General features: G+C 35.2%; 1 long non-coding RNA gene across 1 annotated transcript; it reads left to right on the plus strand.

Moving 5' to 3' along the window:
* The first annotated feature begins 8,192 nt into the window (after positions 1-8,192).
* On the plus strand, positions 8,193-10,268 carry LOC141716984 (uncharacterized). The gene is made up of 5 exons (XR_012573477.1): positions 8,193-8,269; positions 8,344-8,519; positions 8,737-8,776; positions 8,892-9,107; positions 10,040-10,268. It is a non-coding gene; the product is annotated as an uncharacterized LOC141716984 (long non-coding RNA).
* The last annotated feature ends 61,821 nt before the right edge of the window (positions 10,269-72,089 follow it).

Consider the following 72,089-nt stretch of genomic DNA (forward strand, 5'->3'; position numbering starts at 1 on the left):
TATCAACAAGTCATTTCTACATTAGAGAACTTAGAGATATCGACAAGCCAAATGAAGATTGGAGATATCGACAAGTCAAATTCTCATTAGAGATCTCAGAGATATCGACAAGTCAAAATTCTTATAGAGATCTCAGAGATATCGACAAGTCATTTCTACATGCAGAAATTCGGAGACCTCGACAAGCCAAGTTCACTTATAGAGAATTTTGAGAACTCGACAAGTCAAAACACTTATAGAAAACTAAGAGATCTCAATAAGCCATTAAACTTATCGAGATGTCAGTTCTCTACAGTTCAAACTTGAGATCTCAACATGAAGCTCAAGTACAAAATGCAGAAAAGTTAAATATTCAAGATTATCAATCAATAAATGATCTTATCACCTAGATTAAAAAGTCTACACAAGCAGCTTGAAGAGTACAAGATCAAAGGCCAAGATTAACTGATAAAGGAAAGTCACACATCAACAGGATTTGCAAAGATACACTAAGCCAAAAATGGAAAGCTCTAGAAATAACTTAATATAGGGCTTAGTACATTCTATTACATGTTGTGTAAACCTATTTTTACTAATCTATAAAGTAAACACTGGTCCTTTATTTTTAAATGTATCAAACAGATCTAGAATTTCCTGTAATTTTCTGAAGGAAGAACCTGAGTTCTTTACTTACAAAGAACCCAGGATTTGTAGCAAAATACTAGCTTGATTTTAATACAAAATTAAGTGAGTTTTGAAATATTGTGTGCACTGTTTAATTTCAGTTAACATAATATTGTTGCATTTCTTATCTGCTTTGTTCACCAATTAAAAAACATTCAACAAGACATAAAAATATCCAAAACACATTCACCCCCCTCTGTGTTGTATTTATTACCTAAAAAATAAACTTACAGCCAAGTTTATTCATAAGTTTATGATTCATAAAGGTGTCCTGGATCAACTGGAACCCGATACGCTCACAAAATCCAAACACCAGCTGAAGAGCTTCACCCCTAAGAACTGAGCGTCTAAACTTAGTTTGGACACCATCCAGAGCTATATAAGGCAAGCAAAAGAGATCCAAGCCTTTCAACAGAATCATCTATCCATTCCAGTGCTTCAAAGATGACTGCTGAATGACAGGCCTGAACCCGGACCCATATCCACACTCCGCAGCCCGGAAGCGTATCTCATATAAGGGCGGTTGGCTGGACTTAACTATACTGAAGACATGGTGCCAAAGTCTAAAGGTAGGCTGGACTTTAAACTTGTTGCAACAAACAATGAACCAAGACATTCATTTTATCCCATTAGGGGTTATCTGCATTGGAGATAACTTGTATATGTACTTGCACAGATGTTTAAGAAAAAGGTGTCAATGGGGGTTCCACCCGGACCTAAGGTGCTCCTGCCAGACAGGAACAAATCCGGCAGCCGGTATATGCTAAATCTTCTCTCTAGGTAGAGGCCATCTCCATTCAATCAGGGAGTCTAACTAAAAAGCAGACCAGATCGACGAATCCTGGGCTGCGTGGTCCAGCACAGCGTATTCATCTTTCAACGGATATGTATCCTTAACAACGATCATCCCCGCGAATCTCCGATCGAACTCATGCTCATCATATACCCTCGGACCAGGATTCAGCTGTCTAGCATATCCGTACCTAATACTCCTGTAATACCTGCTATTTTCGATCTCTTCACTCTTGGTAATAAAATAGTTCGGAACATCTACCCAGAGTCCCTCCAGAGTGCAGAGAACCTTCCTAGGAAATATCTTACCAATCATCAACTTCCTAATGGCATCAGAGTCCAAAGTAGAAACTTTCTTCCCCATATTTATCCCGCCAGAACTAGCTTCAGAGTCCAAATCGGAGGGTCCCGGGTAGCAGGAGAAATATACTTTGCCTCGAGCTTTAGTCGGAACCATAAACCTAAAATCAATAAGACAGGTTAGTCTAAATCCCTACAAATTCTTAATTTTGTAACCTATAATGGTTCAGACTATCCTATGTTCAATTTTATTAGTTATAAAATATTAGTCCGGGTTTCCCCCGGAAAAAGAAAACTCCTATTACCCCAAAACCAAATACTGAGGGAAGCCCAACAAACAACTGCAACTAAACCTAAATAACATAAATCTGGACCAATACATATAGTCCGGACTCAAACACGAAATTCTAAACACAGAAATATCCTAAACCAAAATCAAACACCAAAATATGAACAAAATAAAGATATATACATACATTCTAAAACACGAACACAAGAACAATCATCCCATTAACACAAACACAGAAAAAAGCATAACATAGAAGTTTATACAATAGAAAATAAGAGTAATACAGAAGGGAAAAAAGAATCACTGATAAGAAGATCACAAACGAGAAGGAGGCAACTCAACAAAGCACTCGAAGATCCTCACGGCTGTTGAAACTCAGAGAAAGAGATTTACATAGGAGAAAAGACTGAGAGCTGTAAAGGTAAAAACACAGAAAGAGTAAGTGGGGGAGGCCTTTTATAGGTGAAACCTGGAATCCCCACAGTCGTCCCACGTGGCAAAATCGGAACCCTTCATCAACAATATATATATATATAAGATTATATATATATAACAGTTATTAAACATTATAATTATTATGGCACGTCTTTTGAAATAAGACAGTTGTTAAAATTCAAATATTGGGGGGAAATCCCAAAGATTGCTTTAACTTCCAGTCGGGACTCATTTACCTCAACACAATCTGGGGCGGAGGTAAGCAAAACTCAAATTCTTCTAAAAGACAATCTACCTTAGTCCGGCTTCGCCTACCTCAACACAATCCGGACTGGGGGAAATGAAAGCTCAAATTCTTCTAAAAGACAATCTACCTTAGTCCGGCTTGGCCTACCTCAACACAATCCGGACTGGGGGCAAGGAAAGCTCAAATTTTTCTAAAAGATAATTTACCTTAGTCCGGCTTGGACTACCTCAACACAATTTGGACCGGGGGTAAGAAAAGCTCAAATTCTTCTAAAAGCCAATCTATCTTAGTCCGGCTTGGCCTATCTCAACAAAATCCGGACTGGGGGCAAGAAAAGCTCAAATTCTCCTAAAAGACAATCTACCTTAGTCCGGCTTGGCCTACCTTAACATAATCCAGTCTGGGGGTAAGAAAAGCTCAAATTCTTCTAAAATCCTATCTACCTTCGTCCAGCTTGGCCTACCTCAACATAATCCGGACTGGGGACAATGAAAGCTCAAATTCTTCTAAAAGCCAATCTACCTTAGTCAGTCTTGACTTATCTCAATACAATCCGGACTTGGGGACAAGAAAAGCTCAAATTTGTCTCACAAGCAACAAACCACAGACATTATCAACCTTACTCCCCCATCCAGAAAATCTGCATAAGGGAGTGGGGGGGCACATAATAGTACATATGGCTCCTAGAAGGAATCGGTCCGGACTCCTAACTCCATCCAGTCCAACATACCACTAGTCCAGACTATCTAGTCTTAGAGGCCCAATTATTGGAAGCCCTAGCACGTGAGGCACGCTCCCAAACACATGATAGGGACAACTGTCATTGATCAATCATGAGCACAATCATGGCACATTCCAGGAGATCCTTAGAACATTCATCAACCATTTCCATCATGACACGTGTAAGGCATCCAACCCAGCCAGGTGTCCTCCACTTCTAGAATCAACGACTACGATTCAGAGGTATCAACCCCTAAACACTATCATTGGGCTATAAATAGTCCAATGAGGAAAGGTTTTAGGGTTAATCACTCTCTTACATTCATATACACAAACAACCACCTTTCATTCCTATATATCTTCATTTTTCCCAAAAGCAAGTCTTACTTTCACACCGGAGGCGTCACGGGCCCAAACCCCCCTTCCGGTATTATTTTGCAGATACCCCACGATAGCTACACCACCACCGCGGTGAAGGATCCAGGAACGACGTCGAAGGAGCAGCCGCGCACCCAGGAGTTATCACCAACCATACCCACCCCTTATCTATAATTATAGCCAATCTCCTATGGATGACTATATTTTTCGATCCACTACATGTCTGTAAAAAACCAGTAGGAAGATTACACATCAGTTATTACCATATTAAATTGATATATTCTATTTATAAAAATCTAAAATATTAATATCATACTATTTTTAAATTATAGCCAATCAATATAGCCAATACCATCGAAGCAAAATGTCTTATAGGTTCAACAAATTTTACATAATGTCTTACAGGTCCAAGTTAGCCAACCATTATAGCCAACCCCATTGTAGATGCTCTAACTAGTTTCAAATTTATATATTTTTTTTTAATTTTTATCCTAATTCAATATAAATTTGGTACTTTGTGTGGTACAATACAATAATTGTTTAACTTTTTTCTTACAATAATAGTAATAAATGACGTGGAAAGTATGCATATATGCATTCTTGATTTCAAATATAAAACCAAGGATGCATATATGAATATTTGCATCTAAAGCAAGTCCAACAATGGTACTAAAGCGGATGCTATTGTTATAATATGCAACACACATAAAAAAAAGCAATTCTGATGGGGTGCTTATATTTAAAACCAAGTATAGATGGTGTATAATTGTCATATAAGCATGCAAGTGGAAAAATACATTAATAAAGTAATAGTGACAAGTATAATTAGAGCTAAGAAAAACTGAACCGAAACCAAAAAAATGAACTAAACAGAACCGTGTTAATTCGGTTCGGTACTTATTTACCGAATACACCGAAATAAAATTCGGTTTGGTCCGGTTCTTGTAATAAATACTTCGGTCTGGACCGAATAAACCAAATTATAAATATTATAATTTTATATTATATATTTTTTACATATATCTTAAAAATTATAATCATAATTTTTAATTTTTAATTATATTTATACACTTTTAGAACTCTGCATATCACCTTACTTTAATTATATTTAAATTTTATAATTTTTGGTTTAAAATTCTAATACAATTTATTTTTTAAAAAAAAAATTGGTTCGTTGGGTCCAAAACCGGACCGAACCGAAAAAATTTTGGTTTAAAATTCTGATACAATTTCATTTTTTTAAAAAATTTGGTCCTTTGGGTTCAAAACTGGACCGAACCAAATTATTTCGGTTCTGTCCGGTCTATAGTATAATTTATGTCTAGGGATCACTAGTACAGAAAGGTTCTTCTGCGTCGCACTTTTTGCGTCGGTTGAATATAGAACCGACACTTAAACACACTTCAAGCATCGGTTGTAACTTTAACCGACGCCTGAAGGCATTTGTGCATGGTCTGTTGCATCGGTCTTTGATACAGCCGACGCTTTTGATAATCTGTAGCGTCGGGCTTTAAAACGCCGACGCCTAAAATCACATATAGCGTCGGTCTTTATAATGCCGATGTTGTAGCTTCTACGTACAGCATCGACATTTAAAGTGCCGACACTGTAGGTTTGGTTCAAAGCGTCGGCTTGTAAATGCCGACGCTACAAATTTGGTTTAAAGCGTCGGCATTTAATTGCCGACGCTGTAGATTTGGTTTAAAGCGTCATATTTAGTAAAATTTTAAATAATAAAAATTTTAAGTATAGTTATGAAATATGAAATAAAATTAATAAAATTATGGATGGGAAATTATTAAAATCATTAAAAAACAGTAGAAAATTAAATATCTGTGATATACTAAACTCTAAATTCTTTTAAAATATAAATAAAATTGAATAAAATAATTTTGTAGTTACAAAAGAATTGATATTTCACCAAAAAATATAATAATAAATTAACTAATTAATTTAAATACTAATAATAAGTAGATTTGAAATTTTAGTTTTCAATTTTTATGAAAATTAATTGAAATTTTAATTTTATATTAATAAACACACATGTACTAGTGGATAATGCACTACATGCAAATACTCCCCCGGCCGTGTCCATAATACATGTCTTTTTTGAACAAATCTTCCATAATAAAATTGAGTAAATTACAGAGGGCTGACAGCATTTTACATCGATTTTCAAAATAGTTGCCAAGTTTTTAAATTTTCAAAACAATGGCCAACTTTTTGTTCCGCCTTTCAAAAAAATGGCTGCCATCAACTCCCGTTAAGTCTTCATCGTTAAATAATATATTTAAAGCGTAAATTATAGAATGGTGGCTGTTCTTCGTACTTATTTTCAAATAGTGGTTAAACTTTTATAAATTGTTGAAATCTTTTTTCACCTTTTAAAAGAATGGTTTCGTCAAATTGCTACCCGGACTCACATCTTTATCGTCATAAAAAATATATAATATCGCTAAATAAATAGGTACAGACACAACTTATATAATTATCAGTTTTTTCACTTCTATGCTTTTTCAACCTCCTCACATAAAAATATGTAAAAAAAAATTTTAGCAAAAATATAGAGAAGAATATCCACCCATTGAAAAAACTTATAATCAAAGTTATAATGATTTGTCAACCGACACCTAGTAGATCAATCTAGGAAAAATCTTTAAAACTCTTCGTACAATGAAATTTAAAAATCTCATTATTTAAAAATTTTAAAAATGTAACCACTATTTTAAAAATAAGTGTGAAGTACGGCCACCAGTATGCAATTTACACTTTAAATATATTAGATAATGGAGAAGACTTAACGGGAGTTGACGACAACCATTTTTTTGAAAAGCAGAAAGAAAAGTTGGCCACTATTTTGAAAATTTGAAACTTTGGCAACTATTTTGAAAATCGATGTAAAGTACGACCAACACTCTGTAATTTACTCTAATTTTTTTAAACATAAATAATAATTTTCATCTTTACCTACATTAATTATGTTGTATATTATAATGAAAATTAATCATATAATATATATAATTGTGTAGAGAATAGATATGTACAAGTATTGTGCGATAATTAATCTCCAAGGGAGTATTTTTAAAAAAAATATTTTAAAAAACAAAAATTGAAAACATACTAACTTATTACAAAGAAATTAATAAATAATATTTATACATATATATATATATATGTTACGGGTGTATATTTATTTATCTGTAGTTATTGTCGAGTTTTAAAATATAAATTATGATATTTTTAGAAATATAGTTTATAGTTATGTAATTTAATAATTTTAAATTTTAGTAGTTATTTGATATCTTTAATAAATAAATGAAAAAATATAATTAATTTTTTGAAGAATATTGATATATAATTAGTACAAACAAGTATTATTTTAAAGTAAGTCTATAAGTATTTTAAATATTTAAAAATTATTTGTTTTTTATTAACAAAGCAAAAGGGACTACCCTGTTCTTCTTCCCCACTACTAGAAAAAGTAGAATAGACATCAGGGATTTAACATCGTTTAAAGTTACCACCCATGTAAAAAGTATTTTTTATATCACTTTTCACATAACCGATGTCTAACGTTTATTTGGACATCAATTTCTCCTTCAACCGATGTCTTAAGCTTCCCTTAGAAAAAATCCCGCCTCTTCCCCTCTCACATTGAACCAAAATTTTACCATGCCTTAACCAAAATTCATCCCCCGCCTTGAACCAAAATGACAAAAACATAAACTTAAAACTCAAAACATAAACTCACTAAAAATAAAAATTCTAAAAACATAAAACTAAACACACACATGACTTATCAAACACTTCCTCTCACTCATCGAACACATTCCCCTGAAGAACCCTAGCTCTATTCAGTCCCTTCAATTAGTTCTATTTTTACTTGTCTCAATCGCTAAATTAGCTTATCATCGTGTATTGCTCCTTTGTGCTCATCGTATGTTGCCCATCTGTGCTGTTCTTGCGGTACCGTGCCTGTATCATCTCCTCTATCTTTGTTGTGTGCCTCTATATTCAAGTAGTTAGATTGTTTATCTGGTTTGATTGTTAATCTCTTAGAAATTGTTGATAGGTTTATTATTTACTTAGGTTTTAGTAATTGTATGTACTCACTGTTGCAGCAGAGACAACGCGATATTGAGTTTAGAGAGTCTGCTAGTGAGCAGAGACAACGGTATTTTAGTTTGGATTTTGTATTCACATTTTGATGGACTGTATCGTTAGCTTATTTATTTCGTTGATTAAATGTCGTATAGAATACGTGAAGCTGCAGGTAGGATTCCGTTTTCTTATGTAAGTGGAGTAGATGTTACAATACATTAATAGCTGATTGGTAAATTTTATATGATATGTAATTTGTCTCAGTACAGGAGAGGTTGAACCAAGTAGTAATGGAGAAAAAGAAGCAATCTAGATCAGGCATGGAAATAATGAATCTACTTCAGGTAATGGGTTGCTATTCAACAATCCTAATTGAAGATATAGTTTTTTTTTAAATGTCTTTATATATTTTGAATAGAAAGAAGGGCGGCAACATGGGACGTGGAATGGAAAGAAGGCTGGCAATAACTTCTATAAGAAATTGTATGGAGTTATTAGTATTAGTATTGCTATCAGGTGGATGCTTATGAGTCAAAAAATCAAGAGTTAGTTGCTGAGAACGTTGATTTGAGGGCATTATTACGGTCGATGCAGGTAATTTGTCCCACAAGAATTGATAGTTATTGTTTAAATGATGTAATTATCACTTGTAGAGTGAATTTGATGGCAGTGTCTGCTGTCTGGTATTCTCTTTATCAATGACAAACTAGTGTGCAAGTCTGCTGACTATAAAATTTTTGTTACTAGTAGAGCTTTCGATAAGCTTACTATGTTTTGTAATAATTTTGTTTCTTATATTTTGCAAATCCAGTTGTTGTGTTTTCAATTTTGCGGAACAAGTGAATACAGAGGTATTTTATATATTTTATTTTTCCTTAATCTAATATATTTTATATTGATGCTTGAAAGTTCTTGTTATATATAGGCCATTGTAATGTATGTTGTGATTAATTAGTGATATTTCAGCCGGATATAATTGCCCCAGGAGTGGCTGTTTTGGCAGCATTTTCACCAGCTGCTTCACCTTCAGACGACATCAAATACGATAAGGATCTCTGAAATATAGTATATTATCGGGAATTTCAATGGCCTGTCCTCATGTTTCTGGTGCAGCAGCTTATGTAAAATCATTGCACCCCAAATGGTCTGCTTCAGCAATACAATCTTCCCTCACGACTACTGGTAATTTTTTTGTTTATTACATGATAAATTATCAAATTAAGTTGTGTTTGCATCAAACATTTTTCATCAAACAACTTAATATGTATGCCATGATCATTTTTCATCAAACAACTTAATATCTAGGAATGGGCTAGCTATTTATTAAGCATTTTTTTATTGTGTTATATTTTATACATCTCTATTCCAGTTCTGTTCAAATCCTTTCACCAATCTGAATGTTTTCATGTTACAGATCATTTTCCGATCATGACTCATTTTCCGGTCATCACTGATACTGTATTATATAATTTAAGGTTAAGAAACATTGAATATTTCTCTTTGATCTTTTCGTAGGACTTGCTCTGGGCATTAATTGGCTGTTATATCCCTAGATTGTGAGACATTGCCTGCTGCAATTTGTTTTTAAAATTGTCTATATTTCATATTTTCATCCTCTGCTATAATTCATACCGCGATATATCTGAACTATACGTGACAGTGGTAAACCAGAAGTAGAAGTACTAGTATTCCACGGGCCATTATATATAATAAAAATCTCTGCTTATCAAATAGGCATAGGGGGTTGTGTTTTAAGACAAAAGGTTGTTTCGTTAGTCACTTGGTGGACAGGCTTGAGAAACAAGCTTCTTGGTGGTTTCCAGACATGAAATGCACTGTTGGATACTAAACACTCACAATATACGTAACAATCTGGTTGTTTTCCCTACATCGCGTACTGTGATAGTGTTCTATGTGCCCTGAGATTCTGTCTTACTAGCTGTTAAAATGTTCTTGTTTGTTTCGTTTAACGATGAAAATTCCTATGGAACCTTCAAGGGTCTGAATATGATCAATGATCATGGCATACATTTTGTTTGGTGAAATACATATTAAGTTTTGCGCTTGTAACTTCAAACATTTTGACTGTGATAAGTGGTTCCCCTTGGCATCAGATAATTATCAGCTGCAAATTCCTGATGAGGTCTTAACTGCATGTCTGCATATTTCTGCCTTTCTTTTCCTACTTCTGCTGGCTCTGTCATATCCTCAATCTTTGTATTCTCTTCACTTTTAGATGCAAGTACAACCCCTTTCGAAGCTGCAGATAATGTAGACGATGGACCCTTAAGTTGCATACACTGAGCAGACTCCGTAATCACTTCTCTGATATATTTATGTGTAAAATGAATCCTTTTTGCTAATGTTTCTTTGATTTTATTCTGGAATTTAATTTGTATGTCATACTCCAACCTTCAATCATCACAATATGTTTTTAATATTAAATCTGCCATAGTGATAATACTAGGAATTAGTACTAGACTACTAGTCCTATGTGTCAGCAATCAATTACTTTATATGTGCACATTTTATGATACTCTCATTGCCATTCCCCTGTACTTTCTCAGCTTATATATTCAAGCATGCTGAGAAGTCGTGTATTGTATTACTAAAAGCTGATTCAAGAGCAATTAAAAAGTATTTTGTGCTTAGGATTTTTTTGTACAATACAACAAAACTATAACCTCTGATACTGATTAAGAGAACATAAAGATGTCTCAGACAACTCTTCTTGCTAAATGATTTATTTATCAAACTCAAGTAAAATGCTTAGGATTAATTTACTTGCACTTAATATCAGTAAGTAAACTCAAACTATATTGGCAACTTTGCATAATGTATTGTATAAATTTCATAATAAATGTGAATAATGATGTATGCTTAATTTACAGGGCGTATAAATTATACGTACGAGAAGGTGGATTAATGAATAATAGAAAAGAATTTCTCTGGCATCATTCTGAGGTTCAGGTATTACTTGTTTACATGTTTGATCTTTATGTTCTCTTAATCAGTATCAGAGGTTATAGTTTTGTTGTATTGTACAAAAAAATCCTAAGCATAAAATACTTTTTTGTAATAACCCCAATTTTTGGAAATTTTTGAAACCCTTATGAATAGTGTTTTTGCTGAATGAGAAAACTTTTCATGCCCCACTATGTAGGGATTCTGTTATGGATATTCTGAGATTTTATTAGTACTCTATATGGTATATAAGTGTATGTAAAGATCGTCAGAATCCAATTCCGAATACTTTGATTTTTCCCGGAAATCCACTAGATACGGAAAGAATTGAGTATAAGGTAACAGGATAAAAAGGATTTAAATTAAAGGATTATAAGAGAGGGTCATAAAAGGAATATAATATATTGAGAAAGGTTAAGGGAACCTAAGTAATAAGATCCCGGGTATGATCCCTCAAACGATAAACGAAAACGAAAGTTAAGCGAACCGTATAACAGATCAGCGGTCATTAGGCAAACAATTAGAAGCTAATCAAAGAGATTAGTGGGGATGATGTTATCCAACCAATAGAAAGAGGACAAAGGAGGGATGATGACATCACAAAGTGATGCAAGCATGACATAAGAAGGAAGGAAATGTGGTGGAATATTAACCACACAAAACCAAGGTTAATTTGGTAATTAGCCTAAAACAAATTAAATAAGCAACCAACCAAAAAAAATCAAAACAAAAACACAAAACATTTCATCTTCTCCAAGCTTTACTCTCGGCTTTTGACTATTTCAAAGAAAAGAATTTTCAAAATCCAAGTTCAAGGCTTCCTAAATTGGTAAGATAATTCCCTAGTATTCCTTATGCATAGTTATGGCTATTCTATGAGTTTAAGCCTCCAAATCATTCACAATCTTCTTTAAGAAATCAATGAAGAAGACAATGAATAGTGACTTCAAGAATTTTAACTTGATTTTCTTGTTTTTCCTTTAAGATCCAAGCATCCCTAAGTCATCTCAAGGCTTCTTAAGGCTTCCTAGCTACTCACACCACTTCAAGGAAGGTATATCATCTCCAAACCCTAGCTTTACTTTGTTAAATAGGATGATTTTAGTTGTTATGGTGATATAGTAGCTTAATGCTTGTTGGTTTAGAATTTGGGTTGGAGTGGTAGTGAAATGGATGGTGAATCTTGTTGTTTTGGTTAAAAGAACTTAGGTATAGTTAAATTCAAGCTTAAGCATAAGTATAAATGTTAATATTGAATTGATTGGGGCTGTTATGATGTGGTATGGATGGAGTTTGGATTGGGATGTGATTGTGGCTTGATTATGGGTTGTTTTGGAATGGTTTAAATTTGGGAAATCGCGTAAACATAGCCGTCGTAATGCCCGATTTACCGTAGACTGTTTTTCTTCTTAACATCAGAACCCTTGAACTCACTGCTAGGTTTTGACCATTGCCATGTTTAGATAGTTCATGTTACGAGCTTCGTTTTTGATTCCGATGAACGGTTTAGGAGAAACGGTCGTTTTAAGTAACGACGTTTCGCGAACGAACCCTTACCCCTCGCCTTACTTTGAAACATAGGTTAAAGACCTTAAAGGACTAATTGAAGTATGAAACATTTATGTAAGGTGTAATAGGCAGTTGGTAAGACACTCGTGAAGGAATTGCCTTAAAACTCGTAATGGTTAAATTATTAAAAATGGTGGAGCCGAGGGTACTCGAGTGACTTAAGAGAATCAGTAAGCGCAAAACGAGCGTTAGAGTCTGAGTTGGTTAGAGTATAGATTTACAAGTGACTTTGGTTTAATTCCAACTTACTTGTTGTTTATAGGTTACCAGACTCGTCCCGAGCCATTCGTAACCCCCAGTCGCTCAGGCAAGTTTTCTACCCGTTATACTGTTGTTGTGATGTAAATATATGTATATGCATTATCTTGTGATAAGTGCATGATTGTTATTAGCAAATTCTTGCGATATATTGTAGCATGTGATATGGTATATATGCATGCCTGTTTCATATTCTTGGATTATATATCTGTTGGTTAAAATGCTTACAGTTGCATAATACCTATGCTAGAGATAAGCGGTATTGAGTTTACCCTTAGTATAGGGGATCAAAAGGCGAACATATTTCTAAACCAGGAGTCGATGTTCCCGAGTATAATATATATATATATATATTTTTATATATATATGGTTATAGTTTTCAAAACTATTAATCGAATAAGGTATATTCGATAACGTTAACTTTATTTTATTATTGAATATTATTTCGAATATTCATCCGAGGACTTATGACTCCTTTATTTTATTATTGAATATTATTTCGAATATTCATTCGAGGGCTTATGACTCAGTTATATTATTAATGATTATTAATTGAATATTCATTTGAGGATGTATGACTCCTTTATTTATTTAATGAATATTATTTATAATATTCATTCGAGGTATTATGACTCCGCTTATTATTTAATAATATTCTTTATTTTATTAAAGAATAATGTTCGATAATCAAACTTACTTTTGATTATTCAAATAAAGATAGTACCTTCGTATAAGTATATCTTTGATTATTTAATACTCATTTCAAGTATAAGTCTTACAACTTCTACTTCAATTATTTGTATAAAGATTATTCTTTATGGGAATATTATTTAAATAATGATATTCAGATATTTTCTAAATACATTGGGACTGATTTATCTTATTAAATCAGCATTACTCCAAACACTCTTTAAAGTGTTTTCGAGTCTTCAAAATGATTTTTAAAAGTTAGAGCGGATCCGAAAACTCATTTTTATATTTAAGATCTTCCTTTTAAAAAGGGGATTTAAATACTCGCTCAAAACCTGAGGGATCCGGCTCTATGGTGTATTTTATATTTGCAACAAGGTTGCAGTTTTGGTAAATGAATTGATTACTTACCCAACGTTTGGGAAGTAAGTCCATCTATCGAGTCGGCATAAGCAACATGGGCTCAGTGGGCGTCCATGATAGTGTAAGTGGCTCAGTGGGAGTCCATCAAATGCATAAGTGGCTGAGTGGCAGTCCAGCATAAGGTCCTATTGCGACCAGGGTGATGACCAGTGGGGAATTCATCCATCTACTAGTAGAAAAGGTTACTTATTGGTATCTTTGCCTGATCAGCAAGATATCAGGTTTATGCCAAAATTCTTTCCTTTCCAAATTTATTGGATATTGCAATTCTGTTCATACTTTACATGACAGAGGTTTTCAGGAAACGTATGTATATATATAGGTGTATATATATATCGGGACTTAATGAAGTATATCATAACTTCATTTCCTTCAAAATATTTCAAAGATTGAATCTATTCAAGTCTTATCTTGTAGTCTCATCAGTATGATGAACTTTTGAAACTAATTATAACTTGAACGGTGGTAGTTCAAGTAGTATTTGGAAAAGAGATAAGTATATTGGAGTATCTTGTAACTTCATCTTTTAAACTTATATCTAGTAAATGATTATCTTATGCATGACAAAGATTTTCAGAAAAATGTTGAGACAAGGTTAGATATATGAGATCACCTTGCAACGATATTTTTATACAGTTATACACTGGAACTATGTGTGTATTATGCATGGAAGAGGACTTCCCATATTTTGAAAAGTATATATGTATATATATATACTGAATATTTTGCGACTTCATCGCATTAAGATATCAACTTGGTTCATTTCTTTTGACCAAGACTTTCATGAGTCCTATGAGAAGGCTCATATATTGTTAATCATTATACATATTATTTTGGTGGGCTTGCTGCTCACCCTTGCTTTCTTCTTTCATCACACAACATCAGATAGACAAGATGAACAGGACCAAGCTCCCAATTCGCGAGCGGATAGGAAACGTTCCGCAGCTTCCTATAGGCATTGATGTCGCTGTAGCTGAGGTTGGAACTACCAATAGGCTAGGCTTCAACTTTTGATGTACCAGATTTATGTATATTTATGAATTGTAATAATGGCAAAGAAATGTAAATTTATTCAGAAACCTGTTTAAGGTGCATTGGCATATAATTGTGGAATAAAACGACTTGTGATTATTTTTGGATATTCATCTCTGAGGCTATAACTTGTGGTGTGTGTGTTTAATGGTGGGGTCACAGTACAGAGTAGTTGATTATTTATTAAGATTGGGTGTTGTTAAGGGAAATGGAACTCGTGACAACCCGGATCCCCGACCCCAGATTTGGAGGTGTTACAGAAGTGGTATCAGAGCTAAGCGTTATAAACCTCAGAGATGATGTGACGTTAAGATAATAAGTTCACTAAGATAATAATAACTCTTGCCAAGTTCATAGTCGGGCTACCTAACGTAGTACCGACAGTTAAAACCCTTATGGGAACCCTTATAAATGTAGCAATAGAAGCGTAGTTCATTATCATATATGGTAGCGGGACTCCGAACCCTGAGGTTGAGGAGTAACAGCGCGATGATGTTTTATTACTAATTGGAGATCGGATTGTGGATCCGATAGAGCGTCCTAACGCAGGACCGGATGATGTTGATATTGAGGATGTAGCGGTTGAGGATGTTGTCCTAGAAGGGATTGTTGCTGAGGAGGATCCCGTGAAGGATTCTGACAAGAATGAATAAAGGACCACTGAGGAATTGATGACCGTGGTTAGGGCAACTCCCAGAGGCAGGATTGGCCGGTCACTACCAGAGGTTCGTTCAAGTTTGTAAAGATAGTAGCCCCTTTAACGCGGCTTACTCGTAAGGCTGAGAAGTTTGAATGGACAGAGAAACGCGAGAATAGCTTTCAAGAACTGAAGCAAAGATTGGTGATGGCCCCTATGTTGGCATTGCCAGATGGAAAAAGGAGATTTTGTGATTTGTATTGACGCTTCGCATAAGGAATTAGGGTGCTTCTTATACAGCACAACAAGGTAATCGCGTACGCGTCAAGACAATTAAGGGAATATAAAATTCGATATCCCCACCCATGAGCTTGGGCTCGTGGCAATAGTTTTGCCCTAAATATTGGAGGCACTACTTGTATGGAGAGAAGTGCGAGATTTACACAAGCCATAAGTGCTCTAGTGCATTTTCACGTAGAAAGAGCTCAACATACGCCAGAGGAGGCGGTTAGAGCTAATCAAGAATTATGATTGGGAGATTCTTTATCATTCGGGGAAAGCCAATGTGGTGGCTGATGCCCTTAGTGTAAAGGAGAGACTCAAGATGATAATGTCTTTGGGAGAGTTGATAAGAGATTTTGAGAAAATGGAAATAGATATGAAGGTAACCGAAGCCGATACCGAAAAGCTGTTTGAGATTGCAACACAGTCTGAATTATTGGAAAAGAACATATTATGCCAGAAAAAGTGATGAAGGAAGGCAAAAAGCCAACAATTAGATAAAAGATTAATACCGAGAAAGATGAGAAAGGAATAATGAGGTATTCCTATAGAATTTGGGTTCCAAATGTTCAAGAGCTTAAAGATGAGATCTTAGATGAAAGCTAGTTTGAGGAATAAGATTTAGAGCAAAACCCTGAACGTGATAGTCAGGGAGGTCGCCATCAAGATAGAAGGAACCCATAACATAATGAAGTGGAAAATGAGGATTAAAAACATGTAGGATAACCCTGATTATGGGAGAAGGATGAAACATTTCATACTAAGGAAACAGAAAGTCGAGTAAGGAAAGGAGACCCGAGACGGTACTCCTATACGGCAATTCATGGACCTGTCTAAAAAGAACTTAGACTATTATCCCCAACCACCACCTTGAAGAATCAATGCGGTAGGAAATTCTTTCATGACCTTTAAGTCGCTAAGCTCTCAGAGTTCCAAGGAACAGGTTGACCCAGTCGAGGCAAGAGCCTGGCTAAAGGAAATAGAGGAATCATTTGAGATTCTAAATGATTGACGAACCACAAAAGACTGTTTTTGTCACTTACCCTCCTAAGAGAGAGACCACCCGCTGGTGAAAGGCCAAGGAAGGCACGGAGCAAGAGATTATAATAAACTGATTAAAGTTCAGCCAATTGTTTTCGGGAAAGTAATTCCCAAGGTTATGGAGATAATGTAAAAGCTTTAGAGCCAGAACAAAGGCGGACGAGTATGATGAATTATGAATCTAAGATTGTAGAAGCTGTCAAGATTCGTTCTGAGGACACGAATCCCAGAATGACGTAATGTTCGAAGTCAATGATTAGTGGGTTCATGAAATGATTGTAAGAGAAAGGAAAATAAAAAGTAACTGAAGTGGAAAGGAATATAAAGGCAATAGAGTTTGAGGAATGATAAGGGAGTGGGTATGGGGAAACCCTAAAGACTCATAGTAATAGAAATAGAAAGGTATGTAATTTTCATGAGGAGGGTGATTCACCATGAGTTAAAGTTGATGGTTGAAGGCATAAGAGATATATATATATTGTACCCCCTTTAAGTTGGGAGGATTCAAGGAAACCTTGAGATAGTTCGAAGGATAAACAATGAGACGCGAATAGACTGAGGAGACAAGAAAGTAAGAAATTAGGAAATTGGATGAAGGAAGTGACCTTCAAGAATGTGAAGTGTAAATAACACATGTGGTTTGATACCCAGAAAGGGAGACTCCAGGTATAAAAGATATCTCATCATTGAGATGACTGTGGAGATAAACAACAAAAGTAAATGAGGATTTAGTAAATAGAAGTTCACGTTGAACACAACCAATATCTTCCAGAACATCCTTGTTATCGTTACTAAATTAGGCAAGAAAAGCGGATAACCGTTGTTATCTTTTGGAGGCCATATTGATTGACCTCATTTTGAATACAGATGTTATTGTGAAAATTAGGCATATACTATCGAGGTGGGAATGATTGAATAAGATACCCTTATCAGGGATATATGACTTGATTTATCCATGGAAGGATGCATGTACCTTTTTAAAGGTGGAATTAAGGATAGAACATCGGTAACTTAAAACGAATCCAAGGGGAATGCATAAAGGTTGGCATTTCACCCTTAATAGGGATAGTATGAGTTTTGACAGTATGATTTGGAAAGGGTTAAGGTAACAACAACCTTTAAGAATCAGTGGAGAAATTTTTCAGAAGTATATAAACAATGGTTTTAGTATTAGTAAATGGTATTTTGATATGCCCTGTATCTAGGGAATACAGGAGGAACGATTCAAGGATAACCTTAGAGGTTTTACAAGGAGAAAGGTAAAATTCAAAATTTTCAAGAATAGAAATGTTGATAAAGGAAATATGACGTAATTATATTGATGCCAAGTGAGGCACGTGTTAAACCACGAGAAGGTATGGATTGAACCAGTAATGGTCAAAATTGTTCAGGGCAATTAGGACTTAAGATAAAAGATGTTCTAATTATGATTGAGAGTCAGTCATGACAGTGATTAACCTCTAAAGACTGAGGCAATAACTTATGGAAAAATGGTAATTTTTTTTTACTCATCAGATTTTAAGGAAAACATCTTCACATAAGCTGTGATTGAAATAAGGTAGAAAATTTATTTGGAGGTGGTTAAAATGACATTGACTGTAAGGAAATTTTACTATCAGGAAAGGCCAAAGAGGTGGCCGACACTTTAAAGGTAAGAGGATAATTATAGGCGCTTGTGCCAAAGGAATACAGTGATGATGGTTAAAGTTATGCAGGTTGTATTATGTTTTGGAAGATTGACATTCCTTCTGATGACTGTGCAATACCCAACCATAATAGTGGTTGGTAAAGGTTAATTCGTGTAATCGCCATGAGCGGGCTATCTATCTCAGAAGGTACTATCTTGAGAATAATCCAGGACCATATTTCAAAAAAAGGACTAAACGAACCTTGAGTTAAGTCTTCTATTTAAGGCATACGATTAAGAATGGTATTCACCTGCTATCGTTGCTTTGACTGAAACTCTTCTGCAATTTTATCTACTTCATGTCATGTATGTATGTCAGGATCAGGAGTGTTCTTCATGAATCATGAATGGTGATTAGGTTACCTCCTTAGAAGAATTTTATACGACATATATGGACTCCGTATGGTTAGATATTAAGATTTCATGGAAAGTGAATGATGACAGTAGGTCAGTGGTGGACCATAGTAAGGCAGCAATGATTCTGCGAGTAATGAGCTGATTACAACCATGAGAGTTGTATTGGAATGGATGTTGAGATTAAGTACCACTAATCGGGTCGTGGTAGTGTATAAGTTATCATTGATAGACTAATTAAGTAGAGTATCTACATATTGAATATTTATTCCTTCTTATCAATAGAGAGTCGTATTACTATATGAGGAAGGTTGCGGTGCGAGCATAGAATCCTAGTAACGGTGATATATAGAATGAGATCCCAGATTCGATTTTCGATGTCGAGGGAGTTTCAAAGGTGATTGTGTATAAGCTCGAGGAAGAGCATGGGTCCATAGAATGATGGACGAAATAGCAAAAATATTTAAGCATGTGAAATGCGATGCGATAATACTTGATGTTGATATATATACGCATATGTTTTGTTCTACTATATCAAACCTCTATAGTTCAGAGGTAGATTCCAAGCCAGATATTTTATGGCAATAATTTTTTTTTACGTATATACAATTCTCTTCAGTTCGTTCTTTTCTCTTCTTTTCATTTCATATAAGCTGAGAAGAACAACCCTTCCAGAAGGGGAGGTATTGCCGAATGTCTATCTATCTGTGTGATAGAAGCCTAGTAGGATACCGTCTATTATTTAATTGCTTGTCAAGTACTAAAGGCTGGCCACCTTCTGTACTAACTATGCGATATAACAAGTGTTCATGATCATAGTGATCTCTCAATAAATTCTTTTACTTCTATATGAAGGACCAAGCTTTCGAAGATGGAAGCAGCTAAAGGAAGTAGTATCAGTACGGTGGTATTCCGATTCTAACGCGTTCGTGATACTAAGGTTGACGTGGTTATTAAAAGGTTATAGAACGCTAACGAGCAAAAGTGTAACCAGTATAGTATTATGTACGGAAGATAGTAATGACTACAAACTGGAAAAGAATGGGTATTGAGAAGCAAAAGCCATAGTGCTAGAAGCTATGATGAGAGTCTGTGCAATAGACTTGAAAGAAATTGGAATGATCACTTAACACGGATTGAGTTTTTACGACAATAGATCATATGTCATTATCGAGATGTCGCCTTATGAGATCCTTGAGTGAAGATAATGTCGATCTCCCTTATATTAGGATGAAGTTGTAGAGCGCAAGATGCTCGGACCCTCAGTAGTCCAAAGGACCAAGGATATAATAGATCTAATCAGAGGACGGCTGGTAGTAGCCCAAGATGGGAACACGAAGTATGTTGATTTGACATGAAAGGACAAGGAATAGGAAGTAGGGGACCTAGTGCTGTTATAGGTATTCCCTTGGAAAGGATGGATGAGGTTCGGAAAGAAAGGAAAGCTAAGCCCACGAATTGTTGGACCCTTTGAGGTATTAAGACATATTGGGAAGTGAGCATATGAGCTAGCCCTACCCCCGAACATGTAGCAAGTCATAACGTGTTTCACGTATCAATGTTAAGGAAGTGTAATTCGGATGCCAGATAAATAGGGGCATATGAGCGCATAGGCATGCGACCAGACATAACCTATATGGAGCAACCAGGAAGGGTTATAGAGTGAAAAGGAACAAGTGCTTAGGAGAAGGGTTATCAAACTAGGCAGAGTTTGGTGATAGGACCACAATGTGGGAAAATTTACTCAAGAATTAGAAAGTGCAATGCTAAGACAGTATCCCTATTCATTTTCTATCTGATTCCGGGACGAAATCCTTTTAAGGAGGGGAGACTGTAATAACCCCAATTTTTGGAAATTTTTGAAACCCTTATGAATAGTGTTTTTGCTGAATGAGAAAACTTTTCATGCCCCACTATGTAGGGATTCTGTTATGGATATTCTGAGATTTTATTAGTACTCTATATGGTATATAAGTGTATGTAAAGATCGTCAGAATCCAATTCCGAATACTTTAATTTTTCCCGGAAATCCACTAGATACGGAAAGAATTGAGTGTAAGGTAACAGGATAAAAAGGATTTAAATTAAAGAATTATAAGAGAGGGTCATAAAAGGAATATAATATATTGAGAAAGGTTAAGGGAACCTAAGTAATAAGATCCCGGGTATGATCCCTCAAACGATAAACGAAAACGAAAACGAAAGTTGAGCGAACCATATAACAGATCAGCGGTCATTAGGCAAACAATTAGAAGCTAATCAAAGAGATTAGTGGGGATGATGTTATCCAACCAATAGAAAGAGGACAAAGGAGGGATGATGACATCACAAAGTGATGCAAGCATGACATAAGAAGGAAGGAAATGTGGTGGAATATTAACCATACAAAACCAAGGTTAATTTGGTAATTAGCCTAAAACAAATTAAATAAGCAACCAACCAAAAAAAATCAAAACAAAAACACAAAACATTTCATCTTCTCCAAGCTTTACTCTCGACTTTTTACTATTTCAAAGAAAAGAATTTTCAAAATCCAAGTTCAAGGCTTCCTAAATTGGTAAGATAATTCCCTAGTATTCCTTATGCATAGTTATGGCTATTCTATGAGTTTAAGCCTCCAAATCATTCACAATCTTCTTCAAGAAATCAATGAAGAAGACAATGAATAGTGACTTCAAGAATTTTAACTTGATTTTCTTGTTTTTCCTTTAAGATCCAAGCATCCCTAAGTCATCTCAAGGCTTCTTAAGGCTTCCTAGCTACTCACACCACTTCAAGGAAGGTATATCATCTCCAAACCCTAGCTTTACTTTGTTAAATAGGATGATTTTAGTTGTTATGGTGATATAGTAGCTTAATGCTTGTTGGTTTAGAATTTGGGTTGGAGTGGTAGTGAAATGGATGGTGAATCTTGTTGTTTTGGTTAAAAGAACTTAGGTATAGTTAAATTCAAGCTTAAGCATAAGTATAAATGTTAATATTGAATTGATTGGGGCTGTTATGATGTGGTATGGATGGAGTTTGGATTGGGATGTGATTGTGGCTTGATTATGGGTTGTTTTGGAATGGTTTAAATTTGGGAAATCGCGTAAACATAGCCGTCGTAATGCCCGATTTACCGTAGACTGTTTTTGTTCTTAACATCAGAACCCTTAAACTCACTGCTAGGTTTTGACCATTGCCATGTTTAGATAGTTCATGTTATGAGCTTCGTTTTTGATTCCGATGAACGGTTTAGGAGAAACGGTCGTTTTAAGTAACGACGTTTCGCGAACGAACCCTTACCCCTCGCCTTACTTTGAAACATAGGTTAAAGACCTTAAAGGACTAATTGAAGTATGAAACATTTATGTAAGGTGTAATAGGCAGTTGGTAAGACACTTGCGAAGGAATTGCCTTAAAACTCGTAATGGTTAAATTATTAAAAATGGTGGAGCCGAGGGTACTCGAGTGACTTAAGAGAATCAGTAAGTGCAAAACGAGCGTTAGAGTCTGAGTTGGTTAGAGTATAGATTTACAAGTGACTTTGGTTTAATTCCAACTTACTTGTTGCTTATAGGTTACCAGACTCATCCCGAGCCATTCGTAACCCCCAGTCGCTCAGGCAAGTTTTCTACCCGTTATACTGTTGTTGTGATGTAAATATATGTATATGCATTATCTTGTGATAAGTGCATGATTGTTATTAGCAAATTCTTGCGATATATTGTAGCATGTGATATGGTATATATGCATGCCTGTTTCATATTCTTGGATTATATATCTGTTGGTTAAAATGCTTACAGTTGCATAATACCTATGCTAGAGATAAGCGGTATTGAGTTTACCCTTAGTATAGGGGATCAAAAGGCGAACATATTTCTAAACCGGGAGTCGATGTTCCCGAGTATAATATATATATTTTTATATATATATGGTTATAGTTTTCAAAACTATTAATCGAATAAGGTATATTCGATAACGTTAATTTTATTTTATTATTGAATATTATTTCGAATATTCATCTGAGGACTTATCACTCCTTTATTTTATTATTGAATATTATTTCGAATATTCATTCGAGGGCTTATGACTCAGTTATATTATTATTGATTATTAATTGAATATTCATTTGAGGATGTATGACTCCTTTATTTATTTAATGAATATTATTTATAATATTCATTCGAGGTATTATGACTCCGCTTATTATTTAATAATATTCTTTATTTTATTAAAGAATAATGTTCGATAATCAAACTTACTTTTGATTATTCAAATAAAGATAGTACCTTCGTATAAGTATATCTTTGATTATTTAATACTCATTTCAAGTATAAGTCTTACAACTTCTACTTCAATTATTTGTATAAAGATTATTCTTTATGGGAATATTATTTAAATAATAATATTCAGATATTTTCTAAATACATTGGGACTGATTTATCTTATTAAATCAGCATTACTCCAAACACTCTTTAAAGTGTTTTCGAGTCTTCAAAATGATTTTTAAAAGTTAGAGCGGATCCCAAAACTCATTTTTATATTTAAGATCTTCCTTTTAAAAAGGGGATTTAAATACTCGCTCAAAACCTGAGGGATCCGGCTCTATGGTGTATTTTATATTTGCAACAAGGTTGCAGTTTTGGTAAATGAATTGATTACTTACCCAACGTTTGGGAAGTAAGTCCATCTATCGAGTCGGCATAAGCAACATGGGCTCAGTGGGCGTCCATGATAGTGTAAGTGGCTCAGTGGGAGTCCATCAAATGCATAAGTGGCTGAGTGGCAGTCCAGCATAAGGTCCTATTGCGACCAGGGTGATGACCAGTGGGGAATTCGTCCATCTACTAGTAGAAAAGGTTACTTATTGGTATCTTTGCCTGATCAGCAAGATATCAGGTTTATGCCAAAATTCTTTCCTTTCCAAATTTATTGGATATTGCAATTCTGTTCATACTTTACATGACAGAGGTTTTCAGGAAACGTATGTATATATATAGGTGTATATATATATCGGGACTTAATGAAGTATATCATAACTTCATTTCCTTCAAAATATTTCAAAGATTGAATCTATTCAAGTCTTATCTTGTAGTCTCATCAGTGTGATGAACTTTTGAAACTAATTATAACTTGAACGGTGGTAGTTCAAGTAGTATTTGTAAAAGAGATAAGTATATTGGAGTATCTTGTAACTTCATCTTTTAAACTTATATCTAGTAAATGATTATCTTATGCATGACAAAGATTTTCAGAAAAACGTTGAGACAAGGTTAGATATATGAGATCACCTTGCAACGATATTTTTATACAGTTATACACTGGAACTATGTGTGTATTATGCATGGAAGAGGACTTCCCATATTTTGAAAAGTATATATGTATATATATATACTGAATATCTTGCGACTTCATCGCATTAAGATATCAACTTGGTTCATTTCTTTTGACCAAGACTTTCATGAGTACTATGAGAAGGCTCATATATTGTTAATCATTATACATATTATTTTGGTGGGCTTGCTGCTCACCCTTGCTTTCTTCTTTCATCACACAACATCAGATAGACAAGATGAACAGAACCAAGCTCCCAATTCGCGAGCGGATAGGTAACGTTCCTCAGCTTCCTATAGGCATTGATGTCGTTGTAGCTGAGGTAGGAACTACCAATAGGCTAGGCTTCAACTTTTGATGTACCAGATTTATGTATATTTATGAATTGTAATAATGGCAAAAAAATGTAAATTTATTCAGAAACCTGTTTAAGGTGCATTGGCATATAATTGTGGAATAAAACGACTTGTGATTATTTTTGGATATTCATCTCTGAGGCTATAACTTATGGTGTGTGTGTTTAATGGTGGGGTCACAGTACAGAGTAGTTGATTATTTATTAAGATTGGGTGTTGTTAAGGGAAATGGAACTCGTGACAACCCGGATCCCCGACCCCGGATTTTGGGGTGTTACATTTTTAATTGCTCTTGAATCAGCTTTTAGTAATACAATACACGACTTCTCAGCATGCTTGAATATATAAGCTGAGAAAGTACAGGGGAATGGAAATGAGAGTATCATAAAATGTGCACATATAAAATAATTGATTGCTGACACATAGGACTAGTAGTCTAGTACTAATTCCTAGTATTATCACTATGGCAGATTTAATATTAAGAACATATGGTGATGATTGAAGGTTGGAGTATGACATACAAATTAAATTCCAGAATAAAATCAAAGAAACATTAGCAAAAAGGATTCATTTTACACATAAATATATCAGAGAAGTGATTACGGAGCCTTCTCAGTGTATGCAACTTAAGGGTCCATCGTCTACATTATCTGCAGCTTCGAAAGGGGTTGTACTTGCATCTAAAAGTGAAGAGAATACAACGATTGAGTATATGACAGAGCCAGCAGAAGTAGGAAAAGAAAGGCAGAAATATGCAGACATGCAGTTAAGACCTCATCAGGAATTTGCAGCTGATAATTATCTGATGCCAAGGGGAACCACTTATCACAGTCAAAATGTTTGAAGTTACAAGCGCAAAACTTAATATGTATTTCACCAAACAAAATGTATGCCATGATCATTGATCATATTCAGACCCTTGAAGGTTCCATAGGAATTTTCATCGTTAAACCAAACAAACAAGAACATTTTAACAGCTAATAAGACAGAATCTCAGGGCACATAGAACACTATCACAGTACGCGATTTAGGGAAAACAACCAGATTGTTACGTATATTGTGAGTGTTTAGTATCCAACAGTGCATTTCACGTCTGGAAACCACCAAGAAGCTTGTTTCTCAAGCCTGTCCACCAAGTGACTAACGAAACAACCTTTTGTCTTAAAACACAACCCCCTATGCCTATTTGATAAGCAGAGATTTTTTATTATATATATAGATGAATGTCCTTGGAATGTGACATTACTAACAGCTGGTTCTGTTAACACTAGGGGGCAGACATGGGTGAAGACCAATACCCGGAGTATAGGAATTGTTTGGCCGATATATCAAACAAATCTGGCATGTGCCACAGCAACGATGGTTGCATAGCTAAGTCACACATGACTTGAAAATATTTTGGGATGTGCGAGACTGTGTGCATATCTTAAATGCAAATCACTGGCGTATGATTCTTAAATGTGAATCATTTGTGCATCATGCTGGAGTTGCTAGCTCATTCTAATAATATGGGATAACAAAAAAATACATAATGGCCCGTGGAATACTAGTACTTCTACTTCTGGTTTACCACTGTCACGCATAGTTCAGATACATCGCGGTATGAATTATAGCAAAGGATGAAAATATGAAATATAGACAATTTTAAAAACAAATTGCAGCAGGCAATGTCTCACAATCTAGGGATATAACAGCCAATTAATGCCCAGAGCAAGTCCTATGAAAAGATCAAAGAGAAATATTCAATGTTTCTTAACCTTAAATTATATAATACAGTATCAGTGATGACCGGAAAATGAGTCATGATCGGAAAATGATCTGTAACATGAAAACATTCAGATTGGTGAAAGGATTTGAACAGAACTGGAATAGAGATGTATAAAATATAACACAATAAAAAAATGGTTAATAAATAGCTAGCCCATTCCTAGATATTAAGTTGTTTGATGAAAAATGATCATGGCATACATATTAAGTTGTTTGATGAAAAATGTTTGATGCAAACACAGCTTAATTTGATAATTTATCATGTAATAAACAAAAAAATTACCAGTAGTCATGAGGGAAGATTGTATTGCTGAAGCAGACCATTTGGGGTGCAATGATTTTACATAAGCTGCTGCACCAGAAACATGAGGACATGCTATTGAAATTCCTGATAATATACTATATTTCAGAGATCCTTATCGTATTTGATGTCGTCTGAAGGTGAAGCAGCTGGTGAAAATGCTGCCAAAATAGCCACTCCTGGGGCAATTATATCCGGCTGAAATATCACTAATTAATCACAACACACATTACAATGGCCTATATATAACAAGAACTTTCAAGCATCAATATAAAATATATTAGATTAACGAAAAATAAAATATATAAAATACCTCTGTATTCACTTGACCCGCAAAATTGAAAACACAACAACTGGATTTGCAAAATGTAAGAAACAAAATTATTACAAAACATAGTAAGCTTATCGAAAGCTCTACTAGTAACCAAAATTTTATAGTCAGCAGAATTGCACACTAGTCTGTCATTGATAAAGAGAATACCAGACAGTAGACACTGCCATCAAATTCACTCTACAAGTGATAATTATATCATTTAAACAATAACTATCAATTCTTGTGGGACAAATTACCTGCATTGACCGTAATAATGCCCTCAAATCAACGTTCTCAGCAACTAACTCTTGATTTTTTGACTCATAAGCATCCACCTGATAGCAATACTAATACTAATAACTCCATACAATTTCTTATAGAAGTTATTGCCAGCCTTCTTTCCATTCCACGTCCCATGTTGCCGCCCTTCTTTCTATTCAAAATATATAAAGACATTTAAAAAAACTATATCTTCAATTAGGATTGTTGAATAGCAACCCATTACCTGAAGTAGATTCATTATTTCCATGCCTGATCTAGATTGCCTCTTTTTCTCCATTACTACTTGGTTCAACCTCTCCTGTACTGAGACAAATTACATATCATATAAAATTTACCAATCAGCTATTAATGTATTGTAACATCTACTCCACTTACATAAGAAAACGGAATCCTACCTGCAGCTTCACGTACTCTATACGACATTTAATCAACGAAATAAATAAACTAACGATACAGTCCATCAAAATGTGAATACAAAATCCAAACTAAAATACCGTTGCCTCTGCTCACTAGCAGACTCTCTAAACTCAATATCGCGTTGTCTCTGCTACAACAGTGAGTACATACAATTACTAAAACCTAAGTAAATAATAAACCTATCAACAATTTCTAAGAGATTAACAATCAAACCAGATAAACAATCTAACTACTTGAACATAGAGGCACACAACAAAGATAGAGGAGATGATACAGGCACGGTACCGCAAGAACAACACAAATGGGCAACATACGATGAGCACAAAGGAGCAATACACGATGATTAGCTAATTTAGCGATTGAGACAAGTAAAAATAGAACTAATTGAAGGGACTGAATAGAGCTAGGGTTCTTCAGGGGAATGTGTTCGATGAGTGAGAGGAAGTGTTTGATAAGTCATGTGTGTGTTTAGTTTTATGTTTTTAGAATTTTTATTTTTAGTGAGTTTATGTTTTGAGTTTTAAGTTTATGTTTTTGTCATTTTGGTTCAAGGCGGGGGATGAATTTTGGTTAAGGCATGGTAAAATTTTGGTTCAATGTGAGGGGGGAAGAGGCGGGATTTTTTCTAAGGGAAGCTTAAGACATCGGTTGAAGGAGAAATTGATGTCCAAATAAACGTTAGACATCGATTATGTGAAAGGTGATGTAAAAAATACTTTTTACATGGGTGGTAACTTTAAATGATGTTAAATCCCTGATGTCTATTCTACTTTTTCTAGTAGTAAGGAAGAAGAACAGGGTAGTCCCTTTTGCTTTGTTAATAAAAAACAAATAATTTTTAAATATTTAAAATACTTATAGACTTACTTTAAAATAATACTTGTTTGTACTAATTATATATCAATATTCTTCAAAAAATAAATTATATTTTTTCATTTATTTATTAAAGATATCAAATAACTACTAAAATTTAAAATTATTAAATTACATAACTACAAACTATATTTCTAAAAATATCATAATTTATATTTTAAAACTCGACAATAACTACAGATAAATAAATATACACCCGTAACATATATATATATATATATATATAAATGTATAAATATTATTTATTAATTTCTTTCTAATAAGTTAGTTGTTTTCAATTTTTGTTTTTTAAAATATTTTTTTTAAAAAATACTCCCTTGGAGATTAATTATCGCACAATACTTGTACATATCTATTCTCTACACAATTATATATTATATGATTAATTTTCATTATAATATACAACATAATTAATGTAGGTAAAGATGAAAATTATTATTTATGTTTAAAAAAATTAGAGTAAATTACAGAGTGTTGGTCGTACTTTACACCGATTTTCAAAATAGTTGCCAAAGTTTCAAATTTTCAAAATAGTGGCCAACTTTTCTTTCTGCTTTTCAAAAAAATGGTTGTCGTCAACTCCCGTTAAGTCTTCTCCATTATCTAATATATTTAAAGTGTAAATTGCATACTGGTGGCCGTACTTCACACTTATTTTTAAAATAGTGGTTACATTTTTAAAATTTTTAAATAATGAGATTTTTAAATTTCATTGTACGAAGAGTTTTAAAGATTTTTCCTAGATTGATCTACTAGGTGTCGGTTGACAAATCATTATAACTTTGATTATAAGTTTTTTCAATGGGTGGATATTCTTCTCTATATTTTTGCTAATTTTTTTTTTTCATATTTGTTTGTGAGGAGGTTGAAAAAGCATAAAAGTATAAAAACTGATAATTATATATGTTGTGTCTGTACCTATTTATTTAGCGATATTATATATTTTTTATGACGATAAAGATGTGAGTCTGGGTAGCAATTTGACGAAACCATTCCTTTAAAAGGTGAAAAAAAATTTCAACAATTTATAAAAGTTTAACCACTATTTTGAAAATAAGTACGAAGAACAACCACCATTCTATAATTTACGTTTTAAATATATTATTTAACGATGAAGACTTAACGGGAGTTGATGGCAGCCATTTTTTTGAAAGGCGGAACAAAAAGTTGGCCATTGTTTTGAAAATTTAAAAACTTGGCAACTATTTTGAAAATCGATGTAAAATGCTGTCAGCCCTCTGTAATTTACTCAATTTTATTATGGAAGATTTTTTCAAAAAAGATATGTATTATGGACACGGCCGGGGGAGTATTTGCATGTAGTGCATTATCCACTAGTACATGTGTGTTTATTAATATAAAATTAAAATTTCAATTAATTTTCATAAAAATTGAAAACTAAAATTTCAAATCTACTTATTATTAGTATTTAAATTAATTAGTTAATTTATTATTATATTTTTTGGTGAAATATCAATTCTTTTGTAACTATAAAATTATTTTATTCAATTTTATTTATATTTTAAAAGAATTTAGAGTTTAGTATATCATAGATATTTAATTTTCTACCATTTTTTAATGATTTTAATAATTTCCCATCCACAATTTTATTAATTTTATTTCATATTTCATAACTATACTTAAAATTTTTATTATTTAAAATTTTACTAAATATGACGCTTTAAACCAAATCTACAGTGTCGGCAATTAAATGCCGACGCTTTAAACCAATTTTGTAGCGTCGGCATTTACAAGCCGACGCTTTAAACCAAACCTACAGCGTCGGCACTTTAAATGTCGATGCTGTACGTAGAAGCTACAGCATCGGCATTATAAAGACCGACGCTATATGTGATTTTAGGCGTCGGCGTTTTGAAGCCCGACGCTACAGATTGTCAAAAGCGTCGGCTGTATCAAAGACCGACGCTACAGATTGTCAAAAGCGTCGGCTGTATCAAAGACCGACGCAACAGACCATGCACAAATGCCTTCAGGCGTCGGTTAAAGTTACAACCGATGCTTGAAGTGTGTTTAAGTGTCGGTTCTATATTCAACCGACGCAAAAAGTGCGACGCAGAAGGACCTTTCTGTACTAGTGTGGGATGGTATCCGACAAGAGGAGAGGGTGATCACGGTGGTGTAATTTACATAAAAAGAGATTTTGGTGCTAGGGCGCAGTTCCTGTGTATCCAAAACAAGCAGGTCAGACATAGATAAGAAAAGTCATCCATACCTTTTGTACCACAAGCCCCACAAATGAACATGGATTTGAGAGGCAGTAATGTTAATGAATGGCTATGGAGTTGGTGATTTAGAATGTGATCCTGCATTGTACATTTCAAGCAAATCCAGCGGTCTCGACATACTAGGCATTCATAGCCAAAACCACTCGCACCGCTGATCGCCGAGCTACCACAAACTTCACAGTTTATCCAAGTAATACTGCCGTTATCACAGAGATTTAGAAGGTGTTGATTGTGTCTAGGATGTTGTATTCTTAGAGGTAGTTCTGAACATATTTTGTGGAGAAAAAAACTAGCACAAGTAGAATCAAGACTGACATTAACACTTGTCTTGCGAGTTTTGTAGCATATGTAAACTGATGTGCTTACCATAATAGTATCATGGCAGACAGCATTCTTTGGTGTATTATTATATGTGGATGTGGTAAGTATTAGTGTATGTGAATGGCTCATGCTGTAAGTATTATTGAATGTGTATGGGTTATATGTTTCATTAATTATATCCTCCAATTCCATTATAGCCTACACCCCGATAATTGCCTTATGTAGCTACACACCAAAATGGAATTGTGGATTAGTACTTGAGACAATGTGGGCTTTATATTATGAGTTCAAGTTTCCAAACAAAACTTGTTCAGATTGTCAAAAAATTTAGTAAAGCAACACTACATGTAAAAGAAAAGAGTGAAAAAAGGGGAAAGGTAAAGAAACACAGTGTTATTATAATATATACATGGCCGCTTTATTCAGTTTTTCTCTTGACGCCAAGTTTTGTTCGGTTTCTAGGCGTACATAATATCGATCGCTCGAACTGGCAAAATGGATTCACCTCCCAAAATTTGAATCCAAATTCGTAAAATTGAAATTCAATTTTTATCCAAATTACAAATTTGATATGATTCGAAAATTAATTTGATCCGATTCCTAAATTATCATAAACGAATCTCACTCAAAATACGAATAGATTATATAGAAATTTGAATTAAAAATAGTGAATTTAGTATTACTTAACTAACTATATTTTAAATAATTTAGCAAAAAAAACTATATTTTAAATGAATTTTAACTCATTATCCATACTCCCCGTTCCACTCGATTCTTTACACCAAAGAACGGGAGATCAACATTCATTTTAAAACTCCCGTAAAATATGGTTTCATAAATAATTTTAAATAATTTTTTTAAATAAAAATATAATATTTAAACTTTTATATAGAAAAAAATTAAAATAAAGTATAGAACTGTTAGATATATTTGTGATGTCATGCACTACAAGAAATTTGCAATCAGACAATGGTTAAAAAAAACTGTCGTCCTAAAAAATCATACAACAGTGATATGATTTTGCAGAAAAAACAATTGTGTGAGCTCCAGAAAAAAAATGGATATCCACATTTTTTAAACTGTTTTACAAGTTGTATCCACTCATCGAGTCAAATAACGGTTTTTTAAATATAGTGTTGTTGTAGATCTTTAACACAATGATTACAAACCGTTGTTACTATGTTAACGTATTGGGATATAAGACAACGGTTTTGACATTACATTGTGTAATTCAGACAACAGTTTTTCAGAAAGGTTGTCCTCTAAACCATCAAATAACGGAATAAAAACAGTTATCTGTGAAAATATCAATGGGTACCACGTATTGAGGTGGCAGCACATGATATGTGGTAAATCATTCACAAGGATTGCTGAGGTGACAAAATGAGAGCCTTTCATTGAAATAAGATTTGATATCGTCCGTCAGATCGAAAAATAGCTGATATTCTTATACAACGGTTTTATGTTAAAACAAAAGTGTTGTCTTAGTTGGCCTCATACAAGCTTTTAGATATTACGTTATGTAATTCACACAACAGTTTTTAGAAGGGTTGTCTTAAAAACCTTCATACAACGGAATAAAACAGTTGTCTGAAATACTTATTTTATAATTTAAATGGGCACCACCTGATGAGGTGGCACTCCATGATAGGTTGTAAACATTTTAATCGGATTGCTAAAGTGTCTGAATGACAGCCCTTGATTGAAATGAGATTAGATATTAGTCGTTAGATTGAAAAAAGCTAATATACTTACACAACAGTTTTATAATAAAAAAAAGTGTTGTCTTAGTTTATCTTTCACAATGGTGTTTCAAGGAAACCAATGTAAAAGTATAACTGTACAAAATGAGATTCCCGGTTAACAAGTTAAATTTTTAAATGATTTTTTCAATGATCCAACCGTACGGATGTTAAGATATATCAATTTTAGTCATATGAAAAAATTATTAAAAAATTTAAAATTTATCTTGCAAGTCAGGATTAGAAAAATCTAGTAAAAGTACCACTCGCGACAATGAGACTCCTTCTCGATTTACAAGATTAATATTTAAAATGATTTTTGCGACGATCCAACCGTACGGATGTTAAGATATATTGATTTTAGTCATATGAAAGAATTATTAACAAATTTGAAATTCATCTTGCATGTCAGGATTTGAAAAATCCAGTAAAAGTACCACTCCCGATAACGAGACTCGTTCCCGATTTACAAGATTAATTTTTAAAATAATTTTTTGGACGATCCAACCGTACAGATTTTAAGATATATCGATTTTAGTCATATGAAAAAATTATTAACAAATTTGAAATTAATCTTGCTTGTCAGGATTAGAGAAATCCAGTAAAAGTACAACTCCCCACAACGAGACTCGTTCCCGATTTACAAGATTAACTTTTAAAATGATTTTTGTGACGATCCAACCGTACGGATGTTAAGATATATCGATTTTAGTCATATGAAAAAATTATTAACAAATTTGAAATTCATCTTGTAAGTCAGGATTCGAAAAATCCAGTAAAAGTACCACTCCCGATAACGAGACTCATTCCCGATTTACAAGATTAATTTTTAAAATAATTTTTTTGACGATCCAACCATACGGTTGTTAAGATATATCGATTTTAGTCATATGAAAAAATTATTAACAAATTTGAAATTCATCTTGTTAGGATTAGAAAAATCTTGTAAACGTACGACTCCCCACAACGAGACTCGTTCCTGATTTATAAGATTAACTTTTAAAATGATTTTTTTGACGATCCAACCGTACGGATGTTAAGATATATCGATTTTAGTCACATGAAAAAATTATTAAAGAATTTGAAATTCATCTTGCTTGCCAGGATTAGAAAAATCCAGTAAAAGTACCACTCCCGATAACGAGACTCGTTCCCGATTTACAAGATTAATTTTTATAATGATTTTTTGGACGATCCAACCATATGGATGTTAAGATATATCGATTTCAGTCATATGAAAAAATATTAACAAATTTGAAATTCATCTTGCTTGTCAGGATTAGAAAAATCTAGTAAAAGTACAACTCCCGATAACGAGACTCGTTCCCGATTTACAAGATTAACTTTAAAATGATTTTTTTGATGATCCAACCGTACGGATGTTAAGATATATCGATTTTAGTCATATGAAAAAATTATTAAAGAATTTGAAATTCATCTTGCATGTCAGGATTAGAAAATCCAGTAAAAGTACCACTCCCGATAACGAGACTCGTTCCCGATTTACAAGATTAATTTTTAAAATGATTTTTTTGACGATCCAACCGTACGGATGTTAAGATATATCGATTTTAATCGTATGAAAAAATTATTAAAAAATTTGAAATTGCATCTTGCTTGTCAAGATTAGAAAAATCTAGTAAAAGTACCACTCCCGATAACGAGACTCGTTCCCGATTTACAAGATTAATTTTTAAAATGATTTTTTCGACGATCCAACCGTACAGATATTAAGATATATCGATTTTAGTCATATGAAAAAATTATTAACAAATTTGAAATTCATCTTTCATGTCAGAATTAGAAAACTCTAGTAAAAGTACAACTCCCAACAATGAGACTCGTTCCCGATTTACAAGATCAATTTTTAAAATAATTTTTTCGACCATCCAACCGTACGGATGTTAAGATATATTGATTTTATTCATATAAAAATATTATTAACAAATTTAAAATTCATCTTGGATGTTAAGGTAATTTTATAATAATCAAAATTCATGTATAAAAATAATTGTTATTTTTAAATAAGAAAATTTTAAATAATTCTTTAACACTAATATGTAATATGATAAATATAATAATATAATAATATTTGTAAATTAAAAAATTTATTAAACTATTCTCACATTTTCACCCAATTTTTTTATTCCCTCCAATGAAATTTCATTTCCCCCTTCCTCCAAATTTCATTTCCCCCTTATCTCCCCTTTTTTTCCCAATCACACTACTTCTTTCTTTAATTAATTTTTTTTCTGCTCCCCCAATTTTTCATTGTTCCTCTACCATTCTTCCATCTCCGATTTCTAACCTTGATTTGTTTAAAATCATGTCACCTCTCCAGTTTCTTACCTAATTTTGTTTTTCAAAATCACATCGATTAAGTGATTTTCATCAATCTCCTTGTTTGCTGATAGTAATCTAGATAGGGAAGGGGTATTGAATTCAAAATTCCACGGTAAGCTAATCATAACCATCCACCGTATCTTCTCCTCAGCCCTATTCTCCCACACATCACTCCACTTCAAAAAGCCCAGCCCATTCCCCACTCTCACCAACCCGACCCGAAAGGCCCTCCTAGTCTCCTCAATTTCACCCCAACTCGAAATCCTCGACACCGCCACAATCGCCGTCATTGGAACCAGCTCCGTCGCCGCCCTCACTCTCACCGACCCCGAGAAACGCCGTCAACTGCAAGCCGAAGAAGTCTGCGGCGGCGATAACAATGAGTTTGATAGGTGGAAGAAGATATATGGAGATACTGATGAGGTGCGATTGGATATTAGAATTGGATATATGCGAAAACTGTGGAAAGTGTTATTAAAAATAATGAAAGATGATGGTTACGGTTTGTGATGCGGGGTGTGGGACTGGGTGTCTTTCGATTAGTGATATCATAATAGTGCTCGCACAAGTTGTCTCTTGAAACTCCTACGACTCTATAGTTTTGTCCTTTCCATGATCCTAAAGGTTGTTCCTCATTACCCAACTTAACTGCTCCTATATATATACTTACATAAACACTACTTTTTACCTCATTTTCATGACTAATTCTGCTATTGCATAGGTTTCTGTTCTAACCTTTATCTAATTTAGGTTTACTTTCTTCATTTTAATTAGATTGTAATTAGTTTTACATACCCATGTCATTCATTTTATTTAATTTCTTTGGTTGTAGCTTTCCGTGTCTGTTCCTCTCAGTGATTCATCTATTCGGAGATCGCTGTTTAAGGTACTTGAGATTTTATTTTATTTCATTTATGTGATAATGATGATTATGTTTTGTAATTGTGTTCTTTTTTAGTATTTGATTCTGTAAAGTTTTTGGTTGGATATGATTGTATGTATACTTGTGTATAGAGAGTCCTGAAATAATCAAAATTAGAATGATAACTGAGAGCTACTAATTTGTACTGTTAAGACCAGTTATTTTTTGAACGTCGATCATTAGTGATTAGTAATTTGTGTCATTTTAAGGGGCTGTATTTAAATCGTAACTAGTGATTTACATCTAAATGGCCATATTAGTGATAACTGGTGTTCTTTTTTATCTGTTAAATGATATTTGAATAGTATAAAAGGAGCATGATACAATAGCTTCCTACAGACTTGACTTCATAGTAGTATTCCGACAAACGGAATTTAAAGTTTGCATTTTTTGGTCTTTTCTAGTGTATTTTTGTAGAATTTTGAATGTTTATATAGTATGTAGTCAGTATGCATGAGAATGGCTGATGAGCATTTTAAATTCTTTATGGTGAGAATTGCAAATGTCCTTGTACCTGGCCCTGCATATGTTGACACATGGCTTATCTAGCGTTAAAATCTAATAAAAATGAATAATTTGGTTATAAAATTTCATGACTTGGGAACTATTTTGTTGCAAGACTTTCAGTGATTCGGAGTTTGGACATTGATATACAGATAACATACAGGTAAATCTTGCTACCACTCTTTTATGTTTAAATAAAGAAATTTGTGCACTATTCTTTTGGTATAGAAAAAAAAGCAAGCTCAAATGATAAGGAGCTTCAGGTTTAGCTACCATGTCTGATGCTGACAATTGTCATTTCTTAGTAGCTATAAAAAAAATTTGTCTGGAATTTGAATTTACAATGTTGGGCTGGTCTTGTTTCTGCTGTTAACAGGCCAGGGCTCTGCCTTTGCCTTTTCTCATAGGTGAGCCATGTCCATAAAAAAATTAATACTAATTTATAAGCCAATCTTGACTCACATAGCCCACACCTCTCAAGTCTCAATGTTGGGGTAGTCAACTAGTCAAGCAAGCCACTACAAACAGCTAGATTTTGTGGTAGAGTGACTAGAGTCCAGGTAATATAGACACAAAACTCCAATAAGGACCTGTGCGTAGGGTACATGAATTTAGAGTAAAGCACAAGTACTAAATGATGAAAGCTTAATGGTAAAAATAGGTCATGATAATAAATTTAAAGTGTGCGGACTTGACTTACTACACACTTAACAACTCATGGTAAAGAGATCACAGACGTCTGCATGTTTTGTCCTCAAGTTATATGATCTGAAGTGAGTTAATGTAACATAATGCGTGATTAAGTTACAGATCTTCTGATCAAACTGCTACTAATGAGCTAAAATTTACGTTGTTAATAATATGTGCAAGATACTCTGTTTCATTGCCCTGGTTGACGAGATTAAAGATTGCAGTTGGTGCTGCAAAAGGCCTTGCTTTTCTTCACGGAGAAGAACAGCCAGTCATATACCGGGATTTCAAAGCTTCCAACATCCTGTTGGACTCGGTAATCCTATTCATGCCACTGAGCAGGGTTTTGCAATTGGAATGCATGCAGCTCTACACATTAATCTAAATAGGAATATGTATACAAATTAGTTATTGTGTACCTTAATGAGAATGTTTAGAAATAGATTTGAAGTTATAGTTGTAATTCTTGTAGAGAACCTTTGTATTATAAATTTAATTTTAATTTTGAAATAACAATTAAATTAATATAATAACATTTTATTTTAAAATTGATTTATTTTAAATAATGAGATTAATTTTGTAAACAGTTGTGTGAAACCCACTTAAAAAATGATGAAAACCGTTGTATGTCTCATTGCACATATTTTTTTTAAAAAAAACTGCTGTCTTTTGATATTTTTTACAATGGTTTAAATCTTTTACACCATTTTCTTTTAAATAAAAAACATTCATGACAACGGTTTTAATGAGTTAAAAGAAGTATATAAACTGTTGTTTATGAAAATATCGAATAAATTAACAACAATGGTTTTTCTACAAAACCATTATTGTTAAGTTAGGTAGACAACAGTTAAATAAAGAAACAGTTGTTTAAAGAATTTCCTAACAATGGTTAATATAGAGTACCCGTTGCGAATTCTTGATTGTAACCAGTATTAAAAAAATGTTATTGAATCTCGCTTATTACGAGTTTATAAACAACCGTTGTCCAATCTTTGATCACACGAGTGTTGGATAGACAACGAAAACTCTACCTATCACATAACGGTAATAAAACAGTTGTATGATTGCAAATATGTTGTAGTGATGTCTAATCTATTGTGTTTAGTTTCAGAACTTAATATCAGGACTTATCAGGACTTACTGGAAATCAGAACTTACTGAAGTCAGAACTTATATCAGAACTTAAGACCGTCAGAATTTATATCAGGACTTAAGTGCGGGTACACTTCAGATAAGGAATGCAGCTGATTTATAGGAGAGGATCTGGACTAAAACAAAAGAAGATATGCATGAAGAGTTGGACAGCTATATGACTACAGAAGATAATATCTGATTGATATATTTTAGGAGACAAAATTATATTCCATATCAATTAGAAGATATCTTGTAACTGTGTACTATATAAATACAGCTTAGGGTTTATACTATAAGTGTTATCATTCACGAGAAAGATTATTCATTGTAACCTAACAGCTCTTAGTGATATTGTTCATCACTGAGAGTAACCTACTTTTAACAGAGCTTATTATATTGAATAAACTTGATTACTGTTACATACTTGTATTCTAAATCGATTTGATTGTATAAACACTATATTCAACCCCCTTCTATAGTGTTGTGTGACCTAACAAGTGGTATCAGAGCCTCTCTGTTGATATACAAACAGTGAGATCTAGTTTATAATCATGTCTGACGAAACACAAACTCCACCTAAGCCCACCAAAACTCAAGATACTCAAAACAATCAAACACACAGTCGATATGAGAGTATTAGGGTTCCCATACTGAGAGCATCCGAGTATCCTATATGGAAGGTAAAGATGGCTATATTTCTGGAAGCGACCGATCCAGAATACCTTGATAGAATTAATGATGGACCATATAAGCCTACCAAGCTCTCTGTTGCAGTTGCTGATCAACCAACAAAGATGATACCAAAGGAGAAATGCGATTACACACCTGAAGACATCTCATCTATTGCCAAGGATACAAGGGTAAGGCATCTGCTTCATAGTGCAATTGACAATGTCATGTCAAATAGGGTAATTGGATGCAAGACTGTAAAAGAAATATGGGGTGCTTTGGAGAAAAGATGCTAGGGAACTGAAGCCATCAAAAAGAACAGGAAGACTATACTCACACAAGAGTATGAGCACTTTGATTCAAAAGCTGACGAATCATTAACTGATTTATATGACAGGTTTGCCAAACTCTTGAATGATCTGTCACTGGTGGACAAGGAATATGATCTTTAAGATTTAAATCTACAATTCCTTTTGGCTCTTCCTAAAAATTGGGATTAGAATTCTACTACCATAAGAGACAACTATGACCTTGTTGAAAATACTCTTGATGAAATTTATGGTATGCTCAAGACTCATGAACTTGAGATGGATCAAAGGAGCAAAAGGCATGGAAGAAAGTCAAAGAAAGTTGCTTTTAAATCTGAGGAGGAATCTCCTAAAGTGGTTGTCTCAAAGAGGGGCAAAGGAAAGGCTCTTATCATACAGTTTGATTAAGAGTCATCATATTCTGATGATGATGATTCAGAATCTGAAAATTTATCTGAAGTTGATGTTGATGCAGATATGATGTGACGGCCTCAACCCCGGGGTCAGGAGTTGACATCACTAAACACAATTACCAAAAATATAAACAACAGAATTATTATTAAAATATACTAACTCGACCCCGAACCAAGATCTGATCCAGGTTCAAGTATAATTCAGGTTCTCATTATTACAAACTCTTTATTCAACATCTAAGACACACAAACTTTATTCAACAACTCCTCAGACCTCATGGCCTGATACAAACTACCTCAGAGGAGCCAGGTCCAGTAGGGGCGGGAACATAGGTCGGTCTGACTGATCTTCTAGGCATCTGCGAGATATACTTAACAGTTTGCAAGGGTGAGCATAATCGCTCAGCGATACCAAAATATGAATAACAGGATAAATCAATAATGCAACAATAATAAGAACAGAACTGTAATCATGATATCAACATTTTACAACAAAATTTAGAGAAAAACCGGATATCACTAACTAGCATGCTTCATTAAAACAACGTAGCAGTGTGCTATAAAAATACCAGAGTCCAATTTTAGCATACTAGTCACTACTATAAAATCACTGTATCAACTACCCGTACTCTTACGGGAATCACAAAATCCAAATCAGATACATAATGGATATGTGAAGACAGCTAATCCTGGCTATCAACACTAGACGGCTCCAACTGCCATCTTATTCATGGCTCCAACTGCCATTTCAATTACCTGTTCCGGAACTCAGAGACTAGCTAGGTCTCTGACCTGCTGGACTAATCGGTTATACAGTGTGCACAACCGAATTAGCCTCTTACGCCAACTCAATAGGCCTACTCTGGCCCCAACGTATCCCATATCTGATCGTTTTAATCCAGTTTTCAAAATCGTCACATTTACCTATCTCTTTTCAAAATCAATTTTATCACAGCACACTATTCAAATCCTCTTTTCATTTAAATCACGTTTAGAGATAGGTGTTTTCAGAAGTTACTTTTCCCCAAAACATCATTTAAACAACATTTTCAAATACAGGGGATACGTAACTTAAAATGTTTATGTTACATTACGAAAGTAAAACATTTAGTTATTCACATATACTGAACCATAAAAGAATGGTCAGGGGTACTTGCCTTGCACCGCTTTACAAAACCCTAAGTAGCTTTTAAGCTGACTTTAGTCCTGAGAAAACTCGCTCGGAATCTACAAATACAGAATACCCTAATCAATTACACCGACATGCTTGATATCCTCAAATTCTAACAATTCAATTCGATAACCCGACTCGTATTATTATTATACACACAAACCCGTAATCACCTAGTCACGTAGTCGGAAATAGTGTTAGGGGTAATATGTAGAATGTAATTATGTACATTTTCGAATATATATTTTTAGGAAATTTGACAGCATCTTATTTATTTATAAGACTACCCGTCGATTACAATCGACGTCAACAATCTCAACAATTTATATTTATCAAATTCACCAGTTCCATACAACTTGCACCACAACACAATTCGTAATACAATTAAATATTTAAGTCCAAAAATATTTTACGCAAATCATCACGGTCCACCGTTCGCTCGTAAAAAGTCATCGCAAATGATGACAAAATTTCGCGGGTACCCGATAAATTCTCGGGTTTCCAGCGCAAAATTTCACCGATTAATCCTTAAAATTACTATGCATATATAATTAATATCATCAATATTAATCAAAAGCCCAGCAGAAAATAGGAAATAAAAATTAGAAGTTATAACAATCAAGCCTAACTGCAGAGTTCGGCCCAACCGTAGAGGCCCAAAATAAGGCCCAACAGCAAGCCCAAAGCACAGAAAGCCCAACACAGAACCAAGCCCAAGACAGAACCAAGAACACAGCTGCACACACTGCACAACCGTCGTCCACCGCACACACGGCCTCACAGCCATCACAACACACACACACAAAACACAATCACGCACACATATACACCATTACATAGAGCACACACACATATATATATATATATATATGCATAAACCAACTGAGCAACAGAGTCACCAAGCTCACCGGAGCAAAAGCACGGCGGCGGCGAAACCTGAGTAACAGGGGAAACCGGAGAAGAACGCCGGAAACAAACAAAGAAAGAAGGGGAAAAAGATACGGGAAATGAGAGATAAGGAGGGAGAGAGATAACGAGAGATGAGAGAAGAGAGATTTTGAGAGAGAGACAACAGCCGAGCAACACAGTGAAAAGGGGAAACCCCCCTTTTGATTTTTTTTTTTTGATTTTCTGATAGCAAGCCACGTATCAAAGAAATGGACACTCAGCAATTTAACCATCTGCAAGAATTACACGTATACCTGTCTCGTTCTTTTTAAATTCTGGTTTGTTTTCTTTTAAAATAACGAACAAGCTGCACATCAAAATGTACCAAAAAAATTACGAAAATAGCACTAAAATATTATAAATATCCCGAAGTAAATAAAAACGTAAATTTCGAAATTTTTAAACAATTTTTAAGGTACGCTTTATACCCGCTTTTTAACCAATAACGAAACAACGCACGGGTAAAACGATTTCCGAAAATTTCCAAAACAATTTTAAAATTCTCAGAATAATACGAACTTAATAAAATATAAGTTTCATAATTTTTAAAGATTCCCATAATTAAATATGGATTTTAGCATTTAACACACTCAGAAAATCATTTAAAAAAAATGAATAATTAACAAAATATTGATTTCTCAATTTTATAAAGTCCTAAAAATAATTATTGAAATTATAAAATTAGAAAACCAATTTTAAAGACAACCCAAATATTTATGGAATTAAAATTACAATAAAATCACTTTTACAAGCGAAATAAAATCATATAACTCACCAATAAATCACATAATTCCAATCCCACATATCAACAAATTATAAATAATTAAATAACAATCAGTAACCGCTGACAAAATCAATACACAACTTTTATTTATTTACTTAAACTTTTATTACACCTCTGAGTATAAAATAATAAATAAAAATTCACGAGTCGTTATATTCTTTCCCCATTAAAAAGATTCTGTCCCCAGAATCTAATTCAACTAAACAAATGAGGATATTTATCAAGCATGTCTGACTCCAATTCCCAAGTAGACTCTTCTACTCGAGGATTTCTCCACAAAACTTTTACTATAGAAATCGATTTATTCCTAAGGACTCGTTCTTTACGGTCTAAAATTTGGACCGGTTGTTCCACATAAGACAAATCTGGTTGAAGCTCAATCGGTTCGTATTCTATGACTTGATTCGAATTAGGGACGTAGGGCTTCAACATAGACACGTGGAATACATTATGAATGTGCTTCCACTGCGGTGGTAACGCTATCTCATAAGCGACCTTTCACTTTCTTCAAAACTTCAAAGGGTCCTATGAATCTAGGGCTAAGTTTACCCTTCTGACCAAATCGTACTAACCCTTTCCAAGGCGATACTTTTAGTAACACCAAAGCTCCTATCTCAAAGTCCATGTCTTTCCTATACATATCTGCGTATTTTCTTTGTCTATCTTGAGCTGCTTCCAATCTTTTCCGAATCAATACTATGGCATCTCTAGTCTGCTGAACCAACTCAGGGCCTAACACTTTCTTTTCTCCTACCTCATCCCAGTACAATGGTGATCTACACTTTCGTCCATACAAAGCTTCATAAGGTGGCATCCCTATACTGGCATGGTAGCTCTTATTATACGAGAACTCAATCAAAGGTAGGTGCTCATCCCAATTACCCTTAAAATCTAGAACACAGACTCTCAACATATCCTCTATGGTCTGAATCGTCCTCTCACTTTGGCCATCCGTTTGAGGATGATATGCGGTGCTCATATTCAATTTTGTTCCTAGGCACTCTTGGAATTTAGTCCAGAACCTGGAATTAAATCTCGGGTCTCGATCCGACACTATAGAAACAGGAACTCCATGTTTAGTAACTATCTCATCCAAGTATAACTTAACTAACCTTTCCAATGAATACCTTTTATTAATCGGAAGAAAATGCGCCGACTTAGTCAATCTATCAATGATTACCCAAATAGCATCATGATTCGCTCTCGTCTTTGGTAATCCCACTACAAAATCCATGGCAATGTCTTCCCATTTCCACTGGGGAATCTCCAAAGGTTGTAACAATCCACTCAGCCGTTGATGCTCTGCTTTCACCGTCTGACACACGTGACACTTACTTACCCAATTGGCAATATCCTTCTTCATTCCTGGCCACCAAAAATTTCTCTTCAAATCCTGGTACATCTAGGTGCTACCAGGGTGTATAGAAAACCTAGAGTTATGTGTTTTCTATAATACTTCGTTCTTCAACTCTGTTACATCAGGAATCTAAACTCTGGACGAAAACCTATATAAACCTTGACTATCTTTTTGAGTACACAACTCTTCTCCTGTCAAAGTATCTAACTCTTGTTCCATAACTCCTTCTTGACATCTTCTAATCTTTTCCATCAATGCTGGCTGGAAAGTAATTTCATATAGTTGCTCTTGACTTCCGTTAGATCCTTGAACTTCAATTTCCATTCTTTCCAAGTCTCGTGCCAATTCCTTAGTCATCTTAACCATATTCAGCCTTTCCTTCCTACTTAAGGCATCAGCCACTACATTGGCTTTACCTGGATGATAATTAATCGAACAATCATAGTCCTTAATCAACTCCAACCACCTTCTCTGCCTCATGTTCAGATCTTTCTGCGTGAATATGTACTTCAGGCTCTTATGGTCTGTATAAATATCGCATTTCTCGCCATACAAGTAGTGACGCCATAACTTTAAAGCAAATACTATAGCCGCCAATTCAAGGTCATGAACTGGATATTTCTGCTCGTGAGGCTTTAGTTGTCTGGAGGCATACGCAATCACTTTGTCATGCTGCATTAACACACGTCCCAATCCTTTCAGAGAAGTATCACTATAAATGACAAAGTTTCCCATCTCATCTGGCAATGCTAACACTGGAGCCGTCACTAGTCTTCGTTTTAACTCCTGGAAACTCTCTTCACACTTTTCCGTCTAAACGAACTTCTCATTCTTCCTGGTCAACTTAGTTAGTGGGGATACAATCTTCGAGAAATCTTTTACAAACCTTCGATAATATCCTGTAATCCAAGAAAACTTCTTATTTCCGTTGGTGTTTTCGGTTGCTCCCATTTTGATACTGCTTCAATCTTTACCGGGTCTACTTTGATACCTTCTTTACTTATTACGTGACCAAGGAACTGTACTTCCGTCAGCCAAAACTCACACTTCGAAAACTTAGCATACAATTGCTTTTCTCTTAACTTTTGAAGGGCAATCTGCAGATGCACCGCGTGATCTTCTGGATTCTTTGAATATATGAGGATGTCATCAATAAATACAATAATAAACTTATCCTAAATTCAATAATAAACTTATCCAGATACTCCTTGTATACCCTATTCATCAAATCCATGAAAGCCGTTGGCGCATTCGTCAATCCAAACGACATTACTAGAAACTCGTAATGGCCATACCTTGTTCGAAATGCAGTCTTGGGGATATCCTCGAGCTTTATCTTCAATTGGTGGTAGCCTGACCTTAAGTCAATCTTTGAAAAGTAACATGCTCCCTTAAGCTGATCAAACAAATCATCGATTCGCGGCAAAGGATATTTATTCTTTATCGTCAACTTGTTCAGCTCTCTGTAATCAATACACAATCTCATACTCCCATCCTTTTTCTTCACAAATAACACTGGAGCACCCCACGGGGAAATACTGGGTCGAATAACTCCTTTATCCAATAACTCCTGAAGTTGCTTAGCCAATTCTTTCATTTCCATCGGGGCCATTCTGTATGGAGCCTTAGAAACTGGTTCAGCTCCAGGTATCAAGTCAATGGAGAACTCTATCTCATGATCAGGTGGCAATCCTGGTAATTCTTCTGGAAAAACGTCAGGGAATTCTCTTACTATAGGGATGTCATCCAAAATAGAGGTCTCTTTCTTCGTATCCACTACATGAGCCAAGTACGCTTCACATCCTTGTCTCAGCAATCTTCTTGTTTGCATCACTGAGAGAAACTTCCTATCTTGCCTCTGCCCTTGGTAACTGATCCTTCTATTATCGGAGATGTACAGAACAACTCTCTTTTTCTTACAATCAATATTTGCCCTATATCGATACAACCAATCCATACCTAAAATAACATCAAAGTCTCCCAACTCGAAGGGTATTAAGTCAACAGGGAACATATACTCCGAAATCTCTAGGGAACAACTAGGACAAAATTGCTTTACAGGTAATTTATCTTTATTAGCCATTTCTATAGTTAGAGGTTCGTCTAAGTCTTCTAACATCAACTGCATTTTATTCATACAATTCACAGATATAAAAGATTTGGACGCTCCCGAATCAAACAAAACGTTAACAGGTACGAAATTAAGGATAAGCGTACCTGCAACCACATCAGAGTCATGAACCGGAGACTTATGGGTCATCTTAAAAGTCCTAGCTCTCGCAGTACTGGTTTCTGGTCCTTAGGACACACTTCTTCCAGCATTACCTTGAGTCACTGACTTGCAATTCCTAGCTATGTGTCCCACTTTGCCGCAACTAAAACAGGTAACTCCTTGAATCTCAGACTTACATTCCGTGGAATAGTGACCTTTCTGTCCACACTTAAAACAACTAACATTCTCTCGGCACTGTCCACTATGCTTTTTCCCACACATCTTACAATCAGTCACTGGCTTACTCATTCTCGTCGGGGCAGAGTTAACTGAAGTAGTACCGGGTTTCGCCTGAGGAACATCCTGCCTCTTGAACCTCTTATTCTTATTCCTTCCAAACTAACGCTGAAACTTCTGACTCGCTATTCCTACTTCTGATCTAGCGGGTCCACTTTCAAATTTTCTTTTCTTCTAACCCTGCTCCTTTGCAGCTAATTTCTGATCACTTTCTATCACTAGGGCAGCCTGAACTACCGAAGTATATGTCTTGAGTTGTAAGGCTAAAACTCCACTCCTTATTTCTGGCTTCAACCATTGCTGAAACTGCTTCGGTTGTTGAGCTTCTGAACTCACATATTCTGGTGCTATACGGGCCAACTCCGTAAACTTTGCTTCATATTCCGTGACACTTTTATCCCCTTGTTTCAATTCCAAAAATTCCACTTCCATTTGACTATAGAGACAATCTGGAAAGTATTTCTCCAAAAACAACTCTGTAAATCTGGTCCATGGAACTGGACCTTCTCCTTCTAGGGCTCACGTAGACTTCCACCAATAATTTGAATCATTCTTTAGAAAATAACTAGCATAATCAGTCTTTAAATTCTCACTCACCTTGGTGAGCGCAAACACCTTTTCCATCTCTTTTAACCATATCCTGGAAGCAACAGGATCTACCTCTCCCTTAAACTATGGGGGCTTCACTGCTTGAAAAGATTTAAAACTAACATCCTGATTTGCCCCTCTTATCTCATGCTGTTGCTGGATTTGTAGTTGCTGCTGTTGGATTTGCTGTTGTTGTTGTATGAGCTGTTGTTGTTGTTGTTGTTGTTGTTGTTGTTGTTGTAATTGTTGTTGTTGCTGCTGGAATTGTTGTTGCTGTTGGGCCAGCTGTACAGATTGCTGGCACAACAAATTCATCATGTCACTCACGGAAGGATCCCCAGGAGACCCGTTATTGGGCTGAGAATTTCTCTTTGGTGGCATCTCCAAAAAAATAACAGTCATATATAAGAAAATGGATTGCTCCAACACTTTATGGTTGTGCAATCAGGAGAGCGTTGCCACTAAGACAATATTCTCATCCCTCATTAAAATTGGATCCGTCCTAAGTGAATGATTATGATCCAAAAATGCCAGCAACAGAAACAACAATAACAATAACAACAATAATAGCAACGCACAATATATATATATATATAAACTGAACAATAAGATAAAGCAGCTGGAATACAATAACCAACAGAATCCACTAGTACAACTGAAAATCCAACTAAAAAGAACCATCCGAATACACACCAAAATTGGATGTCATAACAGCCTCGCCTACTACAAACTATCACAACATAATGTACATATACAAGGAAAACAACCACAGAACTCCTAGAAGTCACTCTGAGCTCTGCATCCCTCTATAGCAGCTCTGTTTAGCCACTACCACTGCCACCAATGGAACCTAGCTCAAACACTAGCCAGTTCACTAGGTCCCGATACTGCACAGCTCTGAACTCTGAACTATTAAAACGGTCAACAGATCTAGCCCTCTCTATAGCCATATGGGTCAATGCTCTCACACGGGCTCGCACCTCAGGGGAAGGGGTAGAAATACCCTGAAACGGTGCAATAGGTACCTGGTCCAACTGGGCAGCAAACTCTGGACTCTGATATCTGATAAAGGAAGTATTCACCGCCCTATGAACATGATAAGGGATCGGTAAAGAAGTACCACTAGGGGCCACAGGAGGTACTGGAGGTCTCACCATGGAAGAAATGGGACTGCAGCCAGGAGGGAAATCCCTGACAGCAGACACAGACCTACATACCCAACGGGGACGAGGACCAGATCCAGGGATGTCTCGAGGCACAAAAGAAGGGACTGGGGGAGGAGGCATAGGGGTCTCCTCAGTAACAGCATCAAGGGGTTTCTCCGAATCTGAGCTATCCGAATAAGAAGGATTCTCCCGAGATGGAGAACTAAAAATCGTAATAGGCCACTGCCAACATAATAAATATACAGGCAAGACACAACCAGGTCAAGGCAATTCTATCAAAACATTTAATAGATGCTAGGGTAACGGCATCGGAACCCTCGACTGACTCTAAAGGTTTGCTCCTCTATATGAGTTGCTGACTCACACTTAAAGACTCACGTTATCACCTACTTGACACAATCCCTGACCTGAATCAGGGAATTGAACCTGTAGCTCTGATACCAACTGTGACGGCCTCAACACCGGGGTCAGGAGTTGACGTCACTAAACACAATTACCAAAAATATAAACAACAGAATTATTATTAAAATATACTAACTCGACCCCGAACCAAGATCCGATCCAGGTTCAAGTATAATTCAGGTTCTCATTATTACAGACTCTTTATTCAACATCTAAGACACACAAACTTTATTCAGCAACTCCTCAGACCTCATGGCCTGATACAAACTACCTCAGAGGAGCCGGGTCCAGTAGGGGCGGGAACATAGGTCAGTCTGACTGATCTTCTAGGCATCTGCGAGATATACATAACAGTTTGCAAGGGTGAGCATAATCGCTCACCAGTACCAAAATATGAATAACATGATAAATCAGTAATGCAACAATAATAGGAACAGAACTATAATCATGATATCAACATTTTACAACAAAATTTAGAGAAAAACCGGATATCACTAACTAGCATGCTTCATTAAAACAACGTAGTAGTGTGCTATAAAAACACCAGATTCCAATTTTAGCATACTAGTCACTCTTATAAAATCACTGTATCAACTACCCGTACTCTTACGGGAATCACAAAATCCAAATCAGATACATAATGGATATGTGAAGACAGCTGATCAGACTATCAACACTAGACGGCTCCAACTGCCATCTTATTCATGGCTCCAATTGCCATTTCAATTACCTGTTCCGGAACTCAGAGACTAGCTAGGTCTCTGACCTGCTGGACTAATCGGTTATACAGTGCGCGCAACCGAATTAGCCTCTTACGCCAACTCAATAGGCCTACTCTGGCCCCAACGTATCCCATATCTGATCGTTTTAATCCAGTTTTCAAAATCGTCACTTTTACCTATCTCTTTTCAAAATCAATTCTATCACAACACACTATTCAAATCCTCTTTTCATTTAAATCACATTTAGAGATAGGTGTTTTCAGAAGTTACTTTTCCCCAAAACATCATTTAAACAACATTTTCAAATACAGGGGATACGTAACTTAAAATGTTTCTGTTCCATTACGAAATTAAAACATTTAGTTATTCACATATACTGAACCATAAAAGAATGGTCAGGGGTACTTGCCTTGCAACGCTTTACAAAACCCTAAGTAGCTTTTAAGTTGACTTTAGTCCTGAGAAAACTCGCTCGGAATCTACAAACACAGAATACCCTAATCAGTTACACCGACATGCTTGATATCCTCAAATTCTAATAATTCAATTCGATAACCCGACTCGTATTATTATTATACACACAAACCCGTAATCACCTAGTCACGTAGTCGGAAATATTGTTAGGGGTAATATGTAGAATGTAATTATGTACATTTTCGAATATATATTTTTAGGAAATTTGACAGCATCTTATTTATTTATAAGACTACCCATCGATTACAATCGACGTCAACAATCTCAACAATTTATATTTATCAAATTCACCAGTTTCATACAACTTGCACCACAACACAATTCGTAATACAATTAATTATTTAAGTCCGAAAATATGTTACGCAAATCATTTTTTTTATTTATAAAATTTCGGACTCAGAATAAATCATCACGGTCCACCGTTCGCTCGTAAAAAGTCATCGCAAATGGCTGCAAAATTTCGCGGGTACCCGATAAATTCTCGGGTTTCCAGCGCAAAATTTCACCGATTAATCCTTAAAATTACTCCGCATATATAATTAATATCATCAATATTAATCAAAAGCCCTGCAGGAAAATAGGAAATAAAAATTAGAAGTTATAACAATCAAGCCCAATTGCAGAGTTCGGCCCAACCGTAGAGGCCCAAAATAAGGCCCAACAGCAAACCTAAAGCACAGAAAGCCCAACAGAGAACCAAGAACACAGCTGCACACACTGCACAACCGTCGTCCACCGCACATATGGCCTCACAGCCATCACAACACACACACACAAAACACAATCACGCACACATATACACCATTACACAGAGCACACACACACACATATATATATGCATAAACCAACTGAGCAACAGAGTCACCAAGCTCTCCGGAGCAAAAGCACGGCGGCGGCGAAACCTGAGTAACAGGGGAAACCGGAGAAGAACGCCGGAAACAAACAAAGAAAGAAGGGGAAAAAGAAACGGGAAAGGAGAGATAAGGAGGGAGAGAGACAACGAGAGATGAGAGAAGAGAGATTTTGAGAGAGAGACAACAACAGAGCAACACAGTGAAAAGGGGAAACCCCCCTTTTGATTTTTTTTTTTGATTTTCTGATAGCAAGCCACGTATGAAAGAAATGGACACTCAGCAATTTAACCCTCTGCAAGAATTACACGTATACCTGTCTCGTTCTTTTTAAATTCTTGTTTGTTTTCTTTTAAAATAACGAACAAGCTGCACATCAAAATGCACCAAAAAAATTACGAAAACAGCGCTAAAATATTATAAATATCCTGAAGTAAATAAAAACGTAAATTTTGAAATTTTTAAACAATTTTTAAGGTACGCTTTATACCCGCTTTTTAACCAATAACGAAACAACGCGCGGGTAAAATGATTTCCGAAAATTTCCAAAATAATTTTAAAATTCTCAGAATAATACGAACTTAATAAAATATAAGTTTCATAATTTTTAAAGATTCCCATAATTAAATATGGATTTTAGCATTTAACACACTCAGAAAATCATTTTAAAAAATGAATAATTAACAAAATATTGATTTATCAATTTTATAAAGTGCTAAAAATAATTATTGAAATTATAAAATTAGAAAACCAATTTTAAAGACAACCCAAATATTTATGGAATTAAAATTACAATAAAATCACTTTTAGAAGCGAAATAAAATCATATAACTCACCAATAAATCACATAATTCCAATCCCACATATCAACAAATCATAAATAATTAAATAACAATCAGTAACCGCTGCCAAAATCAATACACAACTTTTATTTATTTACTTAAACTTTTATTACACCTCCGAGTATAAAATAATGAATAAAAATTCACGAGTCGTTATATATGATGCAACTGTGTGCTCTTATGGTGAAGGGTATCACAAAGATAGCCTACAAGAAATTCAGAAAGGGCAAGAATTTTTCCAGGACAGGTGGAAGTTCAGAAAAGAAAGGGTTCAGATAGTCTGCAGGCAAATGAGGAAAGTCTGACAGAGGAGACAACTCAAATGTCAAATGCTACAATTGTGGTGAAAGAGGCCACATCTCTCCTGAATGCAAGAAAGGAAAAAGTGATAAAGGCCAGGCACTTATCACAAAGAAGAAAAATTGGGCAGACACTTTAGATTCTGAAGAAGAGGTGAACTATGCCTTGATGGCAAATGCTGATAGCAGTTCTGGAACTGCTGCATTGAAGGTACCTCATTTAACTCTTGTTTTTCATATTGATGATATTTCTGAGCTAAGATTATATCTGAAAACCATGTTCATTAGTTTTAGAGATCAGACTTTAGAAAATGAAAGATTAAAATCTGAAAGTCTTGCTCTTAAAAACAGAATTGACTACTTAGAAAAAGAGTTAGTTATATTTCATCAAACTCAGAAAGAAAGAGATGAGGCTTTGTATGTTAGAGATGAACTGCTAAAATTGAATAAATCTTTTAAATCTGAACTGGAAAAGGAAAAGGAGATAATCAAAACTTGGATTAACTCTAGAAGAACAACTTAGAAAATCTTAGAAAATTGAAATTGGAAAGAAGGATTAGGTTACCTAGATGATAAAGAAGAAAAGGAAACTGTGTCATCTACACCAAACTTTACCAAGAAAGCTGAAAAGCCAAAGGTAAATCTTGTTAAATTTGTTACAAAAACTGATGTGTCAAAATCTGAAAAGATGAATAATTCTAAAACATAATTCAAAGAAAAGTCAACTTCTGACAAATTAAAACAGGATAAACCAACTGTAGTAAATGTTGGCTTAATGACAAAGAAGCAGCATAAGTATAAGCTGAAAGAGATTAAAAATGTGAACAAGGTAAATGAAGCTAGGAAAAATAGGAATGGAAAGGAAGGTGTGAATAAAAACAATAATTATATGCTTGTTCCTAATGCTCCTAGAAAAAAATGCTATAATTATGGAAACTCTAACCATCTTGCTTCTTTTTGCAGGAAAAATAAAGATATAAACTCTTTACCTCCTAGATCAGGAGTTAAGAGTCAGTCTGTTAGGTTTAAACCACAAAATTCTTGTTTTCATTGTGGTAGTTTATGGCATTCTATTTATACTTGTAAGGAATATCATAGTTTGTACTATGATTATTATCAAATAAAACCTTCTTTAAAGAAAGTTACTGTAATTCCTTCTAGTGTAAAGTCTGATGCAAAGTCTGATATAAAGTCTGATAAAAAGCATGTTAGCATAAACTCAGAAACTAAATCCACTGCAAATGCTAACAAACTTAATAAGGCCAAAGGATCCAAGCAAGTCCGGGTCCTTAAAACTAACCAATAGTGGTCGTTATGATTGCAGGGCAACAGGAAAAACATCCTGGTTCTGGACAGTGGATGTTCAGGACATATGACTGGAAATAAAGCCCTGTTATCAGACTTTATGGAGAAAGCTGGCCCAGAAGTTTCTTATGGAGATGGCAACATGAGAAAGACTCTGGGATATGGAAATATCAATCTTAGGAATGTCATCATTGAATCAGTAGCTCTTGTCTCAGGACTTAAACACAATCTGCTAAGTGTGAGTCAAATCTGTGACAGAGGTTATCATGTGGATTTCTTTGAAGAACACTGTGAAGTTGTAAGTAAATCTACAGGAAAAGTGGTTCTGAAAGGTTACATACATGGTAAGATATATGAAGCCAGACTTTCAACAAATTATGATGGTTCTGCAATCTGTCTGTTAAGCAGATCATTAATTGAAGAAAGCTGGAATTGGCACAAGAGACTCTCTCATTTAAATTTCAACAACATAAATGAGCTAGTAAAGAAAGATCTTGTGAGAGGACTTCCAAAATTAGTATTTGCTTCTGATGGTCTTTATGACTCATGTCAAAAGGCAAAACAAAGAAAATCTTCATTCAAGAGCAAAACTGAATCCTCAATTCTTGAGCCTTATCACTTACTGCATGTTGATCTATTTGGTCCAGTCAATGTCATGTCTGTTGTAAAGAAGAAATATGCTATGGTTATAGTGGATGAGTTCACAAGATACACTTGGGTGTATTTCTTGCATAAAAAGAATGAAACTGCATCTACTTTAACTGATCATGTCAGACAGCTGGATAAGTTAGTCAAAGATTCTGTTAATAATAATAAGAAGTGATAATGGCACTAAGTTCAAGAATTCAATCATGGAAGAGTTCTGCAAAGAGCATGGAATAAAGTAGGAATTTTCTGCACCTGGAACTCCACAGCAGAATGGAGTTGTAGAAAAAAAAACAGGACTCTTATTGAAGCTGCACGAACTATGCTTGATAAAGCAAAGCTACCAACCTACTTTTGGGCTGAAGCTGTGCAGACTGCTTGTTTTACACAGAATGCTACACTCATAAATAAGCATGGAAAAACACCATATGAGATGTTGAAGAAAAAGAAGCCAAATTTGAAATACTTTCATGTATTTGGATGCAAGTGTTTTGTTTTTAAGACTCATCCTGAACAGCTGTCAAAATTTGATATAAAAGCTGATGAAGGAATTTTTGTTGGATATCCACTTTCCACAAAAGCCTTCAGAGTCTACAATTTAAGAACAAGGGTTGTCATGGAATTTATCAATGTATATTTTGATGATAAAAAGATTGCTGGACTTGAAGATTTCATTGATCATGATCAGCTGAGATTTGGAAATGAAGATGTAAATTCTGATTCTGTAAATTCTGATGACCTAAATCCTGATCTTGTAAGTTCTGACGGGTAAATTCTGATGTCCTCGAAACTGTGGTAACTGCTCCAAAGGAAAATGCACCTGTTCAGGGGGAGCAAGCTGATGATCATACCTCATCTCAAGACTCTCAAGAAGCATCAGAACCAGTCACTGGCTCTTCAAGTTCTGATTCATCAAGTTTTAATGAGCCAAATTCTGACAATTCTGGAAACTCTAATTCTTCAATTTCTGAAGGATCCAACTCAAATTCTGGAATCTCAGAGAGCATAACTTTTGGGGGAGCATCAGAAAATGCAGATGGAGACAACATGGATCATGGGGGAGGATCCAGTTCTAGAGATCAACTTCCATCTGCAAGGAAGTGGATTAAATCACACACACCTGACTTAATAATTGGAGATCCTAAAGCAGGTGTCAGAACTAGAACAACAACAATAAAATAATGTCTCTATCATTCCTTTCTATCTCAGACTGAACCAAAGAAAGTGGAAGAAGCTCTTCAAGATGTTGATTGGGTGCAAGCAATGCAGGAAGAGTTAAATGAATATAAAAGAAATAAAGTCTGGACCCTAGTACCAAGACCAAAGGACAGATCAATTGTTGGTACAAAATGGGTGTTCAGAAATAAAACTGACGGTGATGGCATAATTACAAGAAACAAAGCAAGGATGGTTGCTAGAGGTTACTCTCAACAGGAGGGTATTGACTATGATGAAACATTTGCTCCAGTTGCTAGATTAGAAGCCATAAGAATCTTTTTGGCTTATGCTCTTCACAAAAAGTTTAAAGTCTTTCAAATGGATGTGAAAAGTGCTTTTCTCAATGGAGAATTGGAAGAAGAGGTATATGTTGAACAACCTCCAGGCTTTGTAGATCCAAAATTTCCAAATCATGTCTACAGGCTTGATAAAGCACTTTATGGCCTTAAGCAAGCTCCTAGAGCATGGTATGAGACTCTAACTCAATTTCTTCTGGAAAGTGGATTTCACAGAGGCACAATTGACAAGACCTTATTCTACCTCAACCATGGAAATGACTTACTTTTGGTACAGATATATGTTGATGATATCATCTTTGGCTCTACAAATACAAAACTTTGTGAAAGATTTTCCAAGTTAATGTAGTCAAGATATCAAATGAGTATGATGGGAGAACTTAGCTATTTTCTGGGACTTTAAGTCAAGCAAACTAAAGAAGGTACTTTCATAAATCAATCCAAGTACACCAGAAATTTACTCAAGAAATTTGGAATGCAAGACAGTTCTACTGCATCAACTTCCATGGCCACTCCCACCAAGTTAGATAAAGATACTGGAGCATCAGTAGATATTACTAACAACATGAAGGGTTTCGAGCACATAAACGCAACGGAAACAGTAATAAAAAACGTAAAAAAATAGAATTTTCGAAACCCGCCGCAGGATCCATGCGAAAAATATATATTTAATTCATAGATCAGACTGTTTACCTTAAGATGCTTTACCAATTGGTTGACTAATGGAGATCCAAAGCTTGTTCAATCACCACGCATCCTGCTCTCGCGATCTACGCTCTATCGGTATCCATACGAATGCTTGAACTCAAGGATTGGATGTGTACTAGCACAAACTCGTTTCTTCTTGCTCTCTCCCTCTTCTCTCTTGGTGGTTAGGGTTTTAGTAAAAGTCCTTTTTCATACAAAAATCAGCCACACAAGAGATATTATATAAAGAGTAGAAAAATGAATTATAACTCTTAACTAATTAGGAGTTATTATTAATTCGAAAATCCTATTTGTATTATAATTAAGTCTCACTTAATTATCTAACAAATAAATTTCATAATTAATATTAGTAAATTCCAATATCAATATTTATCTAATTAATTAAGTCATACTTAATTAATATTATAAATAATTCGAATTACTTTAATATAATTTAAATCCAATTTAAATTAAATAATCCTTCAAGCATTCTTAGTGTGTGACCCTATAAGTTATTATTATGTCGACAACAAATTTTAAATCTAATTTAAAATTGTAAACAATGAGCGGCATCTAGTAATACATCATTACTATCCAAGTAATAATAATTGAATCGGTGATCCATTAAACCTTTTGTGAATAATGTACAATGTAATATAATCCCTTTAACAAAATATTATAGATTAAACTAGAGGCATGTAATGTGTCATCCTCATCATAGTTTAATCCAAGTTTCCTTGATCAATGAGTAGACTATCATAACAAATCAACATTTGAGCGTGGCAACGCATTTCATAGTCTAGCTCACTCAAGAGGCCAATAATATCACTCCTAAAATAGGAGGGTTAAATCCCATCTAGATCATTCATATTTCTCATACGATTCATAATATTCCCAGTGTCCACTTTTATCATTACCCGGTCAAGGATAACTTTTAATGGAATCAATGTATATTAATTCTCATATAGAAATATAATGACTTCAGGTCTAAGGACCATTACATCATTATCACTGTGAGAATTACTTATGACACAACAGACATGTAGAATCTCATATTGGGTCTGTCGAGCACTATGTACATATACATCTGCCTGTGTTTTTGACTTTAGTATCACTATACCTATGATCAATGAGATGTGATCATCATTCAACAAACACACCAGTCTTAACGCATTATTATTGTCCCTTAATAATAATACTCGACTAGGGACCTTTAGGAATATTGATACTATTCTCATAATCTCATTTTTAAGTCACGTACTTAGAGATATAGAATTGCATATCATATTCCAAGGACATTTATTAATCTAACATTTATATCGCAGTAAATTAAGAATTAATAAATTATAAATAAAATAATCGATAGAACATAAACATTAATAATCCTAATGTCTTAAACTAAAACATCATAGTGTTGTCTCTAGGGCACAAACACTAACAATCTCCCACTTGCACTAGAGTCAATCACCCATGTATCTCATACTCATGGAACTAGTATGACCATCATACTTCTGCTGCGACAAAGCCTTAGTCAGTGGGTCTGCAACATTATCATTACTATGCACTTTACATTTATATCTCCTTAATCATTAATCTCATTAATAAGGTGATATTGCCTAAGGACATGCCTAAACAGTCTTCATGGCTATTTTAAAAAAATATCAATATATTCGGCTTCCATAGAATCATCAATGTTCTCGCTGTGAACTATTCAAGCTAACATCAATTATATTTAGACAAAACAAACATAAATTCGTGTAACCCTTTACAACCAGTATTAGGTTCAGAAACTAGTATTAGTGTAACCTTTTACAACCAGTTCCCTATCTTCTCCATACACCAAAAATAAATCTTTAGTCCTCTTTAATTACTTAAGAATATTCTTGAAAACTATCAAGTGACCCTCACCTGAATTAGACTGGTATCTGATCATCATGCTCAAAGTATACGAAACATCAGGATAAATATATATCATTGTACACATTATAGATCCAATTGCTGACGCATCCGGAACTTTCTCAAATGGCCCTTATCATCTAATGATTTAGGGGGCAATTATCTTTTGAGATCACTATCCCATGAGACATCGAAACATATCCTTTATTTGTCTCTTTCATCATAAAATGATGTAATACTTTATCAATGTATGTACTCCAACTAGGTCGATTAATCTTTTCAATCTATCTCTATAGATCTTGATCCCTAATATATAGGTAGCATCGCCTAAGTCTTTCACCGAGAAACTATTTCTCAACCAAGTCTTAACAGCCTGTAGAGAAGGTATGTCATTCCATATTTGTTATATGTCATCTACATATAATATTAGGCATGTCACATGGCTCCCACTAACCTTCTTGTAAACACATGGTTCATCTTCATTTTGAATAAAACCAAAACTCTTTGACCGTTTCATCAAAATGAATATTCATTCTCCTTGAGGCTTGCTTTAATCTATAAATAGATTGAAGCAACTTACAAACTACCTTAGTAAACTTTGGATCGATAAAACCCTCAGGTTGTATCCTATATTCATCCTGTTCAAGGCTCCCATTTAAGAAAGCAGTTTTGACATCCATTTGCCAAATCTCATAGTCAAAGTAAGCAACTATTGCTAACAAAATCCTGATAGACTTGACCATAGTAATCGATGAAAAAGTCTGATCATAGTCTATACCATGAATTTGTTTGAAACCTTTTTGCCACTAGTCGCGTCTTATAAGTCTGTACTTTACCATCCATGTCAGTTTTCTTCTTGAAAACCCACTTGCACCCTATAGGTTTTACCCCTTCGAGTGGATCAACTAAAGTTAGTACTTTAATTTGATACATGGATTCCATCTCGGATTTCATGGCCTCTAGCCATCTCTTGGAGTCTGAACTATTCATAGCATCTTGGTAGGTGAGAGGCTTATCATTATCCGTAAGCATCATATCACCATTTTGAGTCAAAAGAAATTCATAATTTCTCCCGGGCTCATGGTGAATCCTACTAGATCTAAGAATAACATGTGTTTCTTGGAAAGGATTACTTTCAACATTTTGATGTACATCCTGATCTTATTCCAACTCTAGTTCAATGTTATCATGTGGTTCTCGATCTTCATCGAGATGTATTATCCTCCCACTGATTTTCTTAGAAAGTAGTTCTCCCTCAAGAAATACAGCGGCTCGAGCAACAAACACTTTGTTCTCGGAAGGATTATAAAAACTATACCGTAGTCTCACTTGGGTATCCCACAAAATAGCATCTATCTAATTTTGGTCCAAGCTTGTCAGAGGCTAAACATTTTACAAACGCTTCATGTCCCCAAATTTTCATAAATGACATGCTATGACGTTTATCAGTCCATATCTCATACGGAGTATTTTGAACCGCTTTGGTCGGAACTTGGTTAAGTGTATATGCAGCCGTTTCTAGAGCATAACCCTAGAAACTGATTGGAAGATCCGCTTGACTCATCATCGATCGCACCATATCCAACAAGGTACGATTTCTCCTCTCAAAATCTCTATTCCATTGAGGTATTTCAAAAGGAGTAAGTTGTGATACAATATCACACTCCTTCAAGAAACTCTTGAATTTGAGGTTTAAGTATTCTCCTCCACGATCTGATCGTAAAACTTTTATACTTTTCCCTTGTTTGCTTTCCTACTTCGGCCTTATATTCTTTGAACATTTCAAAAGAATCGATTTGTTCTTCATAAGAACCACATATCCATATCTACTGAAATCATCAGTAAATATTATAAAGTAGTATAAGCCACCCCTTGCCATCATACGCATTCGACCATTGTTAGATATATTTGATAATGTCATGGCTAATATGTTTTATGTTTAGCTTTCAGATCTTACTTGAACAGGATAAATCAATACTTAACTGTTGATCAGTACTTATACTGGAAGTCAGGACTTAAGGATATCAGTACTTATGTTATCAGGAGATAATCATCAGAAGATAGATATCAGAACTTAAGTGCTGAAGGACGATCAGATAAGGACAGTAGCTGATTAAAGGAAAGAAGATCAAGATAAACATAAGAAGAGATATGCATGAAGAAGGAATTCTGTAAAGAATGGAATACTTGGAAGAAAAGATATCTAATTGATATATTTTAGGAAGCAGAATTATATTCCATATCAATTAGCGATTATCTTGTAACTGTGTAGTATATAAACACAGATATAGGGTTTACACTATAAGTGTTATCATTATTAGAGAAGATTATTCATTGTAACCCTAGCAGCTCTCATGATATTTGTTCATCACTGAGAGGTAACAGTTCCATACTGTAACAGAGTTTATTGTTTCAATAAAGTTTGTTTTCTGTTACTTAAGTTCTTAAAGTTCGATTTGAGTGTACTATACACTGTATTCACCCCCTCTACAGTGTGTGTGTGTGACCTAACAATTGGTATCAGAGCCTATCTGTTAACATACATATAGTTAAAGATCCAAACACAATCATGTCGGACATAGAAACTCCAACTAAGCCTACCAAAACTGAGGAACCACCAAAGACACAAATTCAGAGTCGGTATGAGACCATCAGAGTTCCAATACTGAGACCATCTGAATATCCCATATGGAAGGTAAGGATGACCATGTTCCTGGAAGCAACATATCCAGAATACCTTGATAGAATCAAGGAAGGCCCTCACAAACCAACCAAGCTCGCTGTTGCAGTTGCAGGTGAAACAGCAAAGACCGTACCAAAGGAGAAGAGTGATTATACTGCTGAAGACATAGCATCAATTGCTAAGGATGCTAAGGTACGACACTTACTACATAGTGCCATTGATAATATAATGTCAAACAGGGTAATCAACTGCAAGACTGCTAAGGAGATATGGGATGCTCTGGAAACAAGGTGTCAGGGAACTGACACAATTAAGAAGAACAGGAAGACAATACTCACTCAAGAGTATGAACACTTTGACTCCAAGACTAATGAGTCATTGAATGATTTATATGATAGATTTGTCAAACTTTTGAATGATTTGTCATTGGTTGATAAAGTGTATTATCTTGAAGATTCAAACCTTAAGTTCCTGTTAGCTCTTCCTGAATGCTGGGATTTGAATGCAACGACAATAAGAGACAACTACAATCTTGATGAAACAACTCTTGATGAAATCTATGGAATGCTCAAGACTCATGAGCTGGAGATGGAACAAAGAAGCAAGAGGAAAGGAGGAAAGTCAAGGACAGTTGCTCTTAAGGCTGAAGAAGAATTCCCCAAAGCAGCTTCCTCAAAGAAAGAAAAGGATAAAGCTCTTTTCATAAAGTCTGATACTGAGTCATCAAGTTCTGAGAGTGATGATGACTCAGATTCTGAAAGCTAGCCTGAGACTGATGCTGATGAGGAGATGATGAAGATGTGTGCTCTTATGGTGAAAGGAATCACAAAGATTGCATACAAGAAGTTCAGGAAGGGAAAGAAGTTTTCCAGGAAAGGCATAAGTTCTGATAAGAAGAATTTAAGAAGATCTGAAGGCAGAGGAGGAAAGTCTGACAGAGGAGATTACACCAATGTTAAATGCTATAACTGTGGTGAGAAAGGCCACATATCTCCTGATTGCAAGAAGGTAAAGGGTGACAAAGGCAAGGCTCTTGTCACAAAGCAGAAAAGCTGGACAGACACCTCAGACTCTAAAAGTGAGGAAAACTATGCATTGATGGCAAATGCTGATAAAGAAAGTGCTGAGAGCAGTTCTGAAGCTGCTGAAACAAAGGTACCTCAAATTACTTATGCTTTTCATACTGATGATATTAATGAGTTGAGAAGATATCTTAAAACCATGTTTGTTAGTTATAGAGATCAAACTTTAACATGTGAAAGATTAACTTCTGAAAATCTTGCATTTAAGAAAAGAAATGATTTCTTAGAAAAAGAGTTAGTCATGTTCCATCGAACTGAGAAGGATAGAGATGATGCTTTTTATGTTAGGAATGAAGTACTAAAAATAAATGAATCTCTAAAAACTGAGTTAGAAAAGGAAAGAGAGATTATCAGGACTTGGACTAACTCTGGCAAAACAACTCAAAATTTGCTAAGTAGTGGAAACTGGAAAGAGGGCTTAGGTTATGGAGAAGATAAGAATGATAAAGGAACTGAAGAAATTAAGTCTGTTGATAAGCAAAAGCCAAAGTTAAAACCTGTTAAGTTTGTAACTGTAAAGTCTGAAAATGAAAAATCAGAAGTTACAAAGAAATTAACTTCTAACAAACTAAAACAGGAAAAGACAGCTGAAGTGAACATAGGCTTAATGACAAAGAAGCAGCTTAAGCATAAGCTGAAAGATGTTAAGAATGCAAACAAGGTAAAATCACCTAGGAAAAATAGGAATGGAAAGGAAGGTGTGAATAAAAGCAATAATTATAAACCTGTTCCTGATGCTTCTAGGAAAACATGTCATAACTGTGGAAGTTCTAACCATCTGGCTTCTTTTTGCAGGAAGAATAAGAATATTAACTCCTTACCTTCAAAGTCAGGAGTTAAGAGTCAGTCTGTTAGATACAAACCACAAAATCCTTGTTTTCATTGTGCTAGTTTATGGCATTCCATTTATACTTGTAAGGAATATCATAGCTTGTACTATGATTATTATCAAATAAAACCTTCTTTGAAGAAAGTTTCCATTGTTCCTTCTAGTATAAATTCTGATTCAAAGTCTGATAGTGTAAGTTCTGATAAGAAAAATGTTAACATAAACTCTGATGCTAAATCCGCTGCAAAAGTTAACAAACTTAATAAGGCCAAAGGATCCAAGCAAGTCTGGGTCCTTAAAACTAATAATTAGTGGTCTTTGTGATTGCAGGGCAACAGGAAAAATATTCTAGTTCTGGAAAGTGGATGTTCAGGATATATGACTGGAAATAAGGCCCTGCTATCAGACTTTGTGGAGAAAGCTGGCCCAAGTGTTTCTTATGGAGATGGCAACATTGGAAAAACATTGGGATATGGCAATATCAATCTTGGAAATGTCATAATTAAACAAGTAGCTCTAGTCTCAGGACTTAAACACAACCTACTGAGTATAAGTCAAATCTGTGACAGAGGTTATCATGTTGATTTCTTTGAAGAACACTGTGAAATTGTGAGTAAATATAAAGGCAAAGTTGTTCTGAAAGGATACAGGCGTGGTAACATTTATGAAGCTAAGCTTTCAACAAGTACTGATGGTTCTGCAATCTGTCTGATGAGTAGAGCATCAATTGAAGAAAGCTGGAATTGGCATAAGAAACTCTCTCATTTAAATTTCAACAATATAAATGAACTGGTCAAGGAAGATCTTGTGAGAGGATTGCCAAATACAGTATTTGCTCCTGATGGTCTTTGTGATTCATGTCAGAAAGCCAAACAAAGAAAATCTTCATTCAAGAGCAAGACTGAATCATCAATTTTTGAGCCTTATCATCTACTACATGTTGATCTATTTGGTCCAGTAAATGTCATGTCTATTGCAAAGAAGAAGTATGCGTTGGTCATAGTGGATGAGTTCACCAGATACACATGGGTGTATTTCTTGCATACAAAAAGTGAAACTACATCAATCTTGATTGATCATGTCAAACATCTGGATAAAATGGTCAAAGATTCTGTGAAAGTTTTAAGGAGTGATAATGGCACTGAGTTCAAGAATTTGATAATGGAAGAGTTCTGCAAAAGCCATGGAATAAAGCAGGAATTTTCTGCTCCTGGAACTCCACAGCAAAATGGAGTTGTTGAAAGGAAGAATAGAACTCTCATTGAAGCTGCACGTACAATGCTTGAAGAAGCAAAGCTTCCAACCTATTTATGGGCTGAAGCTGTGCAGACTGCTTGTTTTACTCAAAATACAACACTCATTAACAAGCATGGAAAAACACCATATGAGATGGTGAAGAAAAAGAAGCCAAATCTGAAATACTTTCATGTATTTGGATGCAAGTGTTTTGTTCTCAAAACTCATACTGAACAGCTATCAAAGTTTGATCTAAAAGCTGATGAAGGAATCTTTGTTGGATATCCACTTTCCACAAAAGCCTTCAGAGTCTATAATTTGAGAACAAAAGTAGTCATGGAATCTATCAATATCTCTTTTGATGACAAGAAGATTACTGGTCTTGAAGATTTCATTGACCATGATCAGCTGAGATTTGAAAATGAAGACTCAAATTCTGATACTGAAAATCCTGAAAGTCTAAGTCCTAATACTGTAAACTCTGATGGAATAAACTCTGATGTTATTGAAACTGTGGTGGCTACGCCAAGGGAAGATGCACCGATGTAGGGGGAGCATACTCAAGATCCTACCACAGCTCAAGAAACATCAGAACATACATCTGGCTCTTCAAATTCTGATTCGTCAAGTTCTGATAAGCCAAGTTCTGATAGTGCTGAAAATTTAAATACTGAAGACTCCAACTCAGAGAGCATAGTTTCAGGGGGAGCATCAGAAAATGAAAATGAAGATAGCATGGATCATGGGGGAGCATCCAGTTCTAGAGAAAACCTTCCATCTGCAAGGAAGTGGACAAAATCACATACACCTGATTTGATAATTGGAAATCCTGATGCAGGTGTCAGAACTAGAACAGGTACTTTAAATGAATGTCTTTACAATTCTTTTCTCTCTCAGACTGAGCCAAGGAAAGTGGAAGATTAATAGTCACTATGGTTAGGGTTAATGGTATTTGTACCTGAACAGTCCAATGTTACTTGTTTCTTGTGCGCTTTAAACCATGTTTCCTCTTTCCAATGAATGTTATTCTTTTTCAAAGTCTAAGGAGACGAGGTAGAATTAATTCTACCTGTCAGCATTCAATTTCTTTACGTCTCCTGGTATTCTCTTGCCTATATAAGCAGCCACTTCACATCAGTCTTTCCATCAAATTCTTCTCACACACTTATCTTCATACTTCTTCTTTCAAAAACACAATGGTCAGATACAACATATTTTTGAACTACCAAAACTTCAATATGGAGCTAAGTTGTGCCAATTGGCAGCAGGAATGGCATGTCACAGCCATTCCTGAGGAGATATGGGACTCTGTCCCACAGGAGGTACTGACACACCTCCTGTTCTTCTATATGGACTACCATCGCCATCTGGAGCGATTGGAGGAGGAAAGGCTGGAAGCTCTCCGCCAGCAAGAGCGAATCATCAGACTCGCCATTCTGTTTGTCGAGAGTAGGAAGAAGAAGAAATGATTTAATCTTGTCTTCTTCCTGTTTTTCTTCATCATCAGCTTTGTCAGGCTTCTTAGCTAGGACTAAGGCTGTTGATGTTCGGTTTAGAAGCTTAGGGAAAATCTTGTATAAGTATTGATGTAATTTCCATTTCATAAATGTATTGTCTTGATATATTAATGAAAGTTGTTTTTACTTCAAGATTTTGTCTCTGAGTTATTTTATCTTGTGTTGATAAATCCTGATTGATATTCTGATGACCATATAAATTTTGTTTTATATTAAGTTCTGATTCGTTTTCAGCACTTATCTAATTTATCTTGGTCATTTTCATGTGATGTATTTTCAGAATATTAATGATGCAGTGAAAAATAATTCAATCAGTGATAACGGTTTAAATTTTGAATTAAAACTGTTTCTCTTGATAAATGGAACGGTTTTTCCTTGAAACTAGGCAAATGGGTAAGTAATGATTCCTGTTTTCTTGAGCCCAGTAACTGTCCGTTATTACTGCATGTCTGACAGGTGTCCAACGGTAACATTTTTGTTCAGAGTATAAGTACAACAGAGAGAAGATTTCTTTAATCTTTTATTTTCTTCATATTTTATCTCTCTACTTACTTTTACTCTCTTTCTCTTTATTTCTCACATTGGTTTTTCATACAGACATTATATCAAACACCTAATAGGCATACTTGAATCTCAATTTTTTTTCACATGGCACCAAAGGATTTAATCATTGATGGAGCTAAGTTTGTCCCCAACAACTATGCTGCAGTTCTTGATCACGCTGAAGCTCCATCTGAATTGCACTTTGTGCAAGATCTTCTTGCACATAGTGAGGTTGGGTATGCATTAACACAGCCTGAATTCTTTTCAAGCCAACAAGTTCTGAGGTTTTGGAGGACTGGAATTTTTGATGATGGTGGTCAACGTGGAACTCCCAGTATTATCTTCCAAGTGGGTGATTCATCCTTTGTAGTCACTCCTGGTACAGTACGCAGGGCTTTACATCTTCCAGAAGATTGTACTTTCTCAATTCCAGAGGACTCAGCCCTTCGGGAGTTAATGGCTGAATTGGGATATGAAAAGAGTCTGACGAAACTTGGACAGTTGAAACGGGCTAATATCAGAAGAGAATGGAGTTTCTTCTTTGATTGCATCACCAAAGCTTTTGGGAACAAATGTTCGAATTTTGATGCTATTCCAATTATGAGTCAGCACATCGGGTATGCAATTATCAATCAAACTCATTTTGATTTTGCAACTGCTTTAATTGGTTTTATTGGGGATAGGATGACAGAGGATCGAGATGTTGTTTATTTTGCTAGATTCTGTCAACTTATTTACACTTATTGTACTGATGAACCTCATTTAGTCAGCACTCAAACCCCACCTTTTAAGGTTGCAAAATGATACTTTAATGACCTGGTAAATGCTGATATTAAGAAAAAAGTGGTTAGACCATTACAGATTCCTCAGTCTGTAAAATAGATCCTAGTAAATGCTGATCCTGATACTTATAGATCTGTTTACTCTGATGTCCAACCAACTCCAAACACCCAAAATCCATCAACCTCAGTACCTACCTCTCATTCTACTCAACCTACCCTCAGAACATATCTAAAATCCTATCTCTCCACTTCACAGACTGCTCAACCTTCATCTTCAGCACCTACTGTGAAATCTTCATCTTCCAAGCCAAAGAGGACAAAGAATGTTCCTCAAACACCTCAAAAGAGAAGGAGGATTGCATTGAGAGATGAATCTGATTCTAAGGAACCGGTTCCTGCTAGAGAACCTGTTGTAACTGAAGCTGAGAAAGAGATTTCTCAGAAGGATTCTGAAATTGGGGGTTCTAGGCTTCTCAAGAGGCTTAGACGAATGACAGTTCCTGAAACTCCCAAGGAATCCAAATCAACAAGGAAGTACAAGAAACAGAGGGCACAAAGGCCAGTTTCAGATGATGAAGAGGAAGCAGCTAAGGAAGGGGATCAGGAATCTCTGATCTCACAAGACAAGGAATTTGCTCCAGTCACTTCTTCTCCATCAACTCCATCTCAGGAAGCTGTATCTGACAAGGCTAACTCACCATCTGTGTCTCTTGTTGATCCAGGCACAAGTGCTGATATTGATGTTCAACACTTGGTTGTGTCTGAAGTATTTCTCTTAGAAGCTCCAACAACAAATAATCCTTCCACAACACCTGTTACTGATATTGTTCAAACTCCAGAGTTATCAACAACACCTTCTCTGCATCAAGATGCTGATGATCAGACTTTAAGTGAGCATCAGGATATGGCTGTTGATCAGAACTTAGTATCAGATCAGCAATTAGAGGATGTTGAAGCCTCCATTGCTACTCACACTGTTATCTTATCAGAAGATACTGATTCTTTAAGTTCTGATGCTGCAAATGCTGGAGATACTGGTGATGCTGCTCCAACTGTAGATGCTGATGAAGCAGGTCCTTCAGGACATACTCCTCAACAGACTCTTCCTAAGTCTGAACTGGTAAAGAAGTTTGTTACCGGGGAAGCACCAGTACCTTGGAGTGAAACTCCTGCAGGTCAGGAGTGGACTAAGGAATGGAACTCAGTTTCATGTGTTCCAACTGAAAAACATCTTGCTGAGCACTTGACTAAAGCTGATGAAATGTTAAATTCTGATGATTTTAAAACCCAGCTTAGAGTCACTGCATTGAGTACTAAACATCTACAAGGTCTTCATTCAACTACTCATGCAGAGCTACACAAGATTCAGGAGAACTTTATCAAACAGGAACAAGTTCGGAAAATTGATAAGAAAAAGTTCTTTCAACCTACCATTGACAGGATTGCTTATATTGAGAAAACTCAAGAGAAACAACAAGCTCAGATTGATGAAATTCTGACAAATCAAGCTTCTCAGCAATCGCAACTTACTGAAATCCAATCCTCAGTGGAATTACTTATCTCTCTTTTACTACCTGCTGATGCCAAAAAGGGGAAGAAGGTAATTAAGTCCAAATGCAAAACTAACAAGACACTGCAAGGAAAGGATGATGGAAATTGTTAGGTCACACTTTCACTGTAGAGGGGGTGAATACAGTGTTTATTACAATTAAATCAAACTTCAAGAACTTATGTAACAGAAAACAAACTTTATTTAAACAATAAACTCTGTTACAATCCGAAACTGTTATCTCTCAGTGATGAACAAAATATCACGAGAGCTGCTAGGGTTATATTAAATAATATTCTCGATAATGATAACACTTATAGTGTAAACCCTACGTCTGTGTTTATATATTACACAGTTACAAGATAATCGCTAATTGATATGGAATATAATTCTGCTTCCTAAAATATATCAATCAGATATCTTCTATTCCAAGTATTCCATTCTTCACGGAATTCCTTCTTCATGCATATCTCTTCTTATGTTTATCTTGATCTTCTTAACTTCAATCAGCTACTGTCCTTATCTGATCGTCCTTCAGCACTTAAGTTCCGATATCTATCTCCTGATGCTTATCTCCTGATAACATAAGTACTGATATCCCTTAAGTTCTGTCGTCCAGTATAAGTACTGATCAGTTAAGTACTGATTTATTCTGTTCAAATAAGATCTGAAATCTAAACATAAAACATATTAGCCATGACATTATCAAATATATCTAACAATCTCCCCCAACTTGTAAATTAGCAAAATATACAAGTTTAACAGATATTTGATGATGTCAAAAACATTAAGTACAAATGCATGAGAAATAGACAAGATAACTACAACTTACAGTCCTTAAAGTTTTTACCAATTCAACTTCTGATAACAACTTCAATCTGTATAAATATCAGAATTTAAGCAGTTGTAGATCTTCGACTTGGCTTCATCATTTTCTGATCTCTCTGATGTCAGGAGTTGTTCTGAGATAGTTCTTCAACAAACATTTCTCAGCATATCTGAGTTCATCAATCATTCTCCGTTTGACATCTTTAAGCTCTGCAGTATCTTCACCAGTTTGAAATATTGCAGCTCTGAGATCATTAATCTTTGCTTTTCTCAACTCCCGATCTAGTCTTATGACATAAGCTTTGTTAGACTCTAGATTGAATTCAAGCCCCTTAATACCAAGATATGTTCTGATCTGTGCAGTATTAGGCTTCATATCAACAATATCACCATTGTGATTTCTGTACTTTGGAACATATCTGCTGTCAGACTTAATAGAATAAAGCCTTTTCTGTCTCTGAATCTGTTCTTTTAAGTAGTTTGCAGCAGTCTCTGTTATTCTGTCATCCACTTGAAGTAAGAAAAGTACATGCTCCAATTCTTCAAAATACTTCAAAGGAATGGCATTTTGTCTTATATGATAAACCCTACCATCTGTCATGAAATACAACATGATGTATTCTCTAAAGTAGGTATGGTAAACCATCTGTACAGATTCTAGTTGATTCAATCTCTCAGGAGTTGCTCCAATACCTGGTTCACTCAAGGAAGTTGGATCATCAGTAGTGTTGTGTACTCTTCTTTCATCAGCACTTCCCAATCCAGTTTTATCTCTAGCTTCCTTTCCAGTAACTACTCTTGCTTCAAAACCACTTGGAGTAGTCTTCAAAGATTGAGTCTGTTTTGCTTTAGTGAATCCTGGTAGGAGTGTTTTAGATTTATTTTCTGATATCAAGTTAACTTGAGCACTGTCAGAGGTTACTTGCTTCTTCTGAATATCAGAACTTACAATTTCTTGACTCTGAACAACTTGAGCCATGTCAGAGGTTGTTTTAAGAACTTTTTTTGAAGTCAGAGCAAGATTATCTTTTCCATCAGTAATTTCTTCTTCCTCAGGAGGTACATAAGGCTTGATAGGTTCACCAACCTTTTCTTTACCCTTGGATCTTGGATCTATCTGTGGTTGTGATCTAGCCAAAGTTTCTTCAGTATGTATCCTTTCTTTGATCACAATGCATTTAGGTTTTAGAAGTAACTTTTTACCAGAAGCTTCAGATTTAGATATGACTTTCTCTGATTTAAGTCTGGCTTCTTCTTCCCTTTAAACTTTCCAAGTCCATCCCTGGATTTTCTTGAAAAAATAACTGTCTTGACATTTCCTCATCAAGATCTAGAAGTTCATCAGAACTTATCCTTTTATCAGTAGCAGAACTTACTCTTTTCCCAGTATCAGAACTTGTTCTGTGACTAGCTTGTCTTGATGTAAACCTTCTACCTTGACTATGACCACTACCCATTCCAGAGTTTCCTTGGTCATCTTTTCCATCATCCTTTCCTTGCAGTGACTTGTTGGTTTTGCATTTGGACTTAATTACCTTCTCCCCCTTTTTGGCATCAGCAGGTAATAAAAGAGAGATAAGTAGTTCCACTGAGGTCTGGATTTCAGTAAGTTGCAATTGCTGAGAAGCTTGATTTGTTAGAATTTGATCAATCTGAGCTTGTTGCTTCTCTTGAGTTTTCTCAATATAAGCAACCCTGTCAATGGTAGGTTGGAAGAACTTTTTCTTATCAAGTTTCCAAACTTGTTCCTGTTTGATAAAGTTCTCCTGAATCTTGTGTAGCTCTGCATGAGTGTTGGAATGAAGACCTTGTAGATGTTTAGTACTCAATGCAGTGACTCGAAGCTGGGTTTTAAAATCATCAGAATGTAACATTTCATCAGCTTTAGTCAAGTGCTCAGCAAGATGTAAAGCATTTGGAACACATGAAACTGGGTTCCATTCCTTAGTCCACTCCTGACCTGCAGGAGTTTCACTCCAAGGTACTGGTGCATCCCTGATAACAAACTCCTTTACCAGTTCAGACTTAGGAAGAGTCAGTGGAGGAGTATGTCCTGAAGGACCTGCTTCATCAGCATCTACAGTTGTAGCAGCCTCACCAGTATCTCCAACATTTGCAGCATCAGAACTTAAAGAATCAGTATCTTCTGATAAGACAACTGTGTGAGTAGCAATGGAGGCTTCAACATCCTCTAATTGCTGATCTGATACTAAGTTCTGATCAACAGCCATATCCTGATGTTCACCTAAAATCTGATCATCAGCATCTTGATGCAGAGAAGGTGTTAGTGATAACTCAGGAGTTTGAACAGCATCAGGAATAGGTGTTGTGGAAGGATTATTTGCTGTTGGAGCTTCTAAGAAAAGTATTTCAGGTACAACCAGGTTCTGAATATCAATTTCAGCACTTGTGCCTGGATCAACAAGAGACATAGAAGGTGAATTAGCCTTGTCAGATACAGGTTCCTGAGATGGAGTTGATGGAGAAGAAGTGACTGGAGCAAATTCCTTGTCTTGTGAGATCAGAGATTCCTGATCCCCTTCCTTAGCTGCTTCCTCCTCATCATCTGAAACTGGCCTCTGTGCCCTCTGTTTCTTGTACTTCCTTGTTGATTTGGATTCCTTGGGAGTTTCAGGAACAGTCATACGTCTAAGCCTCTTGAGAAGCCTAGAACCCCCAATTGCAGAATCCTTCTGAGAAGTTGCCTTCTCAGTTTCATTTACCTTAGGTTCTGAAGAGGGAATCTGATCCTCAGAATCTGATTCATCTCTCAAAGTAATCCTCCTCTTCTTCTGAGATGTTTGAGGAACAGTCTTTGTTCTCTTTGGTTTAGAGGATGTAGGCTTCACAGTAGGTGCTGAAGAAGAAGGTTGAGCAGTCTGTGAAGTGGAGAGATAGGATTTGAGATAAGTTCTGAGGGTAGGTTGAGTAGAATGAGAGGTAGGGACTGAGGTTGATGGATTTTGGTTATGGTGAGTTGGTTGAACATTTGAGTAAACAGATTTGTAAGTAGCAGGATCAGCATTTACCAGAATCTGTTTCACAGACTGAGGAATCTGTAATTGTCTCACCATTGATTTCTTTGTGTCAGCATTTAT

The sequence above is a fragment of the Apium graveolens genome, chromosome 4, assembly GCF_009905375.1.
Source record: "Apium graveolens cultivar Ventura chromosome 4, ASM990537v1, whole genome shotgun sequence".
NCBI lineage: Eukaryota > Viridiplantae > Streptophyta > Magnoliopsida > Apiales > Apiaceae > Apium > Apium graveolens.